We start from the raw sequence: 72,089 nt of genomic DNA, 5'->3' as shown, positions 1-72,089 counted from the left end.
ACAACTACTCACATCAAATATGGGACGAGATTCTTGGTTTCCTGATGTTGAGCCTAATGGTCTGCATGAAATACAGATGTTTCAGAAGCATACTCCCCCAAACACTAATTACATGGAATATAATGCTTAATCCAGTCAAGAAGGAATTCTGGGATTCTTGTTTTGGATTTTTTCAGAGCCTTCATTGTTCTGATGAGCCTTGGGAATCTACAAAAGGGAGAAATGTTACACACCTTTCCTAAACTTATTTTCCCATACATTCCTTACTTTGAGAACATTTTATGGAGCATATTTGGGACACTTTGTTTTACGTTATTCTAAACAAGACCTTTAGGGATCCTTGCACTGAGTGGATACAGGCAAGGTCGTGATACCCATCATTATAAGGAATGATACCAATTTCTTTTCAGGGCACCATTCAGGAGGAGCTGCTTGTATACTGAACTCTCTGCTTCTGGATGTGGTTAGCTTGATTGAAAAGGCACGGCAATACCCATGGTTAAGGGATCCAGGAATCCCAATGTAGCAACTTCCAAGAATGTGAAGTCTTGAGTATTTATAGAAGACGTTGTTAGAAATCATGGATTTTTTGCAAAGAATGTGGTTCATAGATAAACAAAAAGAAGTGAACCCATAAAAACTGACTTTATCCTGTCTCCCATCTCACAAATCCACTAGAGGAGCACAATTTCCTTATCCTTTGGCTATTGAAGAATTTCGGTTTCATCATTTCCACCACAAGGCAGTGGGGGGTTGATGCTTACAACATCTGTGGGTAAATCCTTGGGCTTGGATTGAAATGAACCTTCTGGTATGTATGCCCATGAGTCTTCTAAAGAAAACATGGTTTCTTTTAATGTTGATATTCCAGAAACATTGCACAGACCCTTGGAGATGAGTTTTTCTTCTTGAAATAATAACAGTTCTTTTGGACATCCAATGAGGGGGGTACATTATGTGCTTGAAGCATTTTGTTCTACTAAGGTGCCATTGGGGAAACTTTTGGTTAGAAATTGGCTGTTAATATTAAGAATTTAATGTGCTGTATTCCTGTGAAATCCTTTGTTCTCTAAATATTTGCTATTTATCTTTCTCTTACAATCAACTGGCTTTTCTTCCAAGTTTATGCTCCTCTTTATTTTTAAAATGTTGACTACTTTGGGAGCAAGGCTTTACTTGTGGACTTCACTTATGCTACAAGCAGCCTAGTAAGTTTCATTAAAGGGACCCTTGAAAGGAGTGATGCTTACTTGGGTAAACATGAATCATTCAGGATATTTCAAAGTGCCTGATGTCCAGGCTCACCTGGGCAATTGTATCAGAACCTCTAGGGTTGGAATCCCAGCATCAGTATTGATGCTGAAAACTCGGCCTCTGTGCACCAGTGCCAAATCGAATCTTAGAGACAGAGTTTTGGGTGAAGTAGAGAAGAATAGCTTTATTGATTTGCCAGGCAAAGGGGGACACAGTGGGCTCATGCCTCAAACTGTGTGTCGCATCCCGGTGAATTTGGTGAGGAGGAGTTTTATAGGGTTCAAGGGCAGGCTTGCTGATAAGGATCAGGGTGTGTGAAGGGTCTGTAGCCTTTTAATCTGGTTTCAGGTGGTCTCCTGATGAGTTTCTGTGGTTTCTTTGATTTGGCCTCAGGTAGTCTCCTGATGAGCTTCTGGAGTTTATCAAACTGTGACCTTCTCTGGAATGAAGGATGCTAACATCTTTCATTTGTTGGGGGTTTTAGTTCTGTAGAAGAGCTCAAAGATATTATGTGTATCCCTCCAGGTGGAACCGGGACCCTGCCCCAAGGCTGCACTATTGTTTTTTGACTGCTCCTCCCTTGTCTCTGAATCCCCTCCCTTCCCTGATTAGCAACTGTTCAAATCTGCCCTTTGGAACTCAGGGAAGGTCATGGAGGCTGGTGTCTATTCCCTACAAATAAGAAATGGGAGACATAGAAAGGCTCCTGTGCCCAGGAGCCCCACAGGGTCCTGCTAGGTTTCACTATTTTTTCTTTTTTTAAGTCTCCAGATGATTATGTGTGGCCAAGATTGAGAAATACTATCTTACTCAAAGTTGTTGGTTTATCCCACCTGATGCAGGTATCTTTCATTAACCATACCTCAGGGGTTATAGTCTAGTAGCCTATGAACTGAATCCAGCCCAAAGATCTGTTTTGTTTGGCCAGCACAGAACAATGTTAAATATGCCTGAATTAGAAAGCCCCCAGGAAAGGTCTGTGCTCTCTACTGGCCCCAGTCTCAACAATCTCTGTTGCATTATCCCCAGCCACTTCTCAGGCTATGACATCTGCTTGGCAACCATGGGTATTTGAATTTGTGACCCCTGAAATACCTAGAGGGGTTCTTTAGTTCAAGACTATATTAAAACATTAAGATTATCTGAGAATGACTAAACATACACTAAAGGCTGAAAATATTTTCTGTTTAACGGAAGCCTAGATTCCCACTTGTCCCTTTTCTAGGAGAGTTCCCTTCGGGCAAAGATGTGTTCCCTGGGGTGCTAGGCAAACTGAAGGCCCAGATGATGTCTCTCACATGTGATCAACAGCAGCGGAACCAGAGCGAAACTGACTCCTTCCTTGTGAGGACTGAGTGAAACTCACACTTCTGAGGCAAAGAGGAGAATAAGAGGAGGAGAAATAGTGTTAGCAGCTGAGAGGCTTGAAAGCAAGATCAAGTCCAGATTGAGGATGGGTTCAGGAGAGGTGTTCTGAATCAGGGCGATGAGTGGGGGAAATCTTTTGGTTTCTTTCACTGGGAGGGCCCAGCGAGTGTGGCAGAGTTGATATGGTTTAAACTGGCCTGATGCGGGGTCTCCCCTTTGTCTGTTTCGGGTTCAGGTATTGAACATCAATACACACCACACAAGGACCAGTGACTGTAATTCAAAAGTTTATTATTTAGGCATAGACAAAGCAAGGGGGGGGGGGTCCCTGGGAGAAGGGGCCTTCCAGCGAGGTGGCTCTCTGACGTCTGGGGAGAGAGAGTCTAATTGTGGAGACAAATATAGGACAGGAGACTTCCTGTCCTATATTTTGACAAGGCCCGGGGCAGGATTTACATTGGCTTGCCCTCCTGTGGGGGGTAGATGAATGGGGGAGATAGGTTGCCTTGCGTGTGACTTATGAGGGTAGCAGAAGTGAGTCTGCACCATCGGTGTACAGAGAAAAAAGAATTAGAGATCTTTCATTTTATTAACTCAAAATTTTATTAAGCAGCTACTATGTACAGACTGTGATCCAAACAGTTATAATCTCTGGATGGAGAGAAACAATAAACACACAAATATACATCATATCAAGTGATAAGGATGTGATTAGGGTGTGATATCATTTTACGTAGAGTAGCCAGGGAAGACCTTTCTTTTCTTTTCTTTTCTTTAAGGGACTTCTTTTTTTTTTTCCTTTTTTCCCCTCCAAGCATGGGAAGGGAAGCCACTGGAAGGTTTTTTGTTTGTTTTTGCTTTTTTTTTTCTTTTAAAGCTGCTTTATTTTTTTAAACATTTATTTATATTTATTTATTTAGGCTGTGCCAGGCCTTAGATGCAGCCAGCGGGATATTTAGTTGTGGCATGCAGGCTTCTTAGTTGTGGCACGCAAACTCTTAGTTGTGGCACGCAAACTCTTAGTTGTGGCACGCATGTGGGATCTAGTTCCCCGACCAGGGATCCAACCTGGGCCCCCTGCATTGGGAGCGCGGAGTCTTACCCACTGGACCACCAGGGAAGTCCCACTGGAAGGTTTTGAGCAGTGGATAAGAACAATCTGATTGACCACATATAAAGGAGTGATCATTTGTGGTATACACACACTTATTGCAAAAGGAGTTGAGGAAAGGAGTCAGGAATGTGGGTCAGAACCATGAGAACAAGGGAGTAAGAGGAAGGAAGATAAATTTATCCTGCAAAACCCTAGTAAGGAAAGTTTGGAAAATTTGCAAGAGTTAATTTGCCAAACATGGAGTTTGTTGCCGAAAAGTAAAGGAAAACACCCTTGAGCCTTTCACATAAAACGTTTACTAGGGAAAAAGAGAGATGGACAAATTTGAAGTGCTTCCAGAACAGACACAGCCATTTTGCTAGAATGATTGCCCTTGGCAGTTGTAATCAATTGGGTAAATCTGGTTTGGATCAGTCTGAAGTGCATATACTCTAAAATCTCGGATCTACTTTCAAAAGGCTGTGCATGTGTCTTATTGTAACCCTCGAATGAAAGATAGCTATGGTGCTGCCGCTCTATTTCCTGGGGCTTGTGAGAGCACTTGGCGTTCGCTGAGTGGCTCAGCTGGGAGCACTGATCTTAGATCTGGTCTGGGTCCTCTTCCTGTGCATCCCTGTGGTTCCTGTGTCTGAATCCCTGTGTCTGATGTTGTCCCCTGCTTGTCCATGATGAGATTCACGCAGGCTGGACACTTTTTTTTTTTTTTTTTTGAAGCTGATGATACACTAATTGTAGAGAGTGTTTCTCTTCATCTGTGATTAAAGTTCAGTCCTTCCCAGTTTTCTGCCTCAGCTAAGTTCAGCCACACGTTTCTACTCTTCTACTGATGTACACTTGCTGTTGTACACACTCATACAGGGCAAGTGCCCTGGGAGTAATACTCTGAGCTTCAGGGGTCTTGGTGAAATACCCTCTCTCCGTGAATGCCTTCTACAGTTTCTGCTACTTCCATAGGAGGCTTTTTAAAAAAATCATCTTTCAAGATGGAGAATAGAATTCATTTTAAGCAGGGAACAGCCTCAAATATGCTCATTCCTGGTTCAAAATGCTTTCATCTTTAATTAAAAAAAAATCTCTCCCAATCAATGTTCCTTCTGCCTAGCTTCCAAGTTGGCAGCAGAGTTTCCTCTTTGTGGTTTTGCAGATTTACTATTTGATACTTACACCGTGGGAGGTATGCTCATCTGTGAGCTTTGATGAGCTCTTAGCTGGGGTTCACTGGAACTATGACTATCCCATAATATCATAGTTCTGACTTCATTCCTTCCCCTCATCCTACCAGCTCAGCCTGGGGTCACCCGAGAGAATTCTCTCTGGAGGAAATTCATGCTCTGGTGAGATTCCTTTTTTGAACTTGTAATATGTCATTTATCTAACACATTGTTTGTCTTGCATAGAGTACACATTCTCTCAACGTGTTTCAGTTCTTAAATTCCTTCTGCGCCGCTCCCCTCCTCCTGTAGCCGCCTCTGCTTATTATGTCTCATCAGGATTGATGCATCAACCCCCTAACTGATTTTCTGCTTCCAGTCTTCTGTGGGTCTGATCTCACCACCACGTTGTAAGTTCTTAGAAGACAGAGACTCTATCTTATTTCTATTTTTCCGTTGCCTAACCAGTGCCACTCGTGTAGTGGGTTCTGAATGAATGTTTTTAAAAGAAGAAATGGTGCTCACTCTGTAGAGTTAGTCTAAATCAGAATTTCCCAAAGTGGAGTTGTGTGGAAGGGTCTCTCTCCAATATTGTCTGCTTAAGACAAAGAAGTTCTATGGTCAAATAATTATGGGCATCACAAGAAACTTCATATCTACTGTAGGTAATCAGAGTGCACATTAGATTACCAGAAGCCACAGAAAAGACCCACAACAGCCTACTTTAACTCTATTTCTGAAACATATTTGGCTATAGATTTTATTTTAAAATGCAGCACATATCATTATCTTATGGAACTAGTGTTCTGTGGATCACAAGCTGGGAAATACTGTTCTGAATTTTCTATTCCCAAAATAAATGTCGAATGAATATTGTCACTGATAGTCAATTCAGGCTTCTCTGTAGTTCTCACCCTCCGGGTTCTAACTAATAAAATATGCACATAAGGGACGTAAGCAAATAGTGGCCAAAGTATTCTTTTTATTAATGGCCAGGCAGTTCTCAAAACTCTACAGAGTTAAGACTTGCGGTAAACTGTGTTGAAGGACATGGCTTAGACTGGATGATAATGTGGTACCTCCTGGTCTTTCTCCCTACTGAACTGGGGAAAGTCAGCTCCAGGGTGTGTCACAGGTGTAGATACAGGTGTAGATAAGGAATAAAGGCTGTCTCTTTTCAACATTCTCCAGCAATTTGTACTTTTAACCACTTGGGCTGAGTAGCTAAGTTTATGGTTAACCTTTCTCTCAGGGGGAAGGGCCTGCACTGAATCACTGCAGTGGTAGAGTCTCATCTTCACTGGGGCTCTTTGCCCGCCCCCCCCCATATGCCCCTGGTCTTCCATGGCCATTGGAAATTTTAGCTTTTGCCCCCAGAAGGTTTTAAAATGCATTGTAAAGAATATTAAATAAGCTTCAAGTGTGCTTCAAGTGCACATTGTCACTTATAGAAAAAGTAAATCCCCTATTTCCCACTTCAAATTATGTTTTGACACAACTTGAAGATATAATACTGTCTTTTTGTACAAGGGCAAAAAGACAGTATAAAAATACCCTAAAATAATTCAGTTTTTTTTTTTTTTAGTTTTAATTAATTAATTAATTTCTGGCTGTGTTGGGTCTTCATTTCTGTGCGACGGCTTTCTCTAGTTGCGGTGAGCCGGGGCCACTCTTCATCGAGGTGCGCGGGCCTCTCACAATCGCGGCCTCTCTTGTTGCGGAGCACAGGCTCCAGACGCGCAGGCTCAGTAGTTGTGGCTCACGGGCCTAGTTGCTCCGTGGCATGTGGGATCTTCCCAGACCAGGGCTCGAACCCGTGTCCCCTGCATTGGCAGGCAGATTCTCAACCACTGTGCCACCAGGGAATAATTCAGTTTTAACAGTATAAAAATGTCCCAGTGAGCAAGATGAATGATGCTCTAATTATTATATTAGATAGAAATAAAAATGAAATCTCCCTAAAACTAACACCCAGAAAAAGACCAAAATTCTGTTCTCCCCAATTACATGTTCTACTCAATCTACATTCAGAGGAATGAGGAGTCTCAAAACTGGTTGGACTTCAGGATATTTACCAAACATTTACTAGTGATTAGGCTCACTTGCCCTCAATATTCCCTGATATCTTGTTTTCATTCTTTCTTTGACTAAGAGGATAGGAGTTATTTCAGATGACTGTACGCTGCAGCCATCCAGGAGGTTGACAGTCCATCCATCTGAAGACAGTCTCTATCTTCAGCAGGAATCTGGAGGGTTCACCTTGACTTGATCAGGAGGACCTGCTCAATAGATTTTTCAGCTCCTCCCGTTAGGACTGGAGTCTAGATCCCTCAATGGTGGATGGAATGTTGGTCTCATGAGAATTAGGGACACTGGTAGGACATTCATTTCTTCCTTGCTTCATTCCATAAATGTACATTGGGTTTCTGTCATGAGTTAACTGTGTGATAAAGAGTAGAGATTTGACACCTGCCCTTGTGGTGCTTAGAGCTTAACAGTGGATTTGCAGAATAGACAGACAATGATTGTCTGCAGCTCTGAGTGATACATTTTCAAAGGCATTGAGAAATTGGAGTGCAAAAGAGGAGCAAGCATAGTGATAATGACTCTGGAAACCATATCCAATATGAGGGGTATTTGGACTGCTGGTTAAGCAAGTATGTGTCCTTCAATGTGAAGGTAATATAAGCTCATTCTGAGTGGTCCTAGGGTGCAAAACTAGAAGCATGGGGGGAAGTAATGGGGAGGTAGCTTCTGTAGGGAGAAGCTAAGTTGCCTGTAGCCTGAACTGTTCCACTGAATGTGGAACTTCCTATCTTCAGAAGTGCTCAGGCAGTATCTGCATAAATTTTTGTTAGTGCTGCACAAAAGATGCTGAAATGCCGAGGATGTTGAGCTAGATGATGTGAAGGTTCTTCAAGCTCTTAAGATTTCTTTTCTTCTATAGATGTTAAGGGCTTTAACAGTGCATAATAGATCTTAACATTTCTTATGATCCGTGTCAGTTCAGATGCTCTAGGAAGCACACGCTAAGATAGAACTAGAAACACCTGTGAAGGATAATGGGGAGAAGTAGCAGAAGTAGCTGGAGAGAGGCTCAGATCGTGAGGCAGGTCTGACCCCTGTGAAGAGGGAGAGGAAAGAAAGGGAGACTGAGTAGGAAGCGTCTCAGACTGTGGGGCAGCTCTGAGAAAATCTCAGCCCGTATGTCAGGGAGCAAAGATCACTTGCTAGAGGAGTCCCACACTGGGCAGGAATGGCCTGGCTGTAGTGCCCCTGCTGTGCTCAGTCGCTGGCCAGGGCAGCCCAGGGGGATCATGCCCTCAGTGTGAACACGACAGTGGATCAGACACTGTCCACTCATTTCAGTCCTCATGTCAGGCTCTCCCCTGAAAGGAGATCTGAGCAGTTCACTCCCATGACTGCCACATGATCTCATACCCAGAGCAGCGTGTTACTGCTGCTTAGTAAGCACATGAGGTCATTTCAATATTTGCATTTTAATAGCCTTCAATGTCTTAGCTAAAGGGCTGCTCCTTAGGGAATTTTAGGGCTTGTGTAAGGATAATATCACTATCCCGAATAGTTCCACTATTCTCAGCTGAGTTTATAGGGCTCGGTCAGTGCCAGACATGGTGGACCCAAGGAAGCCTGGCGCTGTATACTCCACGTGGGGTCTTGGACGGGGTGAGGGCTAGGAGGAGCTTCTCGCAGCTTAACTGTCTGATCTACCTTGAATTTCACATATATCCAGAGCCAGGATCAAGAAGGAATAAGCTGTATGAAAACATGGCAACCCTGTTCGGGGCTGTATCGTTCTGGATATTTTGCCTTCACTCCCAGTTGTGTTCTTCTCTGCCATTCCACTTCTGGATATATCTGCTTGCTCCTCTTTTTTTTTGAAGGGTTGAAAACATTGTTTAATGGGTACAGAGTTTCAGTTTTACAAGACGAGAAGAGTTCCGAAGATGGATGTTGGTGATGGTTGTACAACAACATGAATATACTTAATACTACGGAACTCTACGCTTAAAAATGCTTAAGATGGTAAATTTTCTGTTATGTGAATTTTAGCACAATTAAAAAAAAATTGGAAAAAAAAGAAAAGAAACCTCTGCATAGGAACACAGTATGAATGGAACATTCCTGTCATTATGCAAACAGTGCATAACTCTGAACAGACATTACGAACAGCCTTCATCTCAAAGATTCCAGTGCTTATGTTGTAGTATAAGAACTGAGAAGGTGGGGAACAGCTATGAACAAAGACTTTCAGCCAGAGAGTGATCTCTTTGCTCCTCTTTTTTAAAAATTATTTTGTCTCATTTCTTTGGACCTTGATGACTGATTCATTGTCTTTAGTTTTGCCTGAGGGGGTTCTTCTCTCTCTCTCTCTGGTGGCATCCTCTGTTTGCAGCTCCAACTAACCGTCTTCCTGATCAAGTCTGAAACCTTTTCAGGGTAGACCCACTTGGCTGGGGCCCAGCCATTTTTGACGAGAAAATAGATGTATGCCTACTTTTTCCCCAGTTAGAAATGATTTAATGGATGTTCAGTTATTACTGAACTGGTATTTTCATGAGCTACAAATCAGTTTCTAACAGCATCAGGCTTTGGTGGACTTTGTTACTTACCCTGAATCTATTCTCCTTTATCTTCCATAATAAAATGCTGGTTTGCCTTCAGCACTCATGCCTTAGGGGAAGCTAACCCTTGCACAACTTTGGAGGCGAGTCTGAGTAATTTCAGGATAATCTCATCTCCCTATTCTAATGATTGGTTCATAAATCCAGGCTTAAACCAATCCTCACATGATATTCCTTAAGACAAAGGTATTCATTTAAAATGGACATGTGATCTCATTCAAGGCAGTGAGACTTGTGAGGAAGCTAGCTGGGACATGTAAGTTTATTTGCTCTTGAAGGAGGAACCACAGGAAGAAATGGCCTTTCTTTACTTGGACATTGTCAGGATGAGAGGTCTGGAACTGCTGAGAACATTTTATCATCAGCAAGACGATAAAGCCTACACATGGAAATTGGTGGAAACTCATTGTTAAGTTCACAGAACATAATTTCAGAGTCTGAGGGGTTGGAATGGTATTAGACAGTATTCATTGTATTGAACTGGGGATAGCACATTACCTGGCATTTAATAGGTGCTCAATAAATGCTCCTTGGATGGATTTGAAAAAGCAGGTGTCATAGATGGCAAATAGTCCCTGGGAGCCCCTCAGAATCTGGGCTCTGTATTAGTACTGCTTCGCCCAGGATACTGAGGGTAGCGGAGGTCTGGGATTCAGAATACCTTGTTCTTTTCCCCCTTCTTAGTACAAGAGACTTATGTGAGTGTTGAAGGCGGGGGCTCTGGAATCGGATTGTCTTGATTTGAATCTTGGCATCCCATGATGTTTGGCAAACTACTTAACTTGATGAGCCTCAGTTTCCTAATCTTAAAACGAGGCAATAATGTTCATCCCAGAGGAGAGGTAAAGATTTTGTTTAGTGCCTGGTGAATACCAATCCTCAGTAAGTGCCAACTACTGTTATTATTACTATCCATAAACTATTATTAGTAGTAATAGTGTTAATATTTCTTCATGGAGTTCTTGCCTGATTAAAAAAAAAAGTCAGATTCTGGAGGACAGGTCTGATTTTGCCAATGAAAGTGAGCATTAACTCTTTTCCTACTCTTTAATATTTCTATAACACTCAGAAGTTCACAGTTCCTTTTAGTTAATGAGAATACAGTCTAATTCTTTGAGTTGCAAACCAGATGCTTGTTGCCAGGGTAACCCATTGTCCTGATGTTTTCCTTAATTTTTCATCTTCTTGTCTAGAATTAAACACCATGTGTGTTTACCTTCATGTTTATCTTGTTCAATGCTTTATCCTCAGCACCTAAAACAGTAACTGGCACTACTATACTCAATCAGTTGCATCAATGAATGAATTCCATCTGTTTTATTTAATCAACTCTTCAATTTAATATCCAGCTGGACCTAGATCAATGGGTCTACAATAACCTTAAAACTTAACAAGTATAAAGACAACTTTATGTTAAAGAGAAAACTAAGAAAATCCATGCATTATAGTTAATGGAAAGGAAAAAAGAGGCCCTTATAGTATCAGAGCCCCAGAGACATTCATGAAATAATAAACACACTAACTAAATGGTTTTTTTTTTTTTTTCTGTTGTGGATATAGTCATCTTTTAATGGTATGTGGATAAGTTACTGAGGACAGTTTAAAAAATTTACTTGTTTGTCTTCAATGTTCTTCTAATGACTGTTCTTGATCTCTTGCACCCTGGGGATTGGGACAATCGGAGGACTAATGATGAGTTTTTATTTGTTCAGATAACAAACACATTTTGTTAATAGTAGGTGCCCAGTACTTGATATGTGCCAGCCACTGTGCTTTGCTCAATTATGTCCTTCAATTAATTAAGCACACTTAAATGTGTTTAGTGCAATTAAATCAATCTTTGAGGCAGGAACTATTATTCTCTTTTTTAATGAGACAAGGGAGTTTTAGAGAAGTCAGTCTGTTGCTTGACATCACAGATATTAAGAAGAGAAGCCAAAATATGAATCCAAGTATAAGTGGAAAAATCTAAGGGACATTTATTTCCTATTTCTTGCTTTTTGAATTTGCCAGGGTTTAACTTTGAATCTTTGTGTTGGATAAATTCTTTTTTGAGGCGGGGAGAGTGATAATTCTTATTCTGACTACACTCTCTGTGTTTAGAACACATTAATAAAAAGATACAGGAGTCATACAGATCAAAGTAAAAATGATTAGCTTCGTAATTTTGGTATAGCTGAATTGCAGTGTGTTCCCTAAATGCATCAAGACAACAGGGCCTTCTAATATCGCTACCTCCTCAATTCTAGACATTGGGTAAATCCAGCAAATGGAGTTTGGTTCTACAGAGAAGACAAACAGATTTACTACCTTACGTTAGTCCAGAAGTTCCAGTAGAGTAGTCACAGAAAGAAAAGTCTCTATAAGATGAGCCCTAACCCCATGGGTTATTACTTTCTGGGGTAAAAGACCAGAACCAAAGTGCATTGCTTCCGTGAACCAGGTAGATTCCGTGAACAGCTAGAGGGAAAATGCTGCTGAGCTAAATGTTCAGATTTATCTGCCAGACTCATCAATCTTATTTCCTTGGAGAAGAGAGAGTGAGGTATATAGATGGACAAGGGCGTTTCCCATTACTTTTTAAAAAAATATCTTTATTGGAGTATAACTGCTGTACAATGTTGTGTTAGTTTCTGTTGTACAACAAAGTGAATCAGCTATACGTATACACATATCCCCATATCCCCTCCTCTTGAGCCTCCCTCCCACCCTCCCTATCCCACCCCTCTAGGTGGTCACAAAGCATCAAGCTGATCTCCCTGTGCTATGCAGCAGCTTCCCACTAGCCATCCATTTTGCATTTGGTAGTGTTTATATGTCAATGCTATTCTCTCACTTCATCCCAGCGTCCCCTTTCCCCCCTGTGTCCTCAAGTCCATTCTTTACGTCTGTGTCTTTATTCCTGCCCTTCCCCTAGGTTCATCAGTACCATTTTTTTAGATTCCATATATGTGCATTAGCATACGGTATTTGTTTTTCTCTTTCTTATTTACTTCACTCTGTATGACAGACTCTAGGTACGTCCACCTTATTACAAATAACTCAATTTTGTTCCCTTTTATGGCTGAGTAATATTCCATTGTATATATGTGCCACACACATCTTCTTTATCCATTCATCTGTCGATGGACACTTGGGTTGCTTCCATGTCCTGGCTATTGTAAATAGTGTTGCATTGAACATTGTGGTACATGTCTCTTTTTGAATTATCCCATTACTTTTTGAGGGGATGGAAGCTCCTATTTTAGGGGACCCAGACAGAATTCTGTAATTTATGTTGATGATTGGAAGGTAACTGTACTTTAATCTGTGTTAGTCTCTGAGATGTTGGGCAAGAATTTCTGGAAAGACATGGTAATTGTCTCTTTTTTTGGAAAAGAATAATCTGATTTTTGGTCAAAAGGATTGACCAGATTACCTAAGAACATGACTCTCATGCAACTCAAAGAATTATACAACAGAGAAATTCTAGAGATATGAGTAGTTAATTCCAGAACACTCCATTGCCATGTGAAAATCTTTACCCTTTTGAGGTACTGAAATTTGTGTATGTGTGATGATTATCCTGGATATGATCAATGAGCTCAGACTTAGCCATAAGTGGCCTGTTTGGATTCCTCTGTTATTTGTGAATTTCCTTCTTGGTGTACCAAACTTGGTTTGACTTATTTTTCCTAAGAGTGGGACAGATGATTCAACAAAGTGTCTCTGTGTTGCTATTGTGGTTCTGAGCTATGTTTTAATCTTGAGTAAAATCCTGTCAATTTTATGCTATGCCTCATGGGAACATCTTTTTTTCTTTCAAGTCTCTTTGGGCAAGTGGAGCCCCTTTTGTGCTTCCTAATCAAATGTGTTACCTATCGTTTCTTACTCTTTGTCAGAGTGTTTGCTCCCTCTTAAAGTTATTGTTTCTCAGTCTTGGCCTTGGAGAACCAAGGGCAAGAATTGGTTACGCAAAGCAAATTGCAGTTAAAAACTGTGATGTCTATCCAAATCTATCTAAAGTTCATGTGTGTAGTTTTATTTTTTGAACAGATGCTCATAATCATGTACATGGGTACATGTGGTTATGATTTTCAACACTGATTATTGCTGGTCTGTCTCCCATTCTTTTGGGTTACACTCATACAGTCATGAGCAGAAGTAACAACCATTCTCTCTGCCTGGAATGTCTTTCCTTCCTTCCCATCTCTGAATGTCTAAAATGTATTTATCTTTCGAAGTCTATCTCAAATTACTCTACTGCAGGAAAATACTTAAATTGGCTTTTTTTTTTTTTTTTTTGTTCACTGGACTTGGCTTATATCACAGCTCAGCCACCCACAGGTTTTGTAAGTTTAGTTTAGGGAAATTACTTCTTTTAGACTCAATTTCCTTATATATAAACTGGGAACAATAATACCTACCTTACAGAACATGTATGAGAATCAAATTATATAATGTATAAACAGTGCTTGGCACTACATCTGCTTCAATGTAAGCACTCAAATGTAAATCATTAATAAAAATTATTATGCGGTTCTCAGGCCAATCTACAGTTCTTTATTGATAAGTTGTCATTAATTCCTAGCGACTGTTATTTTTCTTCATCTTCATATGGGACGTGGTGACTACTTCTCAACCTAGATGACACTGAATGTGTGTCTTTATGTTATCACTTGTAAAATGCCATAGATGACTGTAAATGATTGTGAGATACTTCAAAAGTCAGCTGTCTGCCCCACCTCTGTTTTCCATCATGTATAAGGTTTGACTGAAATCTGAGATTTACAGGCATTATCTAGGTGTAACTTGGATAAATAGGTTTGGTTTCTCACCTTTCATTTGACAAATATTTATTGACAATCTACTATTTGTTCACAACATGTGAGGTGAGAGCTGCTGCCTTTTGTTCTAACATCAGAATAACTGAAACTCGGATTCAAATAAGTTTCAGCTGTACATTTAGAAACAAATCCAATGATTAAAAACGTCTTTTTTTCAACCTTTTGATTTCCTTATGTTAATACTAGCACTATGCTGTAGGAGACAAAACATCTTTATAAAGTGCTACATGTATAAACTATTTTCAAGAACAATACTTTCTACCCTGTTTGCTTCCCAAACAAAAACCTGTTTGAACCTGCCATTTTCCACAGGTTATTGTAAGGTTTTCTTTTTTAACAGTACAAACTCCTCTGCTCCCTATTATCTATTCTTTTTTTTTTAGAAACTTTACCATCCTTTTATTTTTATTTTATTTTTATTGGAGTATAGTTGCTTTACAATGTTGTGTTAGTTTCTACTGTCCTGCAAAGTGAATCAGCTATACGGTAAACATCTATCCCCTCTTTTTTGGATTTCCTTCCCACTTAGGTCACCACTGCTACATACAATAGTAGCCAAATGAATCAAACATCTCTCTACAGAAAACATCATACAGTCCTCCCTCTTAGCTCCAGGGAAACTTCTGAAAATCCAGTGAAAACGGTATATTACTTAAGAGAGCCTGGGAATATTCTACTTTTTAGGCTAGCCATGTGATTTCATCAGGCCTCTTGCTTCACTTCTTAACAAACTAGTCATACATTGCCATAGTTGCTGGTGGCAATGACTCTGGGATGAATATAAGTCTTGGGGGACATTATGATGAGTTATTGAAGGGAAATTGAGGGATTATTCAGCCTACGAAAACAGACCACATCCCACTGCATGGGGGAAAGCTGGGTAGAGTTCTGCATTTTCTCACAGAATCAGACTCTGATCTAATTTCCTTTGCAATTAAGATTATCTAAAATATGTTCACACAGAAAGACAATGTACTTTTGGCTGTCAGTATTGGTGTTGTCTTGGTGACAGTGTACAGAACCAATTGTTAAAACAGTTTATTTTTTATTTTTAAAATTTATTTAAAATTTTTTTATTTTTTATTTTTCTTTACAAATACACACACACACACACACACACACACACACACACACACATATATTTATTTTTTGGTCAATCCCAAACTCCCTAACTATCCCTACTCCCCTCCCCCCCTTCCTCCCTGGTAACCATAAGTTTGTTCTCTGAGTCTGAGTCTGTTTCTAAAACAGCTTTTTTTTTTTTTTTTTTTTAAAACAGCTTCATCAGTTTTGTCAGCTGAGTATATATGTAGGGTTATATGTTCAATGCTATTTTCCTTATTTTCTACAACTGGAAATAACACATTTTGAAGTAGTATGAGAGTATAGTTGAAGATTTCACTCCTACTTTGATAGTCATTAAAGGAAACTTTTAAGAGAGTAATGCATTCCTTCCCCCTGCCCCAAATAGCCTCAGAATTAAAATAAATAAATGTATTCCAGTGGAAGCAAACATCAAGTTTACTTCAGGAATCATAAATCATAGTCTATGTGATAAACATGTGGAACTGATTCTTGTCACTTAACACAGCTGAGAAAACAATTTAATGTCAACTTACTGACAAATTAAGCTGCTATAACATCATTATTGTTTTAAGAAGCCATGTTGGAAGCAAAATATTTCAAAGCTAAAATGTATGCAGTGCACTTTGTCAGTGTAGTTTGCTAATTACTGAGTAACAGAAGGTAAATCATTTTACAACCAGGATATGGTCATTAGAGAGTGGTGAGATTATAGGATTATGGATTATTATAATGGTAATTTGGTAGTCCCCTAGTTAAAATTGAAGCCCAGAGGAAAATTGAAGCCCAGAGAGGGCAATACACTCAAATTGTTTAGCCCCACATCCTTTTCCTTTTGTCTCCTCTTTCCTTTATCTTTGTATCATCCTTTTCCTTTATCTCTTCTAATTCCAGACTGAAATTCTAGGGAGCATGAATAGTCAAGAATCTATGCTATGTGGAATGCTGGGGTGGTGTTTTGTCTATTCTTTCTACTCAGACAGCTATTGTAAAAGATAGTTTGAATGTACATGGAACAGAATTTTCTTTATGAATCATAGCTAATAAAGTTAGCAATTATTTCTTATAAAGAGTGATTCAGATATCTGTAATACCTTTTAAAAAAATGCTCCTTCCTAAAGGACTATCTTTGTTCATGAAAGAATTAGTAAGAACTTGCTGTGAAGGTTATATTTTTCTGAGCATGGACAAGCTAAAATGTGGAGCTATTCATCTTAATGATGCTGTAACACATATTTCTAAGAGTTATTTTGAGTATATTTCTGTCTATCTGAGGATGCAGTATACCAAAACATAATCTGCAAGTCAAATGCATTCTAAATTAGCTTGCTACAAATGAGCTAGCACCATTATGTTGGGAAAGCCACAACAATATTATCACATACCCAGGAACAGAAGTGGAAACAGGATGGAGGAGCTTTCCATGAAGAATGATGGGGGGGAGTACCAAGATAGGAACTTTTATAAATGAAGGCTCAGTATCTAGTTAGAAAGAAGAGTTGAGTCCATGCTCTAGTGTGAAAATCACACAGCATAGCAATTTTTTTTTTATAGAGCTTCGAAGTCTCTCATGTAAACATATCCCTTTATGGTCTTTGCTCATGTAATATATTTCAAGGTAGATGGTTGGCAATGGGAATGCTTCTCTTTGTTATAACTTCTCTCTTTTTTTGGGCCACGGCATGTGGGGATCTTAGTTCCCTGGCCAGGGATTGAACCCATGCCCACTGCAGTGGAAGCACGGAGTCTCAACCATTGGACCACCAGGGAAGTCCCTCTTTGTTACAACCTCTAATCTGTGAAGTTTGAAGTTTCACCAGAGTTTGAAACCAGCCACAAGAACATTAGCTTCCTATTCAACAGCACTCCTAAATACAACTTCATATAATGCACAGAGCATTGAATCTAGATAACAAAAGCACCTCATTTTATTTTTTTTAATTTTTATTTTATGTTGGAATATAGTTGATTAACAGTGTTTTGTTAGTTTCCGGTGTACAGCAAAGTGATTTAGTTATACATATACATGTATCCTTTTTCAAAAGTACCTCATTTTGGATTAGACAAACTGCCTAAGTCACAGTTTGTCATTAATTTGGACTCTTTAGGGTTCAGATCTTGAATGCCGAGGAAATAATTTATCAATACATCTTTCACTTATTTAGCAAATATCTGGACATCTACTACATGCCAGGAAATGTTAGACATTGGTGCTAATACTTTATCGAATGTTCATTACATGCCAGGGAGCCTGCTAAATGCTTTACATGTCTTACATACATAAATCTCAAATAATTCCATGTGTTATGTGCCATTCTTGTCTCCACTTTATATGGGAGGAATCCAAGGTACAGAGTGGTTGGGTAACTCTCCGAAGGACACAAACCTGAGGTGCAAACCAGTCTGGCATTGGAGTCTATGATCTTATCCTACATGTTCTGCTTCTTCGTTGGATGGTAAAAAGACTCAGACCTTCGTCTTCAGAGAAGTTACTATTTAATGAGGTAGATAAGTGCATGATTTCAAAACAGTATAGTAAGTGCTGTGTTAGAATTAAAGGGCTTCAGGGACACATGTGTGAGGCACTTTACCCAGACTTGTCTGATCAGAGACAACTCCATGGAATGATATTTTAGTAGAACTCCGGAGTCTGGGTTGCCTTCCAAAGTCTCCTCTAACAGAATGACAGGCCCATAGAATTTTAGAAAACACTTACTTACACACCTTCAATGAACAGATCAGGAAACTGAGGCTCAGACAAATTATTTGTCTACAGGTTAACAGAATTTTAGTAAGAACTCAGGGATCCAGATACCCAAGCTTTTTTTGTTATATCATATATTTAGGCTACAGTTTAGAAAATAAGTTAGTGGTACTCATGTCTTGATTGAAGACAAAATAGTCTCCCTAGTCTCATTCTATAGAACTTATTACTTCCCTCTGATGTCACATGACCTTCAAGCAAGATATGAAACGTGATGTGTAGGTTAAGTGATCTTAAAAAACAGAAAGAAAAGCTTAGGGACTTCCCTGGCAGTCCAGTGGCTAAGACTTCGCCTTCCAATGCAGGGAGTGCAGGTTCGATCCCTGGTCACGGAGCTAAGATCCCACATGCCTCACGGCCAAAAAACCAACATATAAAACAGAAGCAATACTGTAACAAGTTCAATAAAGACTTCAAAAATGGTCCACATCAAGAAAAGCTTACTGCTTATGGACAGCGTTGAGTATGTATTGGTGTATTTTCAGGTGAAAGTCACATAAGTGGGCCCATCCACTAGCGTAGATTCTTGTTATGTTAGAACCCTAGCTTTATTACTTACTAGCTAGTAAACTTGGGAATGCTACAGTTGCTAGACCTCAGTGTTCTCATGCATAAACTGGGAACATTAATCACTTCAGCATATCAGTGTTTGAATTCAAGTTGTATTGAATTTCCAGTCTTTCACTGGGTAGTTAAAGATCTCTCTTATGGACTATCTGTTAACTAGGTTGTATAACTAATGTTCCTACCAAGACCATGAATTGAAAACAAAAGAATATTTATTTACATTCCTCCCTGGGCTTTTACTTAAGGTCTGTGAATCTTAAGACCGTGAGTGGGTTTAGAGAATTCTTAAATGACCAATATTGTGCATTATTGTAGAAAGAGGGCTTATGATTTTCCTTGGTGTCTTGAGGGGTGTCCGTGATCCCCACATTTTAAGAACTACTAGTGTGTTTTTTTTACTAAATGAACCCGAAGCTGCTTGTTTTCTAAGACTAAAGCTTCTTACCCCCACCCGCTTTCTGCACTTTGCTGAGTACACATTAGTGTTGAGAGAGGTTTGATATTCTCTTCTGGATTTTTCTCTTGAGAAAACAACCTTCAGGTTATAAATAGCCAAAAAAAGCTATTAATGCCAATTAATGGAGCAACCAACCCACAGCCACAAAAGTTGTTAGCAGACAATCAACCTAACTAAAATAAGCCAGCAGAAATTATGGAGTCTGTAGTAATGTCTCTTCTGACTTGTTTGACTGAGTAAAGGGAGTCTGAAGAGGAGTGATCTTTCCAAACAGACTTTAAAATTGAGAACAGAAAAGTGGTTGAGGCCTTGTGTTCATCATTTGAGATTGTAAAAGAGTAAGAATCAGCAGAAACCTGCTGTACAGTTGTGGGAAAGGACCGGGCTGCTCACTGCTGCATCTCATCAATAGCTTCCCGGGTAGTAAGTGGTGTCAGAGGAAGAATGGCTCCCACAGAAGGTAGATCATCTGTGTTGTCCCATAGCCTGACTCTACAAATGGAAAGATGGACCTTTGGAAGCCTGAGAACCAAGTATTTGCAAACGAGCATTAAAAACAACAGAGAACAAAGAAAGAAATCCCACAAGATGGGTTAGTTCCATATATAGTTATAGGTAAAGCTAGGGCAACCAGAAGCACTCTATCTTACCTGTAGTCAGACAGGACGTGCATGTCCTAGATGAATGTCTCCCTAGAAATTCTTGCCTCTCTGCCTGCCTAAACTGGGAACTTTCTCATCCAGGGCATCCTTCATCCAAGTCTTCTATCTCCTTCTTCATCCTGTGACTTAAGAGCTCTTCTTATTGACGTGGAACTGACATGGTCCTCCCCACTGGAAAAGAAGGGGGATGGCTAATTTCTGCTTTTGTATCTAAAATGCTTCCAAATGGAAATCCATCTGTGGCTGGCATCTTCTTGTCTGTTTCTAAGCAATCTCACATCCTCTGGCCATTGAAGTAGTCGAAAAGGTTTGACTTGGGCACTGAAAAAGAATTAATTTCTGTGTCCAAGATCAAAACATTACTTGCAGTTAAAAAAAATAAGTTGTACTTTGGGGATTAGATTGCCTCAAACACTGTCTAGTGGTTTTTAAAAATAGTCCAAAGCTAAAAGTTTTTATAGATTGAAATTTAATGGTTGCTTTAAGCATTCTTAAATAGGAATCTAAGATAATTTTCCAACTATATGTTTTTCAGACTTTTATATTTTATCCCTAAAGACAATTGCAGTTAATTTTAGGAAAGTGGTTGCAATGCTTATTGGCGAAGTCGTCCGTCTCCTAATATTGTTTGGTATCCTGAATAACTACACTGGAAAAAGCACATTTTTTTTTACTGGCACTTCCACTTCTTTCATAGCACAAGGAGTGGTATATGGATCATCTCCTATAATTTCTTAATGATCTCAGAATTAAAATCTAATCCACTCAATGGAATTCCAGATAAATAGTGGCTATGGACATTTGGACAAAGTCATACGGAATAATTCTATGGCAGCAGTAGTTTTGAAAGGAGGAGGAATGGTACTGATTCAGAGAGATTTGGGTTGCAGGTTGTTTTATTCAAGGCCAATAAGAACCTTCTTAGTAAAGTGATCAATATAAAATATTAACTCACAACTGGGTGCTAAACAATTCTCACTTGATATCTAGTGACTATTGGTTTTAATATTAATCTTTCTTGATTTCTTTTTTGGGGCGGTCAGAGTTTCAGAACATCATATGGATGTATGAAAAGGCCCCTGAGTAAAACAACAGGGAACTGTAGGGCCTAAAGAAACTGAGGAATATCTTGTTCCAAGGGAGCGAATAGTACTCATCTCCAGACAACTCTGTTATAGAGGAATATGGGCCAGTGTTGCCAGAACGTTTGATTTTTCAAGAGAAGCCTAACATCTAAATTTTATGTGAAATATTCTGATTTTTAATTGATAGCAATTAATTACTTTTTTAAACTAATAACAATTACTTTTTTTCTAATCACTTGTGCAGATCAAGGAGAACACAGATTTAACCCTGCATTACAATTTACAAAGTATTTTTAAGTCCACATTTGGTCCTAACAAAGAAACTAAAACATAGGAAGGTATTTTCTTAACTTTAAAACTGAGGAAACTGGGGAACAGTGTTTAAATGATGGGCCCAAAATGACACATCTATTTTGAAAAGAAAGCAGGCCCAGAACCCAGGTGTTGACACACCTAGGCTTGAGTGAAACTCTCCCATGTCATAGATCCTTTATTGTTCATATTCTAAGACTTTCTATTATTGATGCAGAAAATAGTCCTCATTCATATCCTAAGACGTTCTATGGGAATTTCATTCTTGCTCATCTAATTCCTCTGCTTTTGCATTGTATGTAACCTGTGTTGTCTCTCGAACAAAATCACAAAGAATAATCTCAACATTTCAGGTTTGGTCTATTTCATTTAACTGGCTTTGAGGAGTGAACAAGAATTTTCACAGGGGTATTAATTATCCTCTATCTAGTTTTTTCTTTTTTTGTTATCATTTCAGCATATTCCCAGCTCGGAGGCTCTTTGCTTAAAGTCATTATGAACAAAATTATAAATATAATACCAAAAATTATTTTCCTTTTGTCAGATATGTCTCAGAACAGCCACGATAAGCCTATTAGGACAAATACTTTTTTATGCTGAGTTGTACTGTTATTTTCAATTTTGTGCTGTAGTGTTTAAGAGTCTGTACTTCCCAGCAGTCTCATAGTTAACCACTTCAGCAAGAATAGATAGCTTTCTCTCAGTAGTTAACTAAGAAAATTACATTTCATTAAACCCAAACTTGTTTTTTGGAAGTAGAAGAGACACTTCATTTCTATAAACCCTATTAGCAAACAGTGATTTTTATTTATCTTAGCAATCAAGAAATCCCCGAAATAAACAACCAGGTGACTTGAGGGTATTTTGATAGAGTCACACTATTCCCTGGTGTTCTGAAAAGTTTCTGGAATTTTTTGGTAGGCTTCTGCCTCAGAGTTTCAAAAGGGATTTGAGCATTCCGTTTGAATCATCGTGTTTTGCTTCCCCAAGGGGCATTCATCAACTTTACCTGCAGCTGATGCCATTCTAGATGCCAGCAGGGGTGTCCTCAGGATTACCTGTGTCTGCCCCCTTACCTGAGTTTGTTTTTTGAAACCAGGCCAATTTTCAGGAGCTGGAAAATGGGAGCCACTGTAATGTTGTCAAGGTCAAAGCATAGGCCGAGGCACCTGGAATTCCAAGCCTGGATCTGCACCTAGTGGTTGTGGGTGCTTGGGCTGTTTACTTAACATCTCTTAGTCTGTTTCCTCAAAGGCGTCCTGAAAAATTCAAATGAAATAGTTAGTTATGCCTTCCGCCATTTGACTTTAGCCTTCCCAAGAGCCCCTTCCACAATTATACATATACAATTATACTATATACACAGCTGATACAGAGACAGTTTCTAGAGTTGTTTAATCTTCACTGAATAACACATCTATTAGATGATTTGTGTTAAAGAGACCAATTATTAAAGAAAAGAATAGGGTAAACACTGCAGGAGAGAAGGAACAATTTAGAAGCCCCTATCCCTTACTGGATATCTTTTGATAATTGATAAAGTTTTCTGTCTTTAAGAAAATTAACAGTATTTCTTCCTATGGACTTTCTTTTTAATCTTTCATTTAGCTCAGTGATTTTCAAACACAAAAGCATTATTATATAGAATTGTGTTCCCAATACCATGGTGATTCTGATGCTTGGCTAATCTGGATATGCTTGTATTCATTTCCTTGATCCTTTTCACTAATTTAAGCATAAGGAAAATGAGAATGTTAAGACACTGGGATTAGGCTATGTAACTAGTTCATGCAATAGTCAGGCAGCTTTCTGAATCAAACTTAATATATTTTTGTGTGTGGTGTTTATTTGGACTTGTATTTTTTCCTATTTTATTTTTCCTATTAGGATAAGTAGAAAATTCTTCCAGATTATTTTCTTAAGGTTATATAGATTCCTAAACTGATCATTGCCCTTTGCTCTGTTCAAAAGTTCTGAACATCTAAAAAAAAAAAGTGGATATAGGTACATGTGTAACAGATTCACTTTGCTGTATACCTGAAATTAACACAACACTGTAAATCAACTATAGTGCAATAAAAATTTTAAAAAATTCTTTTGGGTGATGAGGGTTATTTTCAATTTATAGGTTAGAATTATTTTTCAGTCTAAACAAAATAATATAAGCCACTAGAATAAAATTCTTTAAAAATAAACTGTTAAAAAAGCCAAAAAAAATTAGTATGTTTGAACAAGAGCATTTTTTTTTTTAAACAGAGGATTACATCGGCGACCTCACACAAACCAACAGTGATTCATTTATTCATTTAAGGTAGTAATCTCAAGATTCAGAGGGCCCAGAAAAGGTTGAAAAGTTTTCTTGGAATCATGGAAGGAGAGAGTGTATAATATGCTCAACATTATACAGCAAGTAGGAGCAGGGACCAGAATCTGGGTCTCTTGACTCCTGGACCAGGGCTCTGCACACCATTCTGCTCCTTCTTACTTAATGATCTGTCATCCTTGAGCTTTCTAGCCTGATCCTTACCACAGGATAATTTCACAACTTAAAACCCCACTGAAAGCATGATGCTTTGCCTTTTGTACCATTTCTTTCTACTGAGAAAGTCTGTGGATACAGGAGTCAAATTAGGCTGCATTATGATCCCATCATTGGACTCTCAGTTTAACTTTTCCACTTATTTGGCGTTTTTCACAATGACTGTTTTTATGAGATGGTTCCCTATTTTGCCTTATTTTCTATGCTTAAAATATGCCAGTCCTTGCTCAGGTCCACACACAGGAGAGAGCCTAGGAGAGCTACATAATGTCCATGCTACTTTCTAGATTTGTTGAGTGTTTTTGCAAAACATATGGATCTTACTTATAAATATATACTTGTGTAGCTGCTTCTGAGGGCAACAGCATGTTGTTAATGGCTTTTATGCCATTTCTTTATTTTCAACTTCTGAAACTACATTCTGTGATTAATTTTCAGTCCAGAGCTACTTACGTTTACCTACTTGTTTCTTCTAGCATCTTACAAAGACGTAGTTGATTTTTCACCAGTTTTCTTTCAAGGAAATAGAGGATTTGTTTTCCCAGTTTGGTTGACCCACATATCATTTTCCTTACATGGCTTAGGAAATTTCAATTTCTCAGGTGGCATTTTTTATGTATATGACTCCTCTTTAGATGGAACGATATGGTTAAATAGAGTTAAATGACATTCAGTTAGACTTTTGAAGGTGAAACTAGGGGGTTATAAATGTGGCCAAAGACTAGGTAGCTCTTCACCAAATCTATTTTTTCTCCTGGGAATACAACTAGACTACATTGTTCAACATCCGTGGCAGTTAATGTGGCCCTCTGACTGAGTTCTAACCAATAGAGTGTGGGTAGAAGGGATGTGCATCACTTCCCGGTATGGATGTTAAAAACTCTTACACTCTATTCATTCAACAAATATTTGAGTGCCTGCGATGGTCCAGGCACTAGGAAATGAGGAAAGTGATAGTGTTGACAGAAGGATGCGAATGGGGACAGGATTAAAGAATATAAAGTTACTTTTTTTTTTAAACATCTTTATTAGAGTATAATTGCTTTACAATTGTGTGTTAGTTTCTGCTTTATAACAAAGTGAATCAGCTATACATAGAGATATATCCCCATACCTCCTCCCTCTTGCGTCTCCCTCCCACCATCCCTATCCCACCCCTCTAGGTGGTCACAAAGCACCGAGCTGATCTACCTGTGCTATGTGGCTGCTTCCCACTAGTTATCTATTTTACATTTGATAGTGTATATATGTCCATGCTGCTCTCTCACTTCGTCCCAGTTTACCCTTCCCCCTTCCCGTGTCCTCAAGTCCATTCTCTATGTCTGCGTCTTTATTCCTGTCCTGCCCCTAGGTTCTTCAGAACCAATTTTTTTTTTTTTTTTTTTTTTAGATTCCATATATATGTGTTAACATATGGTATGTTTTTTCTCTTTCTGACTTACTTCACTCTGTATGACAGACTCTGGGTCCATCCACATCACTACAAATCACTCAATTTTGTTTTTTTATGGCTGAGTAATATTCCATTGTATATATGTGCCACATCTTCTTTATCCATTCATCTATCAATGGACACTTCGGTTGCTTTCATGTCCTGGCTATTGTAAATAGAGCTGCAATGAACATTGTGGTACATGACTCTTTTTGAATTATGGTTTTCTCAGGGTATATGCCGAGTAGTGGGATTGCTGGGTCATATGGTAGTTCTATTTTTAGTTTTATAAGGAACCTCCATACTGTTCTCCATAGTGGATGTATCAATTTATGTTCCCACCAACAGTGCAAGAGGGTTCCCTTTTCTCCACACCCTCTCCAGCATTTATTGTTTGTAGATTTTTTGATGATGGCCATTCTGACTGGTGTGAGGTGATACCTCATTGTAGTTTTGATTTGCATTTCTCTAATGATTAGTGATTTTGAGCATCTCTTCATGTGCCTCTTGGCCATCTGTATGTCTTCTTTGGTGAAATGTCTATTTAGGTCTTCTACCCATTTTTTAATTGGGTTGTTATTTTTTTTGATATTGAGCTCCATGAGCTGTTTGCATATTTTGGAGATTAATCCTTTTTCCATTGTTTCATTTGCAAATATTTTCTCACATTCTGAGGGTTGTCTTTTAGTCTTGTTTATGGTTTCCTTTGCTGTTCAAAAGCTTTTAAGTTTAATTAGTTCCCATTTGTTTATTTTTGTTTTTATTTTCATTAGGAGGTGGGTCAAAAAAGATCTTGCTGTGGTTTATGTCAAAAAGTGTTCTTCCTATGTTCTAAGATTTTGTAGTGTCTGGTCTTACATTTAGGTCATTAATCCATTTGGAGTTTATTTTTGTGTATGGTGTTAGGTAGTGTTCTAATTTCATTCTTTCACATGTAGCTGTCCAGTTTTCCCAGCACCACTTATTGAATGAAGATGCTGTCCTTTCTCTATTGTGTGTTCTTGCCTCCTTTATCAAAGATAAGGTGACCATATGTGTGTAGGTTTATCTCTGGGCTTTCTATCCTGTACCATTGATCTATATTTCTGTTTTTGTGCCAGTACCATACTGTCTTGATTACTGTAGCTTTGTAGTGTAGTCTGAAGTCAGGGAGCTTGATTCCTCCAGCTCCGTTTTCCTTAAGATTGCTTTGGCTATTCACAGTCTTTTGTGTTTCCATACGAATTGTAAAAATTTTTTGTTTTAATTCTGTGAAGAATGTCAGTGGTAGTTTGATAGGGATTGCATTGAATGTGTAGATTGCTTTGGGTAGTATAGTCATTTTCACAATATCGATTCTTTTCATCCAAGAACATGTTATATTTCTCCATCTGTTTATGTCATCTTTGATTTCTTTCATCAGTGTTTTATAGTTTTCTGAGTACAAGCCTTTCACCTCCTTAGGTAGGTTTATTCCTAGGTATTTTATTCTTTTTGTTGCAATGCTAAATGGGATTGTTTCCTTAATTTCTTTCTGATTTTTCATTGTTAGTATATAGGAGTGCCAGAGATTTCTTTGCACTAATTTTGTATCCTGCAGCCTTACAGAATTCATTGATTAGTTCTAGTAGTTTTCTGGTGGCATCTTTAGGATTTCCTATGTATAGTATCATGTCATCTGCAAACAGTGACAGTTTTACTTCTTTTCCAATTTGTATTCCTTTTATTTCTTTTTCTTCTCTGATTGCTGTGGCTAGGACTTCCAAAACTATGTTGAATAAGAGTGGTGAGGGTGGACATCCTTATCTTGTTCCTGATCTTAGAGGAAATGCTTTCAGTTTTTCACCATTGAGTATGATGTTTGCTGTGGGTTTGTCATATATGGCCATTATTATGTTGAGGTAGGTTCCCTTTATAAATGGGCATCATTTAGATAAGAGGTTGGAATAAGTGGGAACATGATATTTTTATATCTGACTTCACAAGGAAAGTTATTTCAATAGAGAAGTCTTTAAGTTAAAGCCCAAGGATGAAAAACAAAGCAAAAACTGTATATTATTTTGATACTCGCTCTTGCCTTGATTCTTCCCATCTCTCTGCCAGTGGAAATATGTCTTTCATGCTAAGTTCTTGGAAAGTAGGGGACTTTAGTTGGATTATTTGTTATGTAAATAAACTGGTAAGAAATGAAAATTCAGTTCCTGTGATTTGCAGGAAGACGATTTGCTTTGGGTATTTTCTTTTGCAATGTAGATAGAGGGATTTGAGGCTCGTTATGGAAAGGGTGAATGTATGTTTGGGTGTGTGTGTCTGTCAGTTTCTCACAACAACCCTATCTTTCTTTGCAACACTTGTCTACTGTGTTCATTCTGTTCTTTTTCTGCCATAATACTTTCACTGTCAGATACATTACTTTTTTACTTATTTTCTCTCCTCCTCCCACCTCTCTCTGCTGGAATGTGAGCTCCATGAGAGAAGAGATTTTGCCTATTTTTTGATTGCTGGCTGAAAGCCCAGTGCCTAGAATAGTGCCAGATACATAGTAGATGTTCAGTAAAAGTTTACTTAATGGATGTGTAGTGGGATGGGTGAAATCCAAAAGCAAGTGGTGGGGCCTGAGGAGGATAGGAAAGATATTACTACATTAAAGCATTCAAATTTATGTTTTAAAGAGCATGTAAGACAAAAATAAAATGATAAAATAAATGCAAATCCAGCAGCCTAGACTCAGCAAGGAGCCTTCAGTTTTTCTTCCTTGTGCTAAGGCTTGGATAATCTTAACACACTGTCATGTGTAACCAGATTTATCAACAGTATATAGGACTTGAATCCAGGGCTGACTTCTCCCCATCCAGGGAAATGACCTTAATATTTTATATGTATCCTCTGTCCTTCTGCTTTGTTGTCATGATAAACAACATCTTGGTAATATCTGATCCCAGTTCATTATAGGCTCCATGCCTTTGGTCTGCTCTTGAATAGCTCATAACTGTTCCAACATGGCAGCTCCATTTGGCTCATCATGCACAGAATACAGGAAGCCATTGTAGATAGAAAAATCAGAGACTTATTAAAACCCAGAGTCTGAAATTTCATCTTTCTCTACTCCCTAGTTTAAAAAAAAAACACAAAAAAACTCCCAGAAAACCCTGTGTGTAGCTAATTGAAAGGCTGCTTTTTCAGGGAAGAGGTCTCTTCTCTAATCACTTCCAGGATTTGGTTGGATGTGACTGCCGTTCTGGGATTCTAGTGAGTGAATAAGTTCCCTGAGCCTGGGGGCCTAGAAGTTGGAGTTGGAGCCCTAGAGGAGGAAAGCTATTCATTCGGAGCTGTCAGCACATCTTCCTCTATGAATTACTCTCTCCAACCTATCAGGATTTTTTCCTTTGTTATAGTAGAAGACTTTCAGTAAGAATGGGACCCATTCAGAGCAGGTCACTACAAACATAGATTTCCTTGTTAATACACATTTGAGCCAAAGTATACTTCTCGGTAAACAGGACTGGGAAGAAAAAGAATGGGGAGAATCAGACTGCATTTGTTTTGTGGACTTTTTGAATAGGTTCATATTAACCCAGCCAAACAAAATTACTTTTTCTACCCTGGCACTGAACCTGGGTGGCATACTTGACGTGGTAATCAGAAAGTATGAGTTTATTATGGAAATGAGGTAACAATGTGTATTGAGTGGGGAAGTAGGAAAAGGATAGGTTGATAAGCCTGGCCCCCCACATTGAAGGGCCTCCCCAGAGCCCCTGAAAAAACAGGAACAGTACGCTAGGTGCAGAGATCCAGCCAGCTTTGTCTTTTGACCTTGGCTGCCACTTCAAGCATGGATTTTGTACAGAATCAGGCTGACTCCATCACTCATCCATCACTGGCCCTGAAGGCCATGGCTTCCCAACAGCAAAAACAACTGAGTGATTCAGGCTGCAGCTACACCAGGGATTTCCCAATCTGTTGTTGTTTCCCTTGTTTCCAGGCGTGTTACAAAATTTCACCCACTTGGTTTTTTACAAATTAAGGTAAATATATTTTCTTAAGAAACTGAAAAAAAAAATGATGCTGTTTGAAGCTGAAACTTCAAAAGGAATAAGATCACCCATCTATACAATGCCTAAGTAAATAATGGGGATCTGAAGAATTCATTCATCAGCTGGTTATTTGGCTTTCAACAGACAAAACCACCCTTTTGATGAGTTTCTTATTACTGAACAATGCCTATTTTTCATGTTGCCTTGAGAAACATTGTATTGTATTAAAAGTGAAGCTGGATTATTATTACCAGGAAGGGATATGGATGAAGATTTTAATCAAGGAAACACAAGCCTTTCTTTTTCCTTCCTTCCATCCCTCCCTTTTTCCCTCCCTCCCTTTCTTTGTTCCTTCATTGCTTCCATTGCTGAGAGTAAAGAGTGAAGTTGTGTTCAAATCATATGAATATGGTAGTACTTTGTAAACCAGGGAGATATGTAAATACTTAGGTTTACAAAAGAACCTTTGTTTATATCACTAAGACACATAGGTAGTAGGCCTTTGAATGTTCTGCTAATAAAGAGGTAGGATGAAACCTCACTTATTTAATCATAATTCATTGTCCTTGGATTATGAACCAAGGTACATTGTCTTGGATGTACCTGCAATCTATAGTACTTATTTTCTAATACTGCCAAAGTCTTTGCCTAATTGTGTATGGATAAACTGTATCGCTGTGGCAAATATTCTCTTCAGCGCTGATACTATGCACTTAGCAAATTACATATCATTTGTGAGCTTTAAAGTTTTAAAATCTGTGTCTGTAGTATTTCCAACTTTACCAGGAAGTTGTAAGGGTTATATAAAATTACTTTGAAAAATTAGTTAAATAGAAGTGATTTAGTTCAGTGGTGAAGTGGAATTCTTGAATTATATAATTCGTATGTTTAATTCCAGTTGCTTTCATATTAGTTGAGCAATTATAAGTAATTTTTCTTAATCTCTCTGCATGTCAACTTCTTTATCTGTATGTTCAAGGTAATAGCATTACATTATTGGTAACATTACTGTGAGAAAGAAATCATGGAAAACACTTGGTATAGTATATGATACAAAATTCCTCAAATGCTATTTTATGTTCAGAAATAATTATAAAAGAGACTTAGAATACTTAGAGAAACATTTCTTCTTTGTATTATCAAGAAGTCAATATATCTGAAAAGCTAAAAAATTATTGTTGCTATTCATCTAAGCTCAAAAGCAGGTTTCCTCTCCTCTCTGTAACAGTTACCTTTACACTCTTATGAGATGATCCCACCCATTGCAAGACTTTATATATTAACATAGATCTCAAAATCGGTCTCCAGTCTGGACCTTTCTTCAGAGTTTTGTACACTTCATATATCCAGTTGTATGTTTGTCATTTCTTCTTGGGTGAACAGCAAGCACCTCAAACTTAACTCCTCTGAACTTTTGATTTCCTCTGCAATCTTTTACTCCCCAATCTTCAACTCAGTCATACACTCATCAGCTCAAGACAGAAACTAGAAGTCATTCTTGACTCTTCCCTCTTTTACTCCCATTCTTTATTTTATCAAGTCCTTTGATTCCACCTACATAAACTTTCTTGAATCTATCCAATTTCCTTTATCTCTACTACACTCACCCTAGTTCAGGCTAACTTCTTCTTTCACCCAGACTCCTGTTAACCTTTTTTTTTTTTTTGAATTTTATTTTATTTATTTTTTTTATACAGCAGGTTCTTATTAGTCATCAATTTTATACACATCCATGTATACATGGCAATACCAATTGCCCAATTCATCACAACCCCAGCCCCCCACCGCTTTCCCCCCTTGGTGTCCATATGTTTGTTCTCTACATCCGTGTCTCAATTTTTGCCCTGCAAACTGGTTCATCTGTACCATTTTTCTAGGTTCCACATATATGCGTTAATATATGATATTTGTTTTTCTCTTTCTGACATGCTTCACTCTGTATGACAGTCTCTAGATCCATCCACCTCTCAACAAATGACCCAATTTCGTTCCTTTTATGGCTGAGTAATATTCCATTGTATATATGTACCACAACTTCTTTATACATTCATCTGTCGATAGGCATTTAGGTTGCTTCCATGACCTGGCTATTGTAAATAGTGCTGCAATGAATATTGGGGTGCATGTGCCTTTTTGAATTATGGTTTTCTCTGGGTATATGCCCAGTAGTGGGATTGCTGGATCATATGGTAATTCTACTTTTTAGTTTTTTAAGGAACCTCCATACTGTTCTCCATAGTGGCTGTATCAATTTACATTCCCACCAACAGTGCAAGAGGGTTCCCTTTTCTCCACACCCTCTCCAGCATTTGTTGTTTGTAGATTTTCTGATGATGCCCATTCTAACTGGTATGAGGTGATACCTCATTGCAGTTTTGATTTGCATTTCTCTAATAATTAGGGATGTTGAGCAGCTTTTCATGTGCTTCTTGGCCATCTGTATGTTTTCTTTGGAGAAATGTCTATTTAGGTCTTCTGCCCATTTTTGGATTGGGTTGTTTGTTTCTTTAATATTGAGCTGCATGAGCTGTTTATATATTTTGGAGATCAATCCTTTGTCCGTTGATTCATTTGCAAATATTTTCTCCCATTCTGAAGGTTGTCTTTTCGTCTTGTTTATGGTTTCCTTTGCTGTGCAAAAGCTTTTAAGTTTCATTAGGTCCCATTTGTTTATTTTTGTTTTTATTTCCATTACTCTAGGAGGTGGATCAAAAAAGATCTTGCTGTGATTTATGTCAAAGAGTGCTCTTCCTATGTTTTCCTCTAAGAGTTTTATACTGTCCGGTCTTACATTTAGGTCTCAAATCCATTTTGAGTTTATTTTTGTGTATGGTGTTAGAGAGTGTTCTAATTTCATTCTTTTACATGTAGCTGTCCAGTTTTCCCAGCACCACTTATTGAAGAGACTGTCTTTTCTCCATTGTATATCCTTGCCTCCTTTGTCATAGATTAGCTGACCATAAGTGTGTGCGTTTATCTCTGGGCTTTCTATCTTGTTCCATTGATCTATATGTGTGTTTTTGTGCCAATACCGTATTGTCTTGATTACTGTAGCTTTGTAGTATAGTCTGAAGTCAGGGAGTCTGATTCCTCCAGCTCCGCTTTTTTCCCTCAAGACTGCTTTGGCTATTTGGGGTCTTTTGTGTCTCCATACAGATTTTAAGATTTTTTATTCTAGTTCTGTAAATAATGCCATTGATAATTTGATAGGGATTGCATTGAATCTGTAGATTGCTTTGGGTAGTATAATCATTTTCACAATATTGATTCTTCCAATCCAAGAACATGGTATATCTCTCCATCTTTTTGGTGTCATCTTTAATTGCTTTCATCAGTGTCTTATTGTTTTCTGCATACAGGTCTTTTGTCTCCCTAGGTAGGTTTATTCCTAGGTATTTTATTCTTTTTGTTGCAGTGGTAAATGGGAGTGTTTCCTTAATTTCTCTTTCAGATTTTTCATCATTAGTATATAGGAATGCAAGAGATTTCTGTGCATTAATTTTGTATCCTGCAACTTTACCAAATTCATTGATTAGCTTTAGTAGTTTTCTGGTGGCATCTTTAGGATTCTCTATGTATAATATCATGTCATCCGCAAACAGTGACAGTTTTACTTCTTCTTTTCCAATTTGTATTCCTTTTATTTCTTTTTCTTCTCTGATTGCCGTGACTAGGACTTCCAGAACTATGTTGAATAAGAGTGGTGAGAGTGGACATCCTTGTCTTGTTCCTGATCTTAGAGGAAATGCTTTCAGTTTTTCACCATTGAGAATGATGTTTGCTGTGGGTTTGTCATATGTGGCCTTTATTACGTTGAGGTAGGATCCCTCTATGCCCACTTTTTGGAGAGTTTTTATCATAAATAGGTGTTGAATTTTGTCAAAAGCTTTTTCTGCCTCTATTGAGATGACTATATGGTTTTTATTCTTGAATTTGTTAATATGGTGTATCACATTGATTGATTTGCATATATTGAAGAATCTTTGCATCCCTGGGATAAATCCCACTTGATCATGGTGTATGATCCTTTTAATGTGTTATTGGATTCTGTTTGCTAGTAATTTGTTGAGGATTTTGCATCTATATTCATCAGTGATATTGGTCTGTAATTTTCTTTTTTTGTAGTATCTTTGTCTGGTTTTGGTATCAGGGTGATGGTGGCCTCATAGAATGAGTTTGGGAGTGTTCCCTCCTCTGCAAATTTTTGGAAGAGTTTGAGAAGGTTGGATGTTAGCTCTTCTCCACATGTTCGATAGAATTCACCTGTGAAGCCATCTGGTCCTGGACTTTTGTTTGTTGGAAGATTTTTAATCACAGTTTCAATTTCATTACTTGTGATTGGTCTGTTCATATTTTCTGTTTCTTCCTGGTTCAGTCTTGGAAGGTTATACCTTTCTAAGAATTTGTCCATTTCTTCCAGGTTGTCCATTTTATTGGCATAGAGTTGCTTGTAATAGTCTCTTAGGATGCTTTGTATTTCTGTGGTGTCTCTTGTAACTTCTCCTTTTTCATTTCTAATTTTATTGATTTGAGTCCTCTCCCTCTTTTTCTTGATGAGTCTGGCTAATGGTTTATCAATTTTGTTTATCTTCTCAAAGAACCAGCTTTCAGTTTTATTGATCTTTGCTATTGTTTTCTTTGTTTCTATTTTATTTACTTCCACTCTGATCTTTATGATTTCTTTCCTTCTGCTAACTTTGGGTTTTGTTTGTTCTTCTTTCTCTAGTTCCTTTAGGTGTAAGGTTAGATTGTTTATTTGAGATTTTTCTTGTTTCTTGAGGTAGGCTTGTATAGCTATAAACTTCCCTCTTAGAAGTGCTTTTGCTGCATCCCATAGGTTTTGGATCGTCGTGTTTTCATTGTCATTTATCTCTATGTATTCTTTGATTTCCTCTTTGATTTCTTCAGTGACCTCTTGGTTATTTAGTAACATATTGTTTAGCCTCCATGTGTTTGTGTTTTTTACATTTTTTCCCCTGTAATTCATTTCTAATCTCATACCATTGTGGTCAGAAAAGATGCTTGATATGATTTCAATTTTCTTACATTTACTAAGCCTTGATTTGTGACCCAAGATGTGATCTATCCTGGAGACTGTTCCTTGTGCACTTGAGAAGAAAGTGTAATCTGCTGTTTTTGGGTGGAATGTCCTATAAATATCAATTAAATCTATCTGGTCTATTGTGTCATTTAAGGCTTCTGTTTCCTTCTTAATTTTCTGTCTGGATGATCTGTCCATTGGTGTAAGGGGGGGTTAAAGTCTCCCACTATTGCTGTGTTACTGTCGATTTCCTCTTTTGTAGCTGTTAGCAGTTGCCTTATGTATTAAGGTGCTCCTATGTTGGGGGCATATATATTTATAATTGTTATATCTTCTTCTTGGATTGATCCCTTGATCATTATGTAGTGTCCTTCCTTGTCTCTTGTAACATTCTTTATTTTAAAGTCTTTTTTATCTCTGTTAACCTTTTAATAAACATCCCTACTTCCATTCTTGCCTCTCTTTAATCTACTTTTCATACAGTGCCAGACTGTTCCTTTACATTAGTAAATTTGACCATGCAACCTCCAAGTTTCAAATCACTTGACACCAAGATCATAGAATAAAATCCAAAATCCTTATCTTGGCCCATGAGGCTCTGCATGGACTAGCTCTAACTCAGTAGATTCTAGCCATGTGTACCTTTTACTAGTTTTCCAACAAGATGAGGTGATGTTTCTTTTTGTCTTTGAACTTTTTCCAAACTTTGTCTTCTACCTAGAGTATTCTTCCGCACAATGTCATACACCTATGCTCATTTTTTACATCAGAGCTTAAACTATAGCAATTTTCCCAGACTATTCCATCTGAATAGATATACATTCTGTTTCAGAACTGTGTTAAGTACATAGCACTTATGTAGTTTGAATTATGTAGCTTTTTCTTGGTTTTCTTTAGTAATTTTCAGGTGACTACTTAGTTTTACTTTTCATCCAGATTTTTTGGACTCATCCCTGTTGCTGATTGTGCTATGTGTATTTCATTGTTTTGAAACTGTAAACTATGAAGAAAGAGTTTTGTCTGTTCATAGATGACACAATATCTGGGATAGTGCAGGGCTTGTCTTAGAAATTCAAAAGTATGTGGAAAAAAATTACTTAAATTAATCATTGGTTGTGGTCTAAAAAGATATTAAAATTTAGGAGACTTCGATTGTTTCCATGAATGACTTTTATGACCTAGAGGTGGTTAAAGTTTTCTAGATTCTCATTATTTTTTCCTATAAAATTAAGAAATAGAATAATGTATAGGGTCATTTTATATCATTATTACATGACTTTATATTTTTATCTGTCCTTTTATTTAAGGAAATGAACAAAAAGCTGATAATAGGTATACAAGGTTGAATCTCAAAATTTTATTCTAGGAAAAATTATTTGTATAGGGGAGAGTTGGTGAAAAGTGGTACCTACTGTCCTCGTGAATCTCAAAGAAGATAATTGTATGATCCAGTGGTCCAGTAGATTTTGATTATATCTATTTTTCCTGCCTTTAAACTACACACACACACAACACAGAAAAATACTTCTGTCTCCTTAAATATAATTTTATCTTTAGTAATTTTCAGGTGATTACTTTTACTTTTCATCCAGATGTTTTGGACTCATCCCTGTTGCTGATTGTGCTATGTCTATGTCATTGTTTTGAAACCTTCTTCATAGGCACATCTTTTTGGTCCTCTACTTATTGTTGCATTTTGAAGCTTCTCCTGTTCTCATTATCTCATTCTTCCCTAAGTCCCAACTCAGTGGAAAGCCAATGGAGGACCTAGCCGAGGACAGTGGCTGAATTGGGGATGTATTTTGAAGATAGGTGACTTAGGGGGACAGGGAGGAGCAGGGGCTGGCCCTGTATGAGTTCCTGCTTCCCTCAAACTCTAATTGGGGGACTTACCTGGTGGTGCAGTGGTTAAGAATCCGCCTGTCAATGCAGGGGACACAGGTTCGAGCCCTGGTCCGGGAAGATCCCACATGCCGCGGAGCAGCTAAGCCCGTGTGCCACATCTACTGAGCCTGAGTTCTAGAGCCTGAGAGCCACAGCTACTGAGCCCATGTGCCACAACTACTGAAGCCTGCGTGCCTAGAGCCCATGCTCCACAACAAAGAGAAGCCACCGCAATGAGAAGCCCGTGCACCGCAATGAAGAGTAGCCCCCGCTCGCTGCAACTAGAGAAAGCCCGTGTACAGCAACGAAGACCCAACACAGCCAAAAATAAATAAACAAATAAATTTATTTATTTTTTTTAAAAAAGGCACTATAGGAGGCACTATATTTTGTGACTCTTTCACTCAGCTCTGCAAACTGACACTATTTAACTGATTCTAATTAATCACATACATTTCTGGCCCTTCTGCTGATTTCAAAAGATTATCTAGAGATGCTGCTCTTCATTCTTTAGATAGGACAATTCGTAGCTAAGGCAGTGGCTCTAATATGAGATGACTGTGTATCTCCATGACAATCTTGCTTTGGTGTTGCGAGTTTGCCTCAGGCTCAACAAGAATTAGAACAGCTCTGAGAACAGCGTCCGTCATCTACTCGACTCAGGGGAGCAAAACTCATCCTTCTCCTTTACAAAGCTTCGGTGGATAAAAGCCTCCCTTAATATCTGAACATAACTAAAAATTCTGGAACTGACAAAACACAGGAGGGATAACAGTATATAAACTCTCCCTTGCTGTACTATGTTATAGACTAATAACTATTATTATATATTTTTGTAGTATGTATTATTCTTCATTTTTAATTCACATACAAGTGTCATCAGGTATACAGTTTCTTTTAAAATATTTTAAATCCTAAGAATTTTTTCTTTGTTATGCATTTTGGTACTCTATATTTTTAATGAGTGTGATATGTTTTAAAATGTCTTTGCAATGCAATTTCTAATAAAAGTTTAGAAAGCAGTCTGTGTTCATAGAAGTTTATATAATTAAACCAACACACATTTACTGGACACCAACCTTTGGCCAGGTGTGGGATTAGAAGGACTAATAAGGAATTTAAGGTTTAGTGGGAGAGAGAGTGAATACAAAGGAACACTCGTTTTGGTCTGTGTGATGGTTTGTAAGAGGATCAGAGTTTTTAGTTCATTGCCCAGCACTCAGAATATTCATTTCAAGTGAGGAATTCATCAGAGAGGGTTAGGGAAGCTTAGCATGAAGAAGAGAAGAAATGTTGTTAGGGAACTCTAATTAGATTCATGAAAAAAGCTGACATGGGTCAGGTTCAGTTCTAAGTGCTTTATACGATACAGTAACTTTTTTAATTTTTTGCATCAACTCCATGATATGGATACTTGTTTCATCTATAATTTACAGATCAGAAAACTAAGGAACAGAGAAGTAAATTCTTTGCCCAAGGTCACATGGCTTATGAAGTTGGATTTTAACTCAGGCAGCCTGGCTCCCAGGCTAATCCAAGAATTGGCCTTGCTTTCACCTGCTCCCCACTCCCCCTGTTCCCTCGGCTTCTTTCTTTCCTATTCTCTCTCCTCTTTCCACTGTAGAATGGAGGAAGAAATAAATAAGGTGAAGTTATAGCACATTTCATAGATCACAAGGAGACAGGAAGTCTAAAACAAGCCTTTCCTTAATTAACTCTGATGGGCCAAGCAGCAATTGCTGATGACAATTTGGTGGAAGCTGAGAAAAACCCTGAGGAGAGTTGGGGGTGAAATTGTTATGCCAAGCACAAGATCTTATACCGTGCATGTTTGTGGTAAGAGACAAGAGAATTGGGGATATCCATTGGCAGGGAACTCGCCCTCTCCTATAGTGAGAATATTTGGAAAGGAGGTGTATGATAGGCGATTTCAAAAAGTCATGATTTCTCCTAAGGCTGTATCATTAGTAATAATGCTTTTTGAAATATAACCATTAGCTAGCCGTAAATAAGACTTAAGCTTGGTTTAAATAAATGTCATATAATAGCTAACATTTATTAAACGACTAGTATGTACAGGCATTGTTATAAATGTTTTTCCTGTTTTAACTCATTTAGTTGTTATAACAACTAAGAAAATCAAGGATACTGTTTTACAGATGAGGAAACTGAGTCATGAGCGGCCAAGTCACTTGCCCAAGGTCACACACAGTCACATGGCTGGTGCAGAGTGCTGATTTGAAGCCAAGCTGCGTGGCCACAGAGCCCATGCTCTTAACCCAAACATTCCTACAACAAGGGCACGCGTATCTGTTTGCTTGGCATATGGTAGGCACTCAATAAACATTAGTTTAATTATTGGATTACATGGGTTCTAGCTAGTACTGTTTTCCATCACAGATTCAGTGTTTGTTTTTGTTTTTTTATTAGGATAACTGTTAAATTAAAATGAAAACTTCAAGCCAGAATTGTAAAGTGGAGCAGAAGTAAAAACCACAGAAACTTTCACAATAATAGCTTCAGTTTTTTCACAGTCTACCAGTCATTTCAAGCCATTTTCCAAACATGCTGCTCTCACACATCTGTGAAGGTGCAGGGAGACCTACTGCTTGGAATATCTTGTACTACTCTGGCTGATGAGCGCAGTTCACTGTTCATCTTTCAAAAGTTCCATTTAATAGCCTCTTACATGAACTTTGCATCCTTCCTCTCTAGTTAGCAATGACTTAACTCTCCCTCCTCTAAGCTGACCAGCTGGTAGATGTCAAAAAAAAAAATTATACTGCCTTATCTGCAAGGAAGACTTTATTCAAGGCTATTGCAATAGGGGAGTGAGACTGCACACAACTCCACTGAAACAAAAGGTGGGAGGATTTTTAAGCACTGGATGAGCTAGTGAAAAAGTTCTGGAGGAGGTTAGCAGGGAAGTTGGTCAATGTCATTAGGCTATCTGTGTTTCCTAATTTTTGCTAACTAAAGTTACATTGCTACCCTCTCACAGAAACTGGAAAATAGGGACACTATCTTTCTCAATGATTATATTTCAAAAGGATGGCTCCCAAGTCCTTGAGAAAGACTTTGCTGGGCCACACAACTGTCAAGAAGCTGGGAGGAGATTTGCATCTCAAAGGAGCCATGAAAGAATTTACAATGAAAAGATTCCTAAAGTAAATGCTCTAAGTAAAGACAGGTCAGGGGCCTACAGTCCAAAGTTTATTCAAGTCGAGGTGAACTTCCAGGCTTGGTCGTAGCATAAACATTTTTCATAGCAGTTTTCATTGTATTATAACCAAATCTGTTGTCTTGTAAAGTGTGAGCCTCTTAAATATAAGAAGCTTTGGCCTGCCTACATCAGGTTCAGTGGCTGGCTCATGGAAATACCCAGTAATTGGGTATTGAATGAACAAATGAAGACCCCAAACATCCGTAATAAAAGGCCCCAGGTACCTGGTTTTTTAGTTCTATTTTTGTCCCCAAATGCCTTTTGGTATAGACTTTCAACTGACATGAACTGAAAGGAGAAAGTTTTCTCTTATGTACTTTTTCTCCAAAATAAATCAAGTTGAAGGAATCTTGCTGAGAGAAAATGTTAGGCGTTAACCTTATTGCTGATGACAGTCCTGTCAAAACTGTCTTTTTCAATAAGTGCCTCTTTTGTTCTCTCTCTGCTTTTTGGTAGAGCTGTCTCGTTAGGCCCCTCCACCATCTCTCGTACCATCTGGCTACCCTATCCTCATCTATCACACATACACATGTGGTGTAGTCTTTGGCGGGGAGCGTGGTGTACGGAGACCACACCAGATAAAGAACTGGAAGACTGGAGTCATGGCTTGGATCTGCTCTAATTCACTTGTTGAAAGCAAATATCCTGCACTGATCAGGTGCATTGGCTCACAGACAGAGAATACATATCAGACTATTTCACACTAAAAATGCAATTTCCAGAATCTCTTGGAAAGTTAGAAGCCTCATTCCTGCTGGGAAACAGTTGGTGCTGAGGGGTGGCTCTGGCCCTAAGACCAGGCATTGCATACCTGTTCATCATTGTCCCTGCCACCCCGACCCCATTTCCAATTCACACCCAGTCTGCTCCACTCAGTTTATCACTCACCTGGTACAAGGTCAAGCCAATCATTTCCTTTCCCCAGGACTCGATTCCTTCATCTATTAAGAGGGAATAATAGTACTCGATAGGAAATTAAGGAGAACAAATGGGATTTTACTAATGGTCTATGCTACTTAGATATTTCACACCCAGTTCTTTTTTTAAATTGATGTCATATAGCATCTTTCCTATATTTGGCTTTGCTTTTTCTTGTGCAACTGTGTACTGTCTCCCAAATTGATCTTTTTAACACTGAGATATGCTCAGATGCACTCTATACTTCTTTGCCTCCAGTTGGTTAATAGTGAAAAGGCTGTGATAAGGAGAGAAGATGCAAGACAAAATTTAAGGAAAGGGAAGGAAAAGAGAGGAGAGGAGAATAGAGAAGAAAATAGAGTTAAATGGCATATGTTTTATAGTCAAGAATAAAGCCCATTCTGTTAAATATCAGAACTACAGTTTCTGGAATTCCATTTTGGTGATTTTCTTTTTAAACAAGTACAATCTATATACTTTCTCTTTAATTAAACTGCCATTTCTAATCCTAATCTTTGAGAAACCAGAATAGCATCCACTTGTTAGAGGGAAACATAGTGCCTTAGACTTTGTTTCCATCGGCAGAGTTCAGAGATGAATGGCAACAATTATATAACTCTTTCATTCAGGAGATCCCTGCTATGGAATATTTTTATAATTACCTCCATTTCACACGTGTTATCCTGCTCAGACAGGTGAGAAACAGGTCGCTTCCTCACTGCAGTGAGATGGGGAGAAAGTGGTAAAGACTAATCTGGCCTCTGATAGTGACTGGAGGGGAACTTGCTTTGCGAAGCAGATGAAAGAATGAAGAAATCTTCACCTCTAGAACAGTGTAAGCAAGAGAAAGCAGAGGAGAGTTCTGGGAGGGGTAGAACACTTCACAACTTTGTTAATCAGTTATAAGTATGTTAGAAATTTTTTGGAACTCTGAGGGATGGAAGTCCTATCTAGCTTATAGAAAACAGGCCCTAAGAAATGATCAGCTTCTTCAGATCTACTTGGAAGGTAAAGGAAAAAAATTGAGAAGGCATTGTAATTTGTTGACTATAAATATCTTTGGATATCTGCAGATCTGGATTTGAAATTCATATCTAGTAGTTGTTAGTTATGTGATCTTGGGCAAGTTACTTAACATCTCATTCCATCCGTAAAAAATGGGGGACATGATGTTTCCTTTGAAGGTCGATCTAAATTTTAGAGATAATATGCTTGACATTTTTACAAATGTTAACAAATCTAGTTCTTGATTAAAAAGTGCTCAAATTATACAGTAGTTTAAGATGTAGATTTTTCTGACAGAGGGGTTGGTTGTAGGAATATGGGAAGTATGGGAGTTAGGGAAGAAAGAATGAAGTAAAAGTAGTTTTTCTTATCTTTTTGTCAATGAATTGGCGACAGCTGTAAAAATGTCTTAGGGCGTGTCTTCCTGTACATAGTAGGTGATAAATAAAGCATATGCTTACTTCCACCTATGTATCTTTGGACCAAAGAGTCTTTGGTTTCCTAGGACTTATGACTCTGGAGACAACAGATAGTTTATTGGTTTGTCAGTTCTCCTAAGGGAATGCTTTCATCAGTAATTCAGTATTTTGTTCCCTCTCCTCATATTTTATGGATACGTTAGACATTTGTTGTTACATTTTGGGCATGCAAATCCAATTCCCCTTCCTACTTTGTGGAGATTTGCCATTTTGAAATGTATTGCTAGAACGCAGTGCCACCTACTACTAAAAATGCCTGAGGGCAGACAGTCTAAGACTTACTCTGGCAAAGAAAGGGCATGCTGTCTTGGCTTGTCCATTATGATTCACTCACCTGGGATTTGAACCTGGAGAGATTGACAAAGATTCATTGAATAGTTAGGACTTACTTGTGGTGGTGGTAGGGAGCAGAAAAGTCTGGCATTTTCTAGCAGAGCTAGTGCTTAAGCTTTTGTGGTATTCCTGCCCATTTTAAAGCATGCACTTTCCCTTATAAGCATGCATCCTATTAATTCTATAAGGCCATCTATATCCTCCAATAAAGCCTATATTTTGCCAGCCAAAGGTAGCAAAAGTGGTATTTTCTTGAAACCGTGAATCCTAACTGTTAAAATGATTCCTCCACAGCTCGGGTAACCAATCAAATATGTTTTATGTGTGTGCAGTTTTAACATGATATGAGTTTACCTTGTTGCACTCTTATATCTCTAAAAAAAACCTCTATATAGCAAGTCTCCTCAACAGGTTGTTTCTGCAAATGTTATATTTTCAGTAATCATGCCTCATCTTTTTGGAAACTGCTATCAACAAAGCTTTGTCTTCTATTTTATGGTTCATAAGAAAAAAAAGGCAGCCAGTATCGATAATTAATCCCTCTTTTCCTATGACATTTTACCATTTCAAAGCACTTTTATAATTTTTATTTCCTTAAACCTTTAGAAACACCTTAGTAGTTAGACAGGCATGATGTTATTGACTCCACACTCCGGATAAGAAAATGGCAGCCTGGAAGAGTTCAACCCACATTGGTCAGGATCACAGGCATACTAAGTGGCACAGTAGGATTTTTCACCTAAGGGGTCTGGTTCCAAAACCAAGACTGTTCCTGTGACAGTTATAGCCACCTCCCTTTCTTTATTATGTCTTTGCCAGCACACTCTCTTCAGTGTTACCACCATCACCACCTTAACCTTCCCAATTCTTTGCTCATTTTCCTTTGCTTTTTACTAGCGACTTTGGGGGAAATCAAACTAATTCCCGTTTAGAAAAATATTAAATGCTGCCACATAAAAAGATTATAATGACAGGAAGTAATAGTAAAATTAAAAAAAAAACCCACAATAAAATGTGTAACAGTCGTCTTACTCTACAGACCAGAGCCCAAGGAAAACTACTGCCTTGTAAGACTGAATGTATCTCCAAACATCCAATTATTTGAATGAGCAAATCCAGAAGTTTTCTCTAACATCTAGTTTGTCTGACATTTATACCCAGTCAGATAGCTATTTTGATAACACTGACCAGTTAATTCATTCAAAAATGCTCACAAAGTGTATATTAATGCACTATTTAAGGATCTTCCTAGTTGAGTACATATTATATTATCAGTTATCCAACCTTCCATCAAGCACATGCTGTGCTTCCATTGTGAATTAAGCATTATGTCAACTATTGAAGGTACATCATCAACATCACTGTTGCATAATGTCTAAGATTATTGAACACTAACTATGTTAATAATCATTCTAGTCCATTATTTCAGTTAATTTTCACAACCATCCTATGATTTAGGTAGTGTTTCCATTTTAGGCTGAGGGAACTCAGGCTCAGAAGTCAAACAACATTCTTCAGGTTGCATAACTTTTAGGTAAAAATTAGAATATATTGACAATACTTAGTGTTTACCTTCAAGACACTTGTAGTTTTGTATAGGAAGACTATAAAGTGTGCTTCAGTTTTTTTTTGAACAGATTTCCCCAGTTGCTTCACCTAGTCTAGCTAGGTTGACATCCTTTCCTCCAATCCTGGGAAAAACTTTTTTAAAAAAGGAGTAAAATAGTTACTATGCAGCCCCATTATATATGGTTAATTAACATTGAGAAGTTATTAGCAACATTAATTTTCTTTTTGGTCTCTGAAACTGGCAATATTTTCCTTTCCCCTTTTCCTTTTCTTAACATGCACACAAATCTTGGATCCTATGAATGCCTTTCTGTGAGCTTGGTGTATATGAAGATGTGAAGAGCCTTTCCACATAGGCTTCATCTACAGGTCAATTTTTCAGCAAACCGTTTGTATATATTGAGGCCATTAAGGGTCAGATACTGCTGCATTCCTGCCCTGGCTCACATATATAGAGTATTATTCAGATTTGTCCTTTCTTTCACTCTTCTAAAATATTTTCTTGCCTCTCCAGAAGCTGACTCCTTCATCTCTGTGGGACTTTCTGCACCTTATCATTTGGATCTCGCAATCATTTCCTAGAGGAAAGACTATTTTTTCCATTTTCTGATAATCTTCATTATGTCCTCTGCAGACTCATTGTTCTCTTTCCAATTCTAAGACAAAAGCTCCTCCCCCCATATTGAAAGGATGTCACTTGTAGCATTAAACCTCAAAACGCATCAATGATAGGACTGCATATGTTCCTGGGCACAATTTTCTTGGGTTACATCTGATTGTAGCACCCCCATATTTAAAGTCCTTCGGCTGAGGTCCCCAATGTCCATCAGTATAAATTCCAGACTTTTTCATTTCAGGATCTTAAGGATGCTTCATGATTTGTCTTGTTTAATTTTTAGACCTTATATTTCACTACATTCTTCCTTGGCCACAAAGCTCACTTTTCATTCTGAACTTTTCAGTTCTTCAAATGCAGCAGCTATCACTGGTCTTTGAAACCCTCTGCATGTATTTTAATCCCTTCTTGGACTTTTAAACTCCTAGTCATATAAAAACTGATTCTTGTTCTTATGGTAGTTATGTTCTATGAAGTCCCAGCAACACTGCATTACCAAATAATGAACTATTTCCTAGGGGAAACACACATACACACGCATATGCATATACATACCTCACATAGATTATAACCTTAAATCCTAAAAGCAGCTCGTCCTGGTAGATTCTATTTTCTACCAGGATTATTATTCTACAAAAGTGAAAATAAGGTTCAACAGTGTTAAGTGACTTGTGTGAGGTCGCCCCACTAACAGGTGCCAGAGTTGGGATTCACACCCAGTCTAACTGGCTGGTGTCAGAGCATCTTGCACTGTCCTGCACAGCCCTTTGCAGTCTCCCCCTTCTGCTCATCTCTGAGCTGAAACGAGGAGGCATAGCATCATCTTCTTCCATCTCTGTTGGGAACATGAGAGTCTGGACACTGAAAACTTTTGCTGCTCTGCGAATGTCTATGAATAAGCCAGGAAGAGTTGAAAGTATTTATATGGGAGTTACAAATAAATTTGAGTGATCATTTTGCAAATACAGAATCCATTGATAATGAGGACCAACTGTACATGTCTCAGCTGCCACCCTTGGACTGAGTTTGATATACCTACTTGTGCTCTTGAACTTCCTCTATCATAGCCCAGTATTAAAATTGCCTATTTATTTCCCTACCCTGAGAGTATGTAATCTATAATAGGAACTTTTCTATATCGGCCATCATTGTATTTCCAAGTCCTATTCCAGTGCTTGACACATGATAGAAGCTCAAAAAGTGGTTGTTGACTAAATGAACTAATGAGAAAAAGTACAAAGCATCCCACGCTGCCATACTTATACAACCATCTTCACAATGAAGGTTTAGTTAATTTCTGGCTAGTGTCTTCCCAACAAAGAATGGGCAAGTGCTTTAGGATGCCTTGTTCAGCTCTCCTACAGTTCTTGTGAGAGACAATGATAATGAAGAAACTTTGAAGTTCTGGGTGTTTCCTCTGTTTCCAAATACTAGGAAAGTCTCTAACATGGGTCAGAGGAGTCCTTATTTCAAAGAGTTTAAGTATTTCCTTGAGTTAGAAGAGATTTCTCCTTTTGCCCAACACACCCATAAAATAATAGCTGTACCACAAGCTGAAAAAGGAGGTTGACAATTTCAATTTCCAGGTCTTGTCTTTGAATATAGAGAAATTGTCCAATGGCACAAATGATGTGTTAATCTCTGAAGAACTTTGACAAAGTCAAAAATCAAAATAATCCTGTGGCTAATTTTAATCAAGCCATTCTGCTCTCAAAGGAATGATGATTGTCTTAGAGTAAGAACAAATATATTGCAAAAGGAGGAATAAACCTTATAAAATGGGGAAAATTTCATTTTTACGAAATAAAATCCATTTAAAAAAACTTATGTCACACCTGATAGAAAATGAACCAGCCCTTGATTGATATGATTATGACTAACATTGAACAAGCCTAAGAGGTATTCCTCCTGGATCTCTTTTTTATGGGTGGTGTCAAAGCTTCCATGGGAAATTTGCCCTGGCCACATATCAAATCATTATAGAAGCCATGGACTGAGCCCTCAGCCTCTGGCCTTCAGGTTAGGGCCTTCTATATCAGGCTGCCCTTCTAGTTTCTAATTAGCTTCTAATTTCAGCTATGTTTATCTTGAATATAAAGCTTGGCAAGAAATTCTAGCCCAAATGTAATTACACTGTGATCATTCCAAAATTTTTACAAAAGTATGTTTTCCTCATTCCAATATTGAATTTCTTTCTGGGTTCCCATTTTCATAATTATCCATCAGATGAGTGCCTCAAAAACTAAATAAACTTTTGTTAATTTGAGTAACTTAGTTACAAAAATCAAAATAGAACCCTGATTCTAACAACTGATTTAATCTTTCTGAGCAAGAGAGCTGTTATATAGGTTTAAGGCTGTTTGGGAAGGAAGTACTGACCATTTGCCAACAATAACTATCAAAGATAGACAGTAAAATTGCCTCTGGTGACAAGTCTTTTCAAGGTGCACCTAAATTGGAAGTAATTTGCATTGATCTTACTCCCCATTCCTATGATAGTCTGTAGCTGTAAGAATGTTAATACGAGATGTTCTTACTCTAAATTGATTATTACTAATGCATTATTAATGAGTTGGCTTTTCAATTTTGTCTCTAAAAAGTCTCAATGTTCAGAATGTCAGTCAATTTGAAACCTAATAACTTGGCAAGTATGTTCTTTAACACTCGTGATAATTTCATTGACTTTAAATTTTGTCCTCCAAATTTTTTTTAAAGCTTTATTTATTCTTAGTATAATAGTTATTAAAGCCATTTATTTTTTAAATAAAATATTTATGGCTAGTCCCAGAGAGCTACATCCCCTTAAAACGTTGCTCTTTCTTCTTCTTTTGTCTTTTTTTACCTCTGAGTTTCAGTATATCTTCCTAATTTTTCTTTCACCTTCTTGTTCTTCTCACCTTCACTTTCTTTTCTACCCTTTTTTCCCCCTGTCATCTCTGATACAAGGAATTAAAAAAAAAAACAAATAATAATCAGAGCTTCTTCTCAGATATTTCTCTTAATAGTTTGGATTCTCAAGTCAATTCTCAGAATGAATCTAAACATTTAAATGACTCTATACACCCAGAGGGTATATTGTTAATAACCGTCAACTAAAATTTTTTTGTGTTTGATGGAATGCTTATATTAAATACAATCAGCAGAGGAAAGGTAAAATTTTCCCTGAAGAAAAATATAATCTTAGTATATTAGTCAAAAAATAAAAATTAAAAAAATAGGAAAGAAAATCAGGAGGTCAGTCTAATGAAGTTCTGATATTTTTAACTTTTATATTAGTCTCTTTGTTAGATTTCATGCTTTACACACAGGAATTGTTGGAAAGAGTTTGAAATCTGTTTGAGTACCTTTTTTTTTGTGGTCTATCAGTCATTTCTGAACACTTGATAATACTTGGAAGTTTGTAGAAGAAACACTGTTTTATGATACTTTGCCATAGCTCATCATTGGAATCAATTGTCAAGGCATTTACAAGAATTTAGAGAGGTTTTTTTTTTGGCGTGGCCATATGTGTAAATTTGGTTATGCTGACCTCAAACTCAAATCTTCTAATAAAATCTGAAATATATGACTTGCCTACTACAGAGAGATTTTGAAAGTTGTGATAGTATTTGAAGAGTTATTTAAGTCTAGAAGAAAGAATGCATGTGTTGAGTTTAATGTTGAAACACTGCCTTGTGTCACTTAGGTAATCAGTATTTGTACATTTATCACAATAAAATACAACACAAAAGAATCCTTAATTCCTTAAGTACGAAAATAAGTGCAGATTCTAAGGTGAAGATTCTCAAGAATCTCACTGAAATTATGACCCAGAAGATAAAATCACTTTAAAGCACTTTAAAGAAGTGCTCAAGACTTGAGTATATTTTAGTTTGCATGACCTTGAATTTGGAGCTCTGAACTTGGATGGTTGTATGCGTAACGGTTCCTATAACTGTTAAACTAACTCAGTTGAAAACACAGTCATTATGATGTGCTGGAAAACTGCAGTATTTGGAGACAAAATATACCCATCCAGAGATGTGCATGTCTGAATCTCTGGTGATTATAATGAACAAGTTATTTGGTTGCACCCAATGTTACTACTCATTGTTCCCCTGGAAAGTACACATAATCTCTCTTAATAATGGCACATGTGACTATTGTAAATCCTTGTCTATTCTCATTCTGGGATACAAAAAAGAATATGGCAGCAGTCCACACCCCCGCAATTCTCTGAACATGGAGAGGAAATGGAGTCTTTTTGCCTCATGGAACAAGGAGGAACTCTAATTCCTTTATTTATTCAACAGTTTTTGAATACACACATTGATATAGACATGAGCTACCCATGGGTTTATGTTTCCATCAGTTCCTTTCCCATCTGGAACTCAGGCCTGACTTAAAAATTCTCTAGTAAATGATGGGAACACATGTTAAACCCATTGTTCCTACTGACTTTCAGTCAAATTTACTATACGGTAACAGAATTATTTTCTTATTCTAACAACTCACTTTCCATGCAGCAACCAGAGTGATTTTTAAAAATCTGTTTACAAAGTGCTCCTAGTTAAAGTCATTAAATGTTTCCAATTACACTTAAAATTTTAAAAAAGTCCTTACCCTCTTCTACAAAGCCTTACATGATCTCTCTAACATCATTTTTTACTAATCCCTTCCCGGACCACTCAGTTCCAACCAGTTCCTCAAATAGCCCTCTTCTTGATGCAGGAACTTTGCCCAAGCTGTTTTTCTGCCTGAACACTGCCCCGTGTCTTCATCTCAGCCTAGATCTTTGAATGAAGGTCATCTTTTCAATTTTTAAGGTCTTAGCTTGCATCATTCTCTCATAGTGTTCCCTATATTCTTTGCAGTATTTATTGTAATCCTAAATCATGTATCTGCCTATTTACTTTTTTGTCCACATCCAAGACTAGATTAAAAAAAAAAATTCCCTGCCTTCATGGGTTTTATGCATGGAACGTATTCAGTAAGCAATGAGAATAACTAAATGAATGAACAAACAGCTTCAGCACATGAGTGAGTTCAGTACATGTAGGCTTCTACAGAGTAAGAAAAAGGTAGACATTGTACCCGAGATCTTTCTCACCCAACCATGAGACATTTATTTGAGTAGCAAATTATGAATGAATGGATGTACTGTATAGTGGGATAGATCCACTTCTTGAAGGGATGGCTATAACTGCTTAGATAGTCCCAAGGAAACTCTATAAAGGCTACCGAATGAGCAAGAATTTTTTTTCCTACCACAACCTGAAACAGGGCAGTACATAGACCTGGACTATGTGTGTGTGTGTGTGTGTGTGTGTGTGTGTGTGTGTGTGTGTGTGTATAGAGAGAGAGAGAGAGAGAGAAGGCCGATCTTCAAATATGAAAGCAGAACCTGAGGAACTGATTCTTAAGAAAAAAGTCAGGCAGTTGAAGACCAGCCCATTCCAGACAAGGAGATGTGGAATTGTACAGACCTGACTTATTGGTCCAATTACAAACCCTGCTTCTCTCCTATTGTAGTGAGGAAATGAATTCTCTGTTCTATAGTCCAATTACTTCAGTATTTCATTCATCCACCCAAGTATTCAAAACATCCATCAGTGTGTTTATTAAGCATCTACTACATGCCGGACTCTAAGAAATGCGCCTGTAGTAATGAACAAAACTACTTTTATAAAGCCATGAATTTAGTTAGGTCATTAAACACATCATAGTAAAGAATGATGGATATAAAGAAAGGAAAATTTGCTGACTTAGGGAATATTGGAATATAAGAATACATCTTAGCTGAGGCGTCAACATTATAGTAACATAAAACTAAATGCCTAGTATCACATACTTTATCTCATTTAATCCTTATAACAGCCTACAATGATGGTGCTAACTCTAGTGGCAAATTGAGACTTTGTGTTGTGCTCTAAAGCTTGTTTACTAGGGCCACTTAATTTTACTTGTAAAAAATTTTTACAAGAGAATGCCTTTAACTCTTTTCCTAATTTTAAGATCATCTGTATACTGTTTGAAATAATAAGACCTTAGTAAGTTCATGGTTAATGGCTTAACCATGGTTTATTTGATATGTCAACCTGTTGACAGTACTTCTGTCTTTAAGTGACAAAGCATAGTTTTCCACAATGAATATTATAACAATAGTTTCCTATAGATTTTTTTCTTAGTCTCAAGTTTATAAGTCCTTGGAACTATGAAATTTCTCTGTGTTCTAGGACATCGACTCTCTGGTAACAAGATACAGAACAACTATAGATTTTATCTACCTGTGTGTAAATATTTGCTCACCCTCATTATCTGTTTGCAATTTGTTTTGTCACCTCTAGCACCTGAGCCAACTGTCTTCTAATTATTTTGATGGATTATGACTTCTAATTTCAATTAGAAATTCATCCGGAGCTAAGTTAAAGAATGAGACATATAACCTACCTCATCCCACATTAATAGATGAGGAAATTCAGATCCAGTGAAATTCACTCTGTCTCACAGCAAAATAAAGCTGATTTGAAGCTCAAGCTCTTTCCGCTATGATGCACTGCCTCATGCTTTTTTTTTTTTATTTGGTACCCTACAGAGGATGTTCCACTTTTCAATTTCTGGAATAATTTTCTGACTTAATATGTTTCCGCTTAAAGGGTTTTCAAGCATTCCCTCTCTAGATTCGTCTTCCTTTATGGTCTCTGTCTCTCTCTCAAAGAATTTTTTGAACATGAAGTTTGACCACCAAAGACTCTTCTGCCAATGTACAGTTGTATGCAGTCATTTCTGGTAAGGTTCTGGTTTTGTGTAACGACATTTTCCATCATAGGTATATTCTCATTGAGGTTGGTAAATCCTACCATTTCTTGCTCTATGGTTAGACTTTAAAACATATGTGATAATAGTGGTTCAGGATCTTGGCTAAACTCCTGAGTCAAAAAGTGTGTCTAAGTGGATGGTTGCTTTGTTGACTACTGAGCAAATCTGAAGTCTGTGCATCCAGTTCAGGATTCCATTTCTAGGTGTCCCCTAAAGTTTGCAAGTTAATCTTCAAAAACAATAGGTTTGTATCTTTTGGAAAGTTCGCAAGGACCATAACTCTTAAATTTGCTCTTGCTTTCATAGTTTGGACAGTTGTTATTGTGCTAAAAGATACTGTTAGAAATCTTTTTTTTTTAAAGGATTTTCCTTTTTGATAATGATGTTTGTGAGTCTTAGAAAATGGTTCTTCTCAGAGTTACTCTTAAATAACCTTTAAATTCTGTAACATGGTTTCTAGAGTTCAGGTTTTTTCTAACATATGTGCAAATATATTCCTTAGTGTCCTATCTGTGTTGTTCCATGTTTACAGGGAAGATGTTCTGATGATCTTTGCTGTAACATATCAAGTCCAGGAACTTCTTAGAAAAAATGTAGCCTTGGTGTGAATTAGATGGATTGAAAAACAACAACAACAACAAAAGCAACAGGCTTTTGGCAGATATAGTCCTGTTCCAGGGCACCAGGCTTCACAAGCAGAGGACTGGCTGCAATGCAGCATTTGAATAGTACACAGACTGTACAGCTTTCCATGGCTGTCCTGCAAGGGCATTTGGATCTAAATTGTGCTCACCTGCTGAATGTAACTTACATGCTTCCCAAGCTAAGTATGTATGTCCTAAGTTCAATAGGCCAATGTATACTTCAGTGGGTGGATTGGCTGAGGTCACAGTTCTTTCAAATACTTCACCGTAAGCACATAGAAGTAAGGCTGGGAAAGACTACTGCCTAAGATGTTTCATTTCGAGGTACGAGTATTTGGTTTATCAGAAACTGAGACAAGGTCCCTAAGAGTCTTTCGTTTCGCATGAAATGATCAGACACTAAAAATTTGTACTAAGAAGTGAAGATACACCTAGCAAATTTTGAATTGTTCATAACCTTCCCTAAGGCAGAGAGCATGCCTTCTTCATCTCTCTATCCCCACAGACTAGCCGGGGGTCAAATACGAGGTAGATACTTGATGAATATTTACTAAATAAATACAGAGCTGTTCAGCATTCCTAATAATATAACCCAGATGGGACAATTTTCCTATCCAAATAGCTGCATCCCCCAAACCTGATTTAACTCCACAGCTCTTTAAAAAAGAAAAGTTTTACTGAGGATTTTGTGGGACATCAGGGAAGCAGAATCAGATTCCACAATCAATATCTCTCAATTTGATCCTCTTCCATGACCGTTACTGATCTTTGCTCTTGCTCTAAGCTCTTACCTTACTTCTGCTTGCTGTCTCTCCTTCTAAAATCTCCAGTCTTGTGTAGGAGAGTCAGCCTTGAATTAAACTTGCAGACCTTGCACAGTAAAACAGAAACCTAGTCATTAAGCACACCATAACTCCTTGTTTTCCCTGAAGTATGCTCTTTGGTAGCCAGAACAGAGGTAGAAATCTCATCCTTTCACCTCAAGTGTACATTTATGTGTCCAGTAAAGTCTCTCCCAAAGGAGACATTCTGCCGCTAAAACAACACTGCTTAAGTTTACTATTATTCCAATTATTTGTATTTTCCTTTGACCTCTTAGAGGTAGACTAAGAGATCTGGCAGGGGAGAGAATTTGAATAAGTACTGCAACTCCTTCATCCCCATAGAAGATTAGGGTTCATGTTCCGATGCTGTTACAGAATAATGGTGTTGACCTTAGTCACTCTAAAACTCCACGTTCCTTTTCTATAAAATGGAGCTCTTTAGAGTGAAATCAAAGTCCGTGGTTTTCAATCTCAGCTACACATTGGACTCAGCAGGGAGTTTCACAAAATGTGATGCCTGATTTAATTTGTGCAGGATAATTCCCAGGCACCTAGGTTTTTAAAAGCTCCTCAAGTAATCACTAATATGCAGTCAAGGTTCAGAATTACTAATCTAAGAGCTGTGGTGGTAATTAAACTAATATGTATGAAAACACTCAAACTGAAAAGGGTTAGATGAATATAAGAATTTCCTTCTAGTCTTTTTATTAAAGTAAAACAAAACCTGTAAGACATTACAGGGTCTTTATTTCATGCCTACAGGTAGGGTGACAAACTTGTCCTGTTTTGGCTAGGACTTACCTGGTTTCAGTACTGAAAATCCTGTGTCTTGGGAACCCCTCCAACCTGGTCACACCTGGATGGCTAGTTACCCTAACTGCAGGCCTTATAAGCTGTGAGGTTTATCGAGTTCAAGGAACCATTAAAAAATCTCTTTTCTATTTCTTACGGTACTGGGATATTCAATTGAGCTGTAAGTCAAAAGACTAGAACTCCAAATTGAATGCACACTTATCCTCTCTGCCTCTGGAAAACTCTTTCTATTTTGCTTTCCCTTGTTCTGCATGCTTTTATTCAGGATAGCCTCTCAACCTAAAATGTCCTTATTCTCCGTCTTCATCTACCTATTGCTCAAGTATTTGGGACTTTGGTGATTCTCTAACCTTAACAAAAATAAAGCGGACATTAACATTTGTGTTGAAAATTCCCTTGGTGATTTTTTTCCTTTGAAAGTACAAAGTTTATACAAATGTTTAGAATTCAAATAGTGACCATGTTTATGCTCAAAATATGTCATGGATCAAACATAACTCTGTCTAGGTCAAAGTATCCCAGCCAGAATAATGGTTTGATTTAGAAAACTTGCACTGATAGTAAAATAAAGCAATTGATCCAGTAATCATTAGGACTCCACTTTGCTGCCTGGCCTTAAGGAAGTATCAAGTCAATGAAAGCCTTGTTCCTAAGGAGTGGAGTCTGTGTGTTGTTGTTGTGTGTATGTATGCGTGTGCACTGTGTGTGGTGTGTTTGTCCTTGTGTGGATGTATGTGTGGGGTGTGTGTGGGGGGAGGGTATGTGGTGTATGATATGTGTGTGTGTTGACAGTGTCGGCAGGTGGGGATGGCTTTTTCTTCTTTTCCACCTTTCAAATCTCACACGGGGTTCTCCCATCATCTGAATCTAACTAACTTGTCCTGGCAAGGGGATCAGGGGTGTGTATTTTCCAGGTTCTCAGCCCCCATGGTACCATAGAGAGCAAAGAAGGATGGAGATGTACTGATTATTAGCCAACAGCGTCTGGCCAGTTACCACACTGCCTGCAACTTTTTAACTAGAAAAGCCAACTTGACTCCATATAAGGTGACTAGGAAGAGGGCTATCTGTAGAGTTTGATTTAGTGCTAATAATTTGGGGCCATGTAATAGTGTGCGCCTTGGCTCCTTTTACTGTCCAGGGAATAGATGGAGGAGGGTCACCACTCTCTTCAGCACCTGGCACGTAACATGCACTCAGTATTTGGTGGTTGTCATTACTATTAGAGCAGCATGAAAGGCAATTAGCTCTTGGCAACATATTCAGGCAACAAGGCCGAGTCACGCAGGAAAGTTAGGCAATGGCCACAGAAATCACTGTCACTACCACATGCAAAAGTACAAAGGGACAGCTGATTGGAAACACCACATGTTGAGTTTTGGTCTTTTCACATCACACCCTACACCTCATTGCCCAGCCCACTGTCAGACATATTTATGAATTTCTGCTTGGAGATTTGTTTTTACTCTCTCTCTGCTTTTTTTTTCTCTCTGTGTGAGTAATATTTCCAGTTCTTTCAACAGATGCTTACTGGGCACTTGCTATATGAAAAGCACTGTGCTGGGAACCAGGGAAATAGAAATATATAAATGTGAAAGGTAATTACTAACTTTACAGGTTTATAATGAAATAGGGAGTGAAGTGTGTGTGTGTGTGTGTGTGTGTGTGTGTGTGTGTGTGTGTGTGTGTGTTTGGGCATATATAGTGGCTATTATGCCCTAGGTACTGAGGATGGAGTTGCAATAATATCTTTCCTCTCTTTGGGATTTTGTTGACCTAGTAGAGAGGGCTAAGACAGATATGAAAAACAGATATAGGAGGATTTGGATATTAAGGAGTTTATAAACAGAAGAGATGCATTCCTGCTGGATTTACTCCTAAAAGTTTTAAATAGTCAAAAGGTAAGAAAGTGATTAAAAAAATAATGGAGTATATCCCAAGGACACAGGTGCCAACTTGAACGAATACCTACTGGCCAAATCTTGGACCATCTGAGTGCAAAATAATTGACAGAATATTGAAAAAATAGTAACCTATGTATTCATCCTGATAATAAATAGATAAATAAATAGAAAGAAAGAAGGATGGATGGGGAAGAAAGGAGTTCTTTCTCACAGTGGAATGCTGAGTCCCAACGGTAAATATATAGAGACCACAGGGGTTGATTATCATTTTGCAATCATCAGAGTAAAGACTGTTTCAGGTAAGAATTGTCAATGAATGTTTAATCTAGGCAGAAATTTTTATAAGAAGCAGCATGTTTGCATGGTCTTAATGTGTTTCTCCTCTGCTTATTAGTTGCACAGGAAAAAAAAAAAAAGTAACCATGTAGTGGCTGTAACATTTTATGTTCCCATTAGCAATATGTGAGTTGCTCTACATTCTTGCCTTTTTGAATTTTAGCTATTCCAGTCGGTATGGAGTGGTATATTGCTGTAGTTTTAATTTGCACTTCCCTGATGACAACGATATAGGGTATCTTTGCAGTTACTCCAGCATGGCCAGAAGCAGAGTCTTCATTCTTTCACTCTGTAAAGTACTCCATCCCTAGATTGTTCCCTGTGTGAGCCAAAGGGAGTAGATACCTCTCAGGATAACTCTTGTTCCTTCGATTGTGTGTGAGTATCATTTTGGCTGGGTTGTGGAACACTAATGTCAGAAAACAGACCAGGGACTTAAAGGCCATGTAATTGGAAATAGACATTCTAGGCTATTTATGATAAACTATGGAATTCCAGACAAACTCTTATTTGTTTCATATACACTTTTCCCATTAAAATAATAAAATGCACACCAGGTTCTCTTGAGAAACTAAAGGAATAAATGGTAATGACAATAAAGACTACAGTTTTCTGAGTGCTCGTCAGATTTGAACCTTACAAAAATATTCTAACAATCATTTGACCTGCTGTTTCACCAACACCATCTTTTAAATTTGTTCCCAGAAACCCTAGTATGAAAATTACCATTTCTGGGGACTTCCCTGGCAGTCCAGTGGTTAGGCCTCCACACTCTCAATGCAGGGGACACGGGTTCAATCCCTGGTCGGGGAACTAAGTTCCTGTACGCCGCACCACACAGCCAAAAAAAGAAAAAAAAAAAGACCATTCTTTTACAGATGGTGAAACTAACCATGCAGTTAGTTACTCTCTTGGCCACATTGCTAGTTGCAAACAGGGAAAAGAATGCAGACCCTGTCTTCTGGCCCTTGTTTTATACCATACCACAGTGTCCTGCTTTGAAAAAGAAAATGCTGAAGGTGGATTTACTGTCATCTTAACACTAGACAGGTTTTCTTTCTGGATTATCCCAGATCATTGCTCCTCTTCTTCATTCCATTGCATTTTATATTATTTCACCATTAAATAGCACCTACACTAGGGACAGAGCAAGGAAAGAGAGACAAAATAAATACACATCAGTACGTTTTGCTACAGCTAGATAAAAGTATGGGGAGAATGGATTAGAGTTACGTGCCAATCAATTCTTTACCCCCCTCCTTTCCTCCCTCCCTCTCCTCTCTGCTTATTCTTATGGAGTACCTGTTCCATACTAATTGTAAGTGTTTACATTTTAACTGTAAAATGGGGATGCTAATTCCTGTCTTACAGAATTGTTGTGAAACAGAATAAGATTTCTTTGTACTATACCTTTACTACAGTTAATGTTCATGGGGCAACTCAAGGGATAAGTGACAATAGGCACTTATCCCTGTCCTTAAACAGTTTACAGTGCAGCACAGAATTTTCTATCGATCTTGGTTTATTGCATTTCCCATTGTCTTATGTATTTTTTAATTGACAGAGCCACAAAACCTGGTCGACTTGGCCATGAGCTAATAACTTTGATAAGAAAATACCTACATCTGGGATATAGTGGGAAATGATTTCTCCTCTCCCAGGTTTGGGTCCTTGTCTTCTTCACTGAAAACAGATAAGCAGACACACAACCTTCAGCAAAATAAGGAGAAATATCTGTCTGTATGTGGACAACAATCCATTCCAAGAGGTTAATCAGTAAAGAACTAAAATGATGAGGAATTTTAAGTCTTTCATTTTCTTTCAATTGTTCTTTTTTTTTTTTGACATGCATCAACTGTGTTGGATATAATGGAGTTTTATATCTCTAGCTTCAAAGGCATCTACGCTTCAAACTTCCTCATTGAGGGAAACACAGCCTTTTAGAAATATGTTGAAAAACCAAGGCTGCCAATGTTATAAGCACCCTGCTGACACAATATGATTTTGTGCCTGTGTTTTTTTCCTTTTAACTTGCATCTCTAGGCAGGGGATAAGTGCCTGCTAATTAATCCAGTCTCAATCCTGACATAGTCACGCTCATGGGAATATCTATTCCCTACTTAAGGGGAATGGAGAGACTCAGAAACACACATGCATTAACCCGCTCAGTCCTCAGGCAGCTCTGCTGCCAGAATGTGTTGCCAAGAGACTGTAAGTCATCAGGCCTTTCTGACACATTATAAAACGTATTCTCTTGATATGTAAAAGCCAGTATGGGAGGGATTTAATAAAGTACTAATGAGAGAGAAGTAAGTGACTAGGATACCTGCCCAGATGTGAGAAGCCATCTTTGCAGAAGGGCTCAAGGGGCCATGAGGAAAGAGAAAACCTAAGAAGGGTACCTTATGGCCAAGAAGAGAGACTGACAGACATCAAGAAACTATGCTGTCTCTTGGCTGCATAGGTCCAGAAGGCGAAGCGCTTGTGTAGCTGACAGGATCCTGTGCCGGTGGGTAGAGGAAGAAATGAGGCTTGATGGAGGTGGTCACTCTCTTAGGTAGTGGTTTCTATAGGTCACCAGAAAAAAAAACCAAACAAGCAACAGCTTTGCATATGGTAGATGAGATGATATCTCTCTCTCTGCTAAGGAGGTATACAGTGGTATTCAGTGAAACTCCTTCTAGTAACAAGTCTTTTTAAGCTAACAAGTTTTTGCCCGTGCTGGGGTTTTAGCCATCGCTTATTCGTGAATTTATTCATTCAAAAAAGATTAGAAAGTTATCTTCTTTTCCATTTCCTAGGAACAGATGGGGGAACATACCGCTTCTTTTCTCCTTATGATAGATGCTCTTGATTCCTTGCTTGGTGGAGAGTTTTGAGCTTGAGACAGGGCAAACATTAGAAATGGTTAAGAGTGTAGACACTGTATTCAGAAATATCTAGTTTTCAAATCCCAGCTCCATCACTTCATAGCTGGGAGATCAGTTTCTGAACCTGTACAATGGGGATCACAGCAGTACTTAGCAATATGATGGTTATGAGGCTTAGACAGGATATCACATAAAAAGTGATACAACGACTCGTCCACGGTTTAAATGCTCAAAAATATTAGTTATTATTTTATAATCATCATCACCTCCATTATTATTGTTATCTGTGAGTACTGTTTTTAACCATCCCCCAAATAAATACACTTCTAATGATATGCTCATATAATTTTTAGAGTAAACTTTGTTAGGTGAGAGAGAATATGTAATAAAGGTAATGAAATAGGTAAAATAGGTAATAAAGAAAGTGGATGAGGAAGAGGATGGAGAAAGGAAGGGGAGAAGACAGGGATGCTATTTTAAACAACTTTATACCTTAAGTTGGGAAGCGGAGTTAACATCTCACCTGTGAGGAAATCTTTGTGTTTTTATCACAATGGAAATATTAAGATGGTAGTTTTTAGATCACCACACTTTGTCAAGTTCAATATAATGCCTCATCATTTTCTGATATTTCTGTACAAAGAAATGTTTATGATACTTCTTATCAGGGTTTTCCACAAATGCTTTGAAAATGATTTTCATAGTCTCATTCTCAGACTTACAGAATATGGAAATTTACAACTGCACATGGTGATCATGTTATTAATCTACCCTTTACAGATGAGGAAATGAAGGATAAAGGAGGTAAAAATAATACGCTAACTTCATATAGTGAATTAGGACCAGAATCCAGGTCTCCCAGCTTTTTAGGCAAGGGATTCCCCTCCCTTCCCCATCTTCTAACACAATAAATAAGTCATCTAAAAAAGCTATGCATAATTAATAATGAACAGAAATTTATATTTTTGGTTGATTTGTTTCTAATTCTCCTGAATGTAAATGATCACTTTAGGTCAGTTCTTTTTTTAAAAGTTTTTAAAAAATTGTGGTAAAATATACATAATTTTATTATTTTAACCATTTGTAGGTATATAAATCAGTGGCATTAAATACAATCACAATATTGTATATGCATCACCACTGTTACGCCCCAAACTTTTTGATCATCCCAAGCAGAAACTCTGTATCCATTAAACAACAGCTTCCCTTTCCCCCCTCCCCCAAGTGCCTGGTAATCTCTACTCTGCATTCTGTCTCTGAATTTGCTTATTCTAGGTACCACATATAAGTGGAATCATATAATACTTGTCCTTCTGGCTTATTTAACTAAATGTAATGTTTTCAAGGTCCATCCATGTTGTAGCATGTGTCAAAATTTCATTCCTTTTTATGACTGAATTTTCTATGCATAAAAATATAAAAAGCTATATATATATATATAAATAAAACACACACACACATATATCACATTTGTTTATTCATCTGTTGATGGGCATATGGGTTGTTTTCGCTCTAGCTATTGTGAATCATATTGCTGTTAACATTGTGTACAGATATTAAGAGTCCCTGCTTTTAGTTCTTTTGGATACATACCTAAAAGTAGAATTGCTGGGTCAGGTAGTAGTTCCATATTTAATCTTTTGAGAAACTGTTTTCCACAATGGCTACATTATTTCACATAGGGTTCCAATTTCTTTACGTCCTTGCCAACACTTGCTATTTTCTTTTCTTTTTTTTTAATTATAGCCATTCTAAGTAGGTATGAATAGATCAGTTCTTAATAAGGGGGGTGATTTTGCCCTCCAGGGGACATTTAACGATGCCTGGAGATATTTTTGGTTGTTGTATTTCTGGAGGAGGAGTTTGCTACTGGCATTTAGTGAGTAAAGGCCAGAGATGTTGCTAAGCATCCTGCAATGCATAGCGCTCTCTCCAGAGCAAAGAATATGCCAATAGTGACGAGGCGGAACTACCTTTCTCTAGATATATGTATGGTGGTCAGAGCTAGGCTTCTGATACTCCATTCTTTTATACTCTTTGCCATTGAAAGAACATTATGATATGAAATAGATTCCTTGACACTAGATGGCACAAAGAGATGAGTTTTTCTGAAATGATGAAATGCAGGACATTGCTAGGGACAACATACTACTTGGAAATTGGGACAGAGCGCTAGCAGAATCATCTGAGCTATTCCTAGAAATTGCTCAGTTACAGTGATACTGCTGCCACTTTTGATTCTGCTTCAAAGCATTTCTTTGCACTGAACTTCTACCGAATCAGAAATTACCTGGGAATTACTACAATAGTCCCCAAAGTTTCTTGAAAAATGAAACCTATATCAAAAAAATATAATCCATTAATGAATCATTCTGGAACCGCTCATTACAGACGGATTGAACATCTGTGCTAACATAACTTTTATTTTTGTAAAATGTTTTGTAGATTTAATCTGATGTATTTTTTAATTGAAGTATGGCTGATTTACAATGTTGTGTTCATTAGGGAAAATCTGATTATAATTTTTTTAAAAGTTCTGTCTTCAGTACGGGGAATATTACCGAGGGCACTTACTATGTGCTAAGTGGTGTGCTAGACTTGGGGAGAATATAATGCTTAAATAGTGTTTCAGTTTTGTGGCGAATACATGCATGTTTCTCTTAAAAGTACCTGGTATAAGCCTTTGATGTAGTAGTACCATGCAACAAAAGTCGTACTTTTTAAAAAAAAAATTTTCTTGGACTATAGTTGATTTACAATGTTGTGTTAGTTTCAGGTGTACTGTAAAGTGAATCAGTTATACATATACATATATTCACTTTTTTAAAAGATTCTTTTCCCATATAGGCCATTACAGAATATTGAGTAGAGTTCCCTGTGCTATACAGCAGGTTCTTATTAGTTATCTATCTATGTCATATAATGTATGTATATGAAGGAAAGACAAAATATCTCTAAATATTAACTGGGAAACTGCAAGCCTTTTTATATATTTTCTCCAGTAAAAAAAAATATTTTCCACATGCATTAGGCTTATAATCCATAATAATAATTATTAAAAAAATAAGATTAGCCTATCTTAGATGATTGTCCCCTCACCCAGCCCTGCAAGTAAACCAATATGTACTGTGAAACCCTTCTCATTGGAGGATGGGCAAAGGAGATGGGAAAAGATTCAGGAATGAACCGCAGCAGTCTATTTTGTTTGGATGGCTCATGGAAGTCCACTAGGGAAGAATGATCAACTCTGAGACTGAAGTAAGGGCTGTGTTTCACAACTTTCATGTGCGTAGGAGTCACCTGGCAGTTTTGTTAACATGCATATCCTGATTCATTAGTTTTGGGCTATGAACTGAGATTCCAGCTTCTAACAAGCTTCGTGGGATTGTTGATGCTGCCACACCATAGACCATACTTTGAGAAGCAAAGAGTTCAGAGACCATTCTTGACTCTGCCAGTTAATAATGTTTTGAACTATGGTTAGTGATTATAGGATACAGAGCACATTTGTGTTTGCATTAAAGTCTCTACAGAACTTTACATGGAATCCTTACAAATGCAAGGTCAGTATTTATCTCCAATTTCAGAGAGACTGAAAGGTTAAGTTGACTGGCCAGTATTACACGGCTAGTGAGTGGCCAAGCCAGATGTTGGGGTTCAAGCTTAGTGCTCGTACTGTCATGTTGTCATATATTGTCATAACATACTACTTCTCTGTGCTTGATTTCCCTCATCAGTAAAATGGGGATATAGCTCCTGCAATGCTGTTTGGATGCACAGGAGCATATGTCCAACAACTAAAAATCTTTATATAGCTAAGTTACAGAATCATAATTATGAATATCTACAATTTTCTATATAATTTGGAAATTATAACTAGGTAAAAACTGAGTTTTTGCCCTTATTTAATGAAGAATTAAGTTCATGCCCAGATTGTTTGGGAGGGATATAAGTCTTCTTAGGGGAAACCCATGGCTGAGCCAGAGAATGCAACCTCAGCCAGCTGACTTCCAGCCCTTGTCAGGATTCATTTCTTCCAGTGCAACGCTGACCCAGGCATGGCTGGGATCACCTCTGTTCACATCTGGTCTGTGGTCTGGGCTGGTGTATCTTGACCCTGCATCTTTGAAGCTTCAGCTCACACTATATTCTTCATTTTCACAAACTAATTTGCTTGATGTGGTGAAACTCGACCCAGCTCTCTTCTAGGCAATATGCTGTTATATCTGGGCCTGGGAAATGATGTCTTTGCCTGGGCATTGCTTAGAGATCAAAATGGCACAGAGGGTTTATGGCATCTTTGGCAAGGGGCAAGGACTGTAATTCTTTTATTTCTGATGGAACAGTTGACATCTGGTTTAGTCACAAGCAATGCCAATTTGGCTAATTCATCTTTGTTTCTAATGGAAATTCCCACACTGTGTGTGTGTGTGTGTGTGTGTGTGTGTGTGTGTGTGTGTGTGTTGGAGCCAGTGTGGATGGGATAGTGTGGAAACAAATTGGCAGAAAAATATATAGATGCATCACTTCAGGCCTCACTGAAGAGAGAGAAACAGTGGAAGGGAAACTTTATTTACTGAAGTACACCAAACTTCTCAATGGAAACATTTTTACTTCCTAAAATGTTCTATAGATTGGCCCTGAAAATTGATTTATTAATATCTGGAATTCTATGCATTTGACAAGCTAAAAATAATGCTATTTTCTTAAGGCCGGTGGTGCTAGAGATACTTTATAATGACTTTGCCAGGCAGCTCTAAGTAGCGAAGAGCTGGAAGACCACTCAGAAATGGAATGAAGGCCAAATTCCATTAGTCCAATTGGAAGACACCTATGAATGCAAGGTCAGGGCCTCTAAACTTAACTACAGAGCTTCCCTACTGCCTTAGACACCAGCTAAAATCAAGAGGATTGCAGATTGCAGATTAGCTTTGCTAAACTATATTGTTTTCCTATTATCTGGTCCTCATTAGGAGTCAGTGAGACCTAGGTCAGATCAGGTATAGGGCCTGGGACTCCACTGGAGTAAAGTACCTGTATTAGTTATTATGGATGCATAAAAAAATGTAGCAGCTAAAAAAAAATGCACACTTATGTCTAGTTTCTGCGAATCAGGGATCTGAACATAGCTTAACTGGGTCACCTGCCTTAGGGTTTCTCACAGGGTGCAATCAAGATGCTGACTGAGGCTGCAGGTATGCAAAGATTCTAAAGACTCCACTAGGGAAAAAATCCATTTCCAAACTCACCCATCTGTTGGGCAGGATTCAGTACCTCACTGGCTATTGGTCAGGTGTCCCTCAGTTTGCCATGTGGGTCTCCTCCTGGGGCAGTTCATAATATAACAGCTTGCTTCATGAGAGCAAGCCCGTGAGAGAACCAGAGAGAGAGAGAGAGAGAGAGAGAGAGAGAGAGAGAGAGAGAGAGAGGGGAGGGGGGAGGGGGAGGGAGAGGGAGAGAGATCGAAGTCGGCTATTTGTAACCTAATCTCAGAAGTGACATCCCATCACCTTGGTTTTATTTTATTCATTAGAAACAAACCACTGGGTATAGCTCACACTCAGGTTCACATAGGGCATGAGTATCAGGAAGCAGGGATCGCTGGGGCCCCTTTCAGAAAGTGCCTCTTACAGGGTCCCTAAACTCTTCAGCATTGCCTACGTTGAATCAGCATTTAAGAAAAATTGGACAATCTTACACTGAACAATCTAGATTTGGAGGATGGTCCAAGGCGTTTATCTTTGAGTCAGTTTGGGCCTCAGGGACAGAATAGCATCAGGGTGTCTTAGAGGACTGAGTGCAGTTGGACCAGTATTTATGGAGTGCCTACCATTTGTGGAAGCTTGTGCTAGGCATCGTGGAGAACAGAGAAGGGAGAAAGAAAATGAGCTAAACATGTGCCTCACGCCATGCTAGCTGCTTTCCTATATGTCATTTGATCCTAGAAAGCGGAGCCTTCTCCTCTTTTTAAAGAGAGAAAAATGGGGCTCAGCAGCATTACAAAATTGCTTATGACCACAAAGTTATTTAACAGTGGGGATGGTATTTAAATCCAGAACTGTCTCACTGCAAAACTCTTCTTCTCCCCCACTAAGTACCATTATATGACCTTAAAAAGTATTTCAGTTGAGTGTGACAAATGCTCCCAATACACATGGAAGTATTGTCGCCACCCCTGCCATCGCCCCAGAATTGGTTTTATTGAGTGGATTTAAGCATGATACATCAGGCTACACTGAAGACGATAAGAAAGACCTTCCATTATGTGTCTCTTAAGAATATGAATCATTTCCTGCAGTGTCCTTTGTAACAAGATTTTTGTGGTTGATCTTAGAAGTAAGAGTGGCTATTTTTCCAGTAGGTCATTGATTAGTTCTCATTTCATAGAGAAGTTTCCCATTTTGGAAAATGGTGGGCCATACATTTGACTGTCAGAAAGCTCAAAGCCAAAATCATGAGGGCCATATGATATTAATTTTTAATCTCATTCTTGACTTTAATGTCGCTATTCTTGGTTTTCCTTCTACTTTCATGCTATATTAACTTTAAGTTTATACTTTCATTTATTGTATATGGCTTTTTAAGCAGTCTTGAAACACATGAAATAAAGTGGAATATAATCAATAAAAGTTAACTATACTCCATTTGTGACTATAAAAAATAAAGTGCTACACTGTGCTGTAACTATACCTGCAATAAGATTTCCGGTGGGAGAGAGTGAGAACAATGTGGATTGGAGTCCTGCTTTGGTTGCCCAGAGTACAAAATTGACCCTTCTCCTAGGGCCAATCGCTTCTAGAAAAATATTACCTCAGAATGACAAATAACAGGAGAATAAATGGCATGTAAATCCTATTGAGTCCTCTTATTTGTCATGGGTTCCACACTTGCCACTTCAACTAATACTTTCTTAAATCCTCTTTAGGAGGTATGGCTACAATGATTCTCCTACTGGGGCTCACTGAAGTCGTGGCTTGCCTGAGGTTACATATTCAGGGGTGAAATGTAGGGACTCTGACACCAAATCCAATTTGCATTGTTGGGTCATTTTTTTCTACCTCATGGAAGGGAAGGTTCTCTAAAAATATAAGGCAAAAGCTTTGATCAGTAGGTGGAGCTTTATGACTTGGCGACAACCATTGTCTTCTCTTTACCTATTTACTTCTGAATCTTCATTCTTTTTTGAACTTCTCCTCCTTTTCCTTCTATTTTTAAACTCTTCTTTCTTGCTTCACGTTGACTTTATCATGCTGTCCATTCTCTACAACCGTAAAGGTCTCACCAGACTTCAAAGCCTTGTGATCTCTCTGCTGGGTTGCCTGGCTATTTAAGGCAAGTTTCCTAGGGATTATTTCCCCTGCCCAATATCTTCGGGGTGAAGGAGTTACATACCTGGCCCTTCTCTCCTGACTTCTCAAGTCTGGGCCTTTTATGTGTGTAGAAGACTGGTCCTTTTAGAATGAGAATCACAATAGCCTTATTTTGTTCCTTCTCTAAGACCCATGCATCACTACATATATGCATCAGATTGAGAGATTGATTAAGCCAATGTCCCTGATAAAACTATATCAGCTTTTTGCCTAAGAGCATCTTTCACTATCAGATATATTTATTTGTTGACTGTCTCTCACCAATATTACACAAGCTTCATAAAAACACAGGTCTTGCCTTGTCCTGTTTACCACTCTTGCATTGCCTCCTAGAATTTTGACATATAATAGATTCTCAGTAATATTTGTTAAATGAATTAGCTGAACAACTGTCCAAGGTTCATTAAAGATTCAATCAGGAAGTAGAAACCACCTTGGGTACTCTACCTGTACTCAGTCCCTTCCTACTTAATCAGATACCTGTAAAATAATTGAAAGGATTGAAAAAAACAGGTTCGAGGCGTCCAGAACCATACAGACCTGATCTTAGAGGCTTGATATTCAAAAGTGTGGTCTGAGGACATGGGCCATTGAATCACCTGCGAGCTTGTTTATTCTCAGGCCCCACGCCAGACTAACTCACCCAGAATCTGATTTTAATAAAATCGCCCAGTGACTCGTGTGCATCACATTCAACTATGAGAACCACTGCTCCACAGGAGCACTTGTGAGACTGCAGCTCGAGCTATGCTACCTCTGATGCCCAGCAGCCATAATTCTTCACACCACAACCAAGGGAGTGGACCCTAAAGATTCGATCCAGGAGTAGGAAGTCAGTACAGATAGCCTCTACCACCACCACTGCTTTTTTTTAAGAAGAAGAAAACTGTGGTAGAAAACACATAAAATTTACCATTTTGACCACTTTTAAGTGTTCAGTGCAGTAATGTTAACTATATGTACATTGTTATGCATCAGATCTCTAGAACTTTTTCATCTTGCAAAACTGAAATTCTATATCCATTGAACAATTCCCTTTTCCCCAGTCCCTGGCGACCACCATTCTACTTTGTTTCTAAGAGTTTGACTGCTTTAGATACCGCATGTTAGTGGAATCATGTAGTATTTGTCTTCTTGTGATTGGCTTATTTCACTTATCATAATGTTCTCAAGTTTCATTCATGTTGTAGCATATGACAAGATTTTTTAAACGCTAAATAATATTCTCCTGTATGTATATACTACATGTTCTTTATCCATTCATCTGTTGGTGGACGTTTAAGTTGCTTCCACCTTTTGGCTATTGCAAATAATGTTGCAGTGAACATTGGTGTGCAAATATCTCCTGGAGATCCTATTTTCAATTCTTTTGATATATGCCTAGAAGTAGGTTTGCTGGATCATATGGTAATTTTATTTTAATTTTTTAAAGAATCTCCATACTGTTTTACATAGCAGCTAAACCGCTTTACATTTCCACCAACAGTGGACAAGTGCAATTTCCTCACATTCTTTCCAGTACTTGTTGCTCATTATCAAAAGAACAGGAAACATTCTAACAGGTGTGAAGTTATATCTCATCATGGTTTTGATGTGCATTTCCCTGATGATTAGTGATTCTGAGCATCTTTTCATATGCTTGTTGGCCATTTACGTATCTTCTTTGGAGAAATGTCTATTCAAGTCCAATTAAAAAAATCAGATTATTTTTGTTGAGTCATAGGAGTTCTTTAATATTCTGGATATTAACCCCTTATCGTGTATATGGTTTGGAAATATTTTGTCCCATTCCATAAATTGCCTTTTCATTCTGTTGGTTGTTTCCTTTGCTGTGTAGAGCTTCTTAGTTTGATGTAGTCCCATTTGTCTATTTTATGTTGTCTATGCTTTTGGTGTCATATCCATGAGATCATTCTCAAAAACTCAAGGTTATAAAGCTTTTTTCTTATGTTACAGTTCTGGGTTTTATATTTAGCTCTTTAATCCATTTTGAGTTAATTTTTGTATATGGTGTAAGGTAAGTGTCCAACTTCATTCTTTTGCATGTGGATATTCTGTTTTCCCAATACCATTTGTTGATGACACTATCCTTATTCCATTGTGTATTCTTGCTATCCATGTTGAGATTATTTGACCATACATGTGAGAATTTATTTCTGGTCACTCTATTTTGTTCAGTCAGTCTATATGCCAGTATCATAGTATTTTGACTAATGTAGTTTTGCAATATGTTTTGAAATCAGGAAGTATGAAGTGTCTAGTTTTGTTTTTCTTTCTCAATATCATTTTGAATATTTGAGGGCCTTTGAAATTTCATATAAGTTTTAGGATTTTTTTTCAATTTCAGCAAAAAATGCCATTGGGATTTTGACAGGGATTGCATTGAATTAATAAATTGCTTTGGGTAGTATGAACACTTAAAAATGTAACTAATTAATTAATTTACTTTTGACTGCGTTGGGTCTTTGTTGCTGCGTGTGGGCTTTCTCTAGTTGCGGCGAGTAGGGGCTGCTCTTCGTTGCGGTGCGTGGGCTTCTCATTGTGGTGGCTTCTGTTGCTGCAGAGCACAGGCTCTAGGTGCGTGGGCTTCAGTAGTTGTGGTACACAGGCTCAGTAGTTGTGGTACTCGGGCTTAGTTGCTCCACGGCATGTGGGATCTTCCTGGACCAGGGCTCGAACCCGTGTCCCCCTGCATTGGCAGGCGGATTCTTAACCACTGTGCCACCAGGGAAGTCCCAGTATGAACATTTTAACAATATGAAATCTTCTAATCCATGAACACAGTCTTTCCATTTATTTGTGTCTTCTTTAGTTTCTTTCATCAATGTTTTGTAGTTGTCAGTGTACAAGTCTTTCACCTTGGTTACATTTACTCCTAAATATTTTATCCTTTTTGATGCTCTGCCACTGCTTTTTGACCTGTTCAAAGTTGGAGAATGTATTTCACCATACTGCTCAGGGAATACTTCTGTCTTTATGACCCTCCTAGATAGCAACAGTAGTCAACAGCTGCAGGAAGATTTCTCTACCTCATTTCCACTGTCGAAATCTCATAGAATCTATTTCTAATACAGGAATTTAGCCTCAAGGAAGTCTAGGAAGTATAGTTTTTGGCTTTCCATCTTCTCTAATAGAATGAATCAATCTAACCCATGAAAATAAGATACAGGTATATATTATACAGAACAGGGAATATAGCCAGTATTTTATAATAACTTTTTAAAAATATAAATTTATTTATTTATTTATTTTTGGCTATGTTGGGTCTTCGTTGCTGTGTGTGGGCTTTCTTTAGTTGTGTTGAGCTGGGGCTACTCTTTGTTGTGGTGTGTGGGCTTCTCATTGTGGTGGTTTCTCTTGTTGCAGAGCAAGGGCTCTAGGCGCATGGGCTTCAGTACTTGTGGCACACGGGCTCAGTAGTTGTGGCACATGGGCTCTAGAGCGCAGGCTCAGTAGTTGTGGCACATGGGCTTAGTTGCTCCACGGCATGTGGGATCTTCCCGGACCAGGGTTCAAACAAGTGTCCCCTGCATTGGCAGGCAGATTCTTAACCACTGAGCCACCAGGGAAGCCCTATAATAACTTTAAATGGAGTATAAGCTATACAATTTTTGAATCACTGTGTTGTACACCTGAAACTAATATAATATTGTAAATGAACTATACCTCAATAAAATATAAAAAGAAAAAAATAGCTAGCCTAGAGTATGAGTTTTATTGGTGGTCTCTCCAATCCCCTTTGATCCCTTACACTGGTTCTACATACCCAACACCCCACTTCTGTGTATTTGCTGGTTAAGTAGAACCTTCAACTATATTTAGAGAATTACCCTTGAGCAATTAGAACGAACCACCTCTGCAGTTCTGCCTGAAAATTTACATACTGCCTGTTTGCCTGCCCACTATCAGTGGCTTGTACCAGTGACTGACTAGTGCAGGACTGAAGCAGCCTGACTGAAGCTGGGACTTATCCTAAAATCCATCCTTTCTGGGTCTCTTCTCCCTTCCCTAAGCTGCTTTCCTTATTCCTTCACCAGTCTTCCTGGGAGCACTTCCTTAATAAATATTGGGCACATGTACCCTATAGGCTCTGCTACCAAGAATCTGACCTTAGACAGTGTGGGCAGGTAGCTTGGGGTAGCTAAGATAGATTTACATTCAGATTTGTAACTGCTTCCCCATATACTGCTTTATTAAAACTGGTAATATACAATCCATATAACCCCTTCCTTGAGGTATAAATTCAGTATTTCAATGAGAAGAATAGACAGACATAGTCTGCAAATTCATGCTAACTGGTTATAAGTTTATTATTTTTTGGATATCTAAAGAGAAAAAGTGTTCCTTCAAAGTTGTTTCATTACTTCCTTGAAAAGAACACTTTTGTTTCTTTTGCAGACTGTTTTTTTCATAACTGTTGAATCAATTTGAAACAACCATTATATCATTATTATAACTGACTGCCCTTTATGCCCTTCTGGGTCATTTTGTCAGTAAAAGACTTGAAGATTTCAGTTTATTTGTTCAAAGATTTACATTTCTTGCACAGAAGACATAAAATAATCTGAAACGGTTTTAATGAACTGTGACAAAACTAACATTTTTAAATTTGTTTATTCACATGGTTATTTCAATCCTGTAGCCTCTCTGTCCCATTCACAGAGCTAGGTATCATGGAGAAGTCAACGAATTAGAAGGTATTGTCTCTACCTTCAAGAAACATATAGTCTATTTAAACTCATGAATTATCAGGTCAGTCCAGAGGCTGTTTTGACGTTCAAGTTTTTAGGTTAATTGTATTATGTATAAGAAATTAGAATAATATATGGACATGGGTCAATTTCCACTCAGTTCATTCAGTATTTTTCTTTTGGACTCAGTATTCTCATTCTAATGAAATTCTTCCTTTTTTTCTCATCTCTAAACTTCCAAAAGAATAGTTAATAATCACTGCCTTTACTTACTTATCTCTCATTTACTATTTTTTCTGCTCCAATCTCCTTTTCCCTTCCCTAACTGTACTGAATATGCTCTAGCATAGGTCACCAATCCAGTGGATATTTCCCCATCTTCATCTCTTCATATATTTTCTGTAACTTTTGAAATCCTTGAAAGTCTTCTCCCTTAGCTTCTATGATATCACTAGTTTCCTACATTTTAAATTATTCTTCACAACTCCCTGTCTACTCTTGAAGTAATTCGACTTAGTCTTTTTTTTTTTTCCAGATTATATCCCATGTTCCTCTTCCTGATTTTGTCCATTTCTATGTTTTAAAATGTAGCTGAATCCTGGTAATGCAACTTTACATGCTCTAGAAATCCAGAGAGCTTTGGCATTGAGCAAATCAAATGTAATCTGAAAAATACCAATGACCTGGCATCTCTGACTTGACTTGTTGGTAGCACACATTGGTGGTGAATTTTCCTGTCGTGTATTGGCAGAACCGCTGCTGTTTGTAAGTAGTTATACATTATAGACTGAATAGATGTTGAAATAACTGTGACTTGTCGGCAAAAAGAAAAATTACACAATAGACAAAATGTTTGGCTCACCTTGAATCAGAAATGTATGAAATTTGATGGTAAAAGATGGAAATTCCTTTTGAATGAGAATGATGGAATGTCCTGAAATGCTGATTTGAGGAAAGTAATGCTAGCACTTTACACATTGCTTTCATTTCCATGGCTTAATTTAATCTTTAGAGCCACCCCATAGTTAAGACCCTGTTATTAACACTCTACTGGTTGCAAATGACAGAAAACTCAAAATGAACTAGCTTTTAAATTAAGAAAATATATTGGCTTATGTCACTTCACAAAGTCTGGGATAGTCTGGGTGTGGCAATAAGGATCAGGGAGGTTTCATTCTTTTTTTTCCGCTGCTCTGATCTCTGGTGGCATCATTCTCAGGCAGCCTTTTATCACAGAGTGGCAAAGATGCCTGCAAATAGCTCTGGGTCTTCTCCACTCTATTGTTCCGTGCCCCAGAAAGAGCAACACTTTACTGATAGCTTCTGGGCATGATTTTTCTATGTCTGTGTCATCGCCTGTGTCTTGTGTCACCTTTGGAATTGGGGAATGGAACCAAGTTTATCTGAATCTAATTAGGGTGATGATAGGGAAGGAATGGACCCAAAATACAAACAACACACAAACACTTAGTATGTGTATTACTGTCCATTTTTATTA

This window comes from Balaenoptera acutorostrata, chromosome 17 (assembly GCF_949987535.1).
Source record: "Balaenoptera acutorostrata chromosome 17, mBalAcu1.1, whole genome shotgun sequence".
Classification (NCBI taxonomy): Eukaryota; Metazoa; Chordata; class Mammalia; order Artiodactyla; family Balaenopteridae; genus Balaenoptera; species Balaenoptera acutorostrata.
The sequence above is the reverse complement of the archived record's forward strand: the minus strand, read 5'-3'. Positions refer to the sequence as shown.